This window comes from Podarcis liolepis, assembly GCF_965112155.1.
Source record: "Podarcis liolepis genome assembly, chromosome: 2".
NCBI classification, from domain to species: domain Eukaryota; kingdom Metazoa; phylum Chordata; class Lepidosauria; order Squamata; family Lacertidae; genus Podarcis; species Podarcis liolepis.
In genome coordinates this window covers 9,109,404-9,181,492 of record NC_139555.1, presented here as the reverse complement: position 1 = coordinate 9,181,492, position 72,089 = coordinate 9,109,404, and positions in this window count along the sequence as shown.

Sequence of the window (72,089 nt, the reverse complement as noted above, 5' to 3'; positions counted from 1 at the left end):
GGATTTTTTCAAAAAAAGTTGTTCAGACGTCAAGCTCTAATTCTGTTTCCGATGATAAAAACCCATCTGTTTCCACCGAAAAACATTGCAGGGGATCACTTGCAACAGTTTGCCAACATTTTGGAGTGAATTGCAGAACGTCAGATTTTGAGCAGAAATTGTGGCCGCGCGGCTTAGGGATTTTTTCAAAAAAAGTTGTTCATGCCTCAAGCGCTAATTCTGTTTCCGATGATAAATACCCCTCTGTTTCCACCAAAAAATCTTTCAGGGGATCACTTGCAACAGTTTGCCAACATTTTTGAGTGAATTGCAGAACGTCAGATTTTGAGCAGAAATTGTGACCGCGCGGCTTAGGGATTTTTTCAAAAAAAGTTGTTCAGACGTCAAGCGCTAATTCTGTTTCCGATGTTAAAAACCCATCTGTTTCCACCGAAAAACATTTCAGGGGATCACTTGCAACAGTTTGCCAACATTTTTGAGTGAATTGCAGAACGTCAGATTTCGAGCAGAAATTGTGACCGCGCGGCTTAGGGATTTTTTCAAAAAAAGTTGTTCAGACGTCAAGCGCTAATTCTGTTTCCGATGTTAAAAACCCATCTGTTTCCACCGAAAAACATTTCAGGGGATCACTTGCAACAGTTTGCCAACATTTTTGAGTGAATTGCAGAACGTCAGATTTCGAGCAGAAATTGTGACCGCGCGGCTTAGGGAATTTTTCAAAAAAAGTTGTTCAGACGTCGAGGGCTAATTCTGTTTCCGATGATAAAAACCCATCTGTTTCCACCGAAAAACATTTCAGGGAATCACTTGCAACAGTTTGCCAACATTTTTGAGTGAATTGCAGAACGTCAGATTTCGAGCAGAAATTGTGACCGCGCGGCTTAGGGATTTTTTCAAAAAAAGTTGTTCAGACGTCAAGCGCTAATTCTGTTTCCGATGTTAAAAACCCATCTGTTTCCACCGAAAAACATTTGAGGGGATCACTTGCAACAGTTTGCCAACATTTTTGAGTGAATTGCAGAACGTCAGATTTCGAGCAGAAATTGTGACCGCGCGGCTTAGGGATTTTTTCAAAAAAAGTTGTTCAGACGTCAAGGGCTAAATCTGTTTCCGATGCTAAAAACCCATCTGTTTCCACCGAAAAACATTTCAGGGAATCACTTGCAACAGCTTGCCAACATTTTGGAGTGAATTGCAGAACGTCTGATTTTGAGCAGAAATTGTGACCACGCGGCTTAGGGATTTTTTCAAAAAATGTTGTTCAGACGTCGAGGGCTAATTCTGTTTCCGATGATAAAAACCCATCTGTTTCCACCGAAAAACATTTCAGGGGATCACTTGCAACAGCTTGCCAACATTTTTGAGTGAATTGCAGAACGTCAGATTTTGAGCAGAAATTGTGACCGCGCGGCTTAGGGATTTTTTCAAAAAAAGTTGTTCAGACGTCGAGGGCTAATTCTGTTTCCGATGATAAAAACCCATCTGTTTCCACCCAAAAACATTTCAGGGAATCACTTGCAACAGTTTTAAAACATTTTTGAGTGAATTGCAGAACGTCTGATTTTGAGCAGAAATGGTGACCGCGCGGCTTAGGGATTTTTTCAAAAAAAGTTGTTCATACGTCAAGCGCTAATTCTGTTTCCGATGATAAAAACCAATCTGTTTCCACCGAAAAACATTTCATGGGATCACTTGCAACAGTTTGCCAACATTTTTGAGTGAATTACAGAACGTCAGATTTTGAGCAGAAATTGTGACCGCGCGGCTTAGGGATTTTTTCAAAAAAAGTTGTTCAGGCGTCGAGGGCTAATTCTGTTTCCGATGCTAAAAACCCATCTGTTTCCACTGAAAAACATTTCAGGGAATCACTTGCAACAGCTTGCCAACATTTTGGAGTGAATTGCAGAACGTCTGATTTTGAGCAGAAATTGTGACCACGCGGCTTAGGGATTTTTTCAAAAAATGTTGTTCAGACGTCGAGGGCTAATTCTGTTTCCGATGATAAAAACCCATCTGTTTCCACCGAAAAACATTTCAAGGGATCACTTGCAACAGTTTGCCAACTTTTTTGAGTGAATTGCAGAACGTCAGATTTTGAGCAGAAATTGTGACCGCGCGGCTTAGGGATTTTTTCAAAAAAAGTTGTTCAGACGTCGAGGGCTAATTCTGTTTCCGATGATAAAAACCCATCTGTTTCCACCCAAAAACATTTCAGGGAATCACTTGCAACAGTTTTAAAACATTTTTGAGTGAATTGCAGAACGTCTGATTTTTAGCAGAAATGGTGACCGCGCGGCTTAGGGATTTTTTCAAAAAAAGTTGTTCATACGTCAAGCGCTAATTCTGTTTCCGATGATAAAAACCAATCTGTTTCCACCGAAAAACATTTCATGGGATCACTTGCAACAGTTTGCCAACATTTTTGAGTGAATTACAGAACGTCAGATTTTGAGCAGAAATTGTGACCGCGCGGCTTAGGGATTTTTTCAAAAAAAGTTGTTCAGACGCCGAGGGCTAATTCTGTTTCCGATGATAAAAACCCATCTGTTTCCACCCAAAAACATTTCAGGGAATCACTTGCAACAGTTTGCCAACATTTTTGAGTGAATTGCAGAACGTCAGATTTTGAGCAGAAATTGTGACCGCGCGGCTTAGGGATTTTTTCAAAAAAAGTTGTTCAGACGTCAAGCGCTAATTCTGTTTCCGATGCTAAAAACCCATCTGTTTCCACCGAAAAACATTTCAGGGAATCACTTGCAACAGTTTACCAACATTTTGGAGTGAATTGCAGAACGTCAGATTTTGAGCAGAAATTATGACCGCGCGGCTTAGGGATTTTTTCAAAAAAAGTTCTTCAGACGTCAAGCGCTAATTCTGTTTCCGATGATAAAAACCCATCTGTTTCCACCAAAAAACATTTCAGGGAATCACTTGCAACAGTTTGCCAACATTTTTGAGTGAATTGCAGTACGTCAGATTTTGAGCAGAAATTGTGACCGCGCGGCTTAGGGATTTTTTCAAAAAAAGTTGTTCAGACGTCGAGGGCTAATTCTGTTTCCGATGATAAAAACCCATCTGTTTCCACCGAAAAATCTTTCAGGGGATCACTTGCAACAGTTTGCCAACATTTTTGAGTGAATTGCAGAACGTCAGATTTTGAGCAGAAATGGTGACCGCGCGGCTTAGGGATTTTTTCAAAAAAAGTTGTTCAGACGTCAAATGCTAATTCTGTTTCCAATGCTAAAAACCCATCTGTTTCCACCGAAAAACATTTCAGGGGATCACTTACAACAGTTTGCCAACATTTTTGAGTGAATTGAAGAACGTCAGATTTTGAGCAGAAATTGTGTCCGCGCGGCTTAGGGATTTTTTCAAAAAAAGTTGTTCAGACGTCAAGGGCTAATTCTGTTTCCGATGCTAAAAACCCATCTGTTTCCACCGAAAAACATTTCAGGGAATCACTTGCAACAGTTTACCAACATTTTGGAGTGAATTGCAGAACGTCAGATTTTGAGCAGAAATTATGACCGCGCGGCTTAGGGATTTTTTCAAAAAAAGTTGTTCAGACGTCAAGCGCTAATTCTGTTTCCGATGATAAAAACCCATCTGTTTCCACCAAAAAACATTTCAGGGAATCACTTGCAACAGTTTGCCAACATTTTTGAGTGAATTGCAGAACGTCAGATTTTGAGCAGAAATTGTGACCGCGCGGCTTAGGGATTTTTTCAAAAAAAGTTGTTCAGACGTCGAGGGCTAATTCTGTTTCCGATGATAAAAACCCATCTGTTTCCACCGAAAAATCTTTCAGGGGATCACTTGCAACAGTTTGCCAACATTTTTGAGTGAATTGCAGAACGTCAGATTTTGAGCAGAAATGGTGACCGCGCGGCTTAGGGATTTTTTCAAAAAAAGTTGTTCAGACGTCAAATGCTAATTCTGTTTCCAATGCTAAAAACCCATCTGTTTCCACCGAAAAACATTTCAGGGGATCACTTACAACAGTTTGCCAACATTTTTGAGTGAATTGAAAAACGTCAGATTTTGAGCAGAAATTGTGTCCGCGCGGCTTAGGGATTTTTTCAAAAAAAGTTGTTCAGACGTCAAGGGCTAATTCTGTTTCCGATGCTAAAAACCCATCTGTTTCCACCGAAAAACATTTCAGGGAATCACTTGCAACAGCTTGCCAACATTTTGGAGTGAATTGCAGAACGTCAGATTTTGAGCAGAAATTGTGACCGCGCGGCTTAGGGATTTTTTCAAAAAAAGTTGTTCAGACGTCAAGCTCTAATTCTGTTTCCGATGATAAAAACCCATCTGTTTCCACCGAAAAACATTGCAGGGGATCACTTGCAACAGTTTGCCAACATTTTGGAGTGAATTGCAGAACGTCAGATTTTGAGCAGAAATTGTGGCCGCGCGGCTTAGGGATTTTTTCAAAAAAAGTTGTTCATGCCTCAAGCGCTAATTCTGTTTCCGATGATAAATACCCCTCTGTTTCCACCAAAAAATCTTTCAGGGGATCACTTGCAACAGTTTGCCAACATTTTTGAGTGAATTGCAGAACGTCAGATTTTGAGCAGAAATGGTGACCGTGCGGCTTAGGGATTTTTTCAAAAAAAGTTGTTCAGACGTCAAGGGCTAATTCTGTTTCTAATGCTAAAAACCCATCTGTTTCCACCGAAAAACATTTCAGGGGATCACTTGCAACAGTTTGCCAACATTTTTGAGTGAATTGAAGAACGTCAGATTTTGAGCAGAAATTGTGTCCGCGCGGCTTAGGGATTTTTTCAAAAAAAGTTGTTCAGACGTCAAGGGCTAATTCTGTTTCCGATGCTAAAAACCCATCTGTTTCCACCAAAAAACATTTCAGGGAATCACTTGCAACAGCTTGCCAACATTTTGGAGTGAATTGCAGAACGTCAGATTTTGAGCAGAAATTGTGACCGCGCGGCTTAGGGATTTTTTCAAAAAAAGTTGTTCAGACGTCAAGCGCTAATTCTGTTTCCGATGCTAAAAACCCATCTGTTTCCACCGAAAAACATTTCAGGGGATCACTTGCAACAGTTTGCCAACATTTTTGAGTGAATTGCAGAACGTCAGATTTCGAGCAGAAATAGTGACCGCGCGGCTGAGGGATTTTTTCAAAAAAAGTTTTTCAGACGTCAAGCGCTAATTCTGTTTCCGATAATAAAAACCCATCTGTTTCCACCAAAAAACCTTTCAGGGGATCACTTGCAACAGTTTGCCAACATTTTTGAATGAATTGCAGAACGTCAGATTTTGAGCAAAAATTTTGACCGCGCGGCTTAGGGATTTTTTCAAAAAAAGTTGTTCAGACGTCAAGGGCTAAATCTGTTTCCGATGATAAAAACCCATCTGTTTCCACCGAAAAACATTTCAGGGAATCACTTGCAACAGTTTGCCAACATTTTTGAGTGAATTGCAGAACGTCTGATTTTGAGCAGAAATGGTGACCGCGCGGCTTAGGGATTTTTTCAAAAAAAGTTGTTCAGACGTCAAGCGCTAATTCTGTTTCCGATGATAAAAACCCATCTGTTTCCACCAAAAAACATTTCAGGGAATCACTTGCAACAGTTTGCCAACATTTTTGAGTGAATTGCAGAACGTCAGATTTTGAGCAGAAATTGTGACCGCGCGGCTTAGGGATTTTTTCAAAAAAAGTTGTTCAGACGTCAAGCGCTAATTCTGTTTCCGATGTTAAAAACCCATCTGTTTCCACCGAAAAACATTTCAGGGGATCACTTGCAACAGTTTGCCAACATTTTTGAGTGAATTGCAGAACGTCTGATTTTGAGCAGAAATGGTGACCGCGCGGCTTAGGGATTTTTTCAAAAAAAGTTGTTCAGAAGTCAAGCGCTAATTCTGTTTCCGATAATAAAAACCCATCTGTTTCCACCAAAAAACATTTCAGGGGATCACTTGCAACAGTTTGCCAACATTTTTGAGTGAATTGCAGAACGTCAGATTTTGAGCAGAAATTGTGACCGCGCGGCTTAGGAATTTTTTCAAAAAATGTTGTTCAGACGTCGAGGGCTAATTCTGTTTCCGATGATAAAAACCCATCTGTTACCACCGAAAAACATTTCAGGGGATCACTTGCAACAGCTTGCCAACATTTTTGAGTGAATTGCAGAACGTCAGATTTTGAGCTCAAATTGTGACCGCGCGGCTTAGGGATTTTTTCAAAAAAAGTTCTTCAGACGTCGAGGGCTAATTCTGTTTCCGATGATAAAAACCCATCTGTTTCCACCGAAAAACATTTCAGGGGATCACTTGCAACAGTTTGCCAACATTTTTGAGTGAATTGCAGAACGTCAGATTTTGAGCAGAAATGGTGACCGCGCGGCTTAGGGATTTTTTCAAAAAAAGTTGTTCAGACGTCAAGCGCTAATTCTGTTTCCGATGATAAAAACCCATCTATTTCCACCGAAAAACATTTCAGGGGATCACTTGCAACAGTTTTCCAACATTTTTGAGTGAATTGCAGAACGTCAGATTTTGAACAGAAATTGTGACCGCGCGGCTTAGGGATTTTTTCAAAAAAAGTTGTTCAGACGTCGAGGGCTAATTCTGTTTCCGATGATAAAAACCCATCTGTTTCCACCAAAAAAATCTTTCAGGGGATCACTTGCAACAGTTTGCCAACATTTTTGAGTGAATTGCAGAACGTCAGATTTTGAGCAGAAATCGTGACCGCGCGGCTTAGGGATTTTTTCAAAAAAAGTTGTTCAGAGGTCAAGGGCTAATTCTGTTTCCGATGATAAAAACCCATCTGTTTCCACCGAAAAACATTTCAGGGAATCACTTGCAACAGTTTGCCAACATTTTTGAGTGAATTGCAGAACGTCAGATTTTGAGCAGAAATTGTGGCCGCGCGGTTTAGGGATTTTTTCAAAAAAAGTTGTTCATACGTCAAGCGCTAATTCTGTTTCCGATGATAAAAACCCATCTGTTTCCACCCAAAAACATTTCAGGGGATCACTTGCAACAGTTTGCCAACATTTTTGAGTGAATTGCAGAACGTCAGATTTTGAGCAGAAATTGTGACCGCGCGGCTTAGGGATTTTTTCAAAAAAAGTTGTTCAGACGTCAAGCGCTAATTCTGTTTCCGATGATAAAAACCAATCTGTTTCCACCGAAAAACATTTCAGGGGATCACTTGCAACAGTTTGCCAACATTTTTGAGTGAATTGCAGAACGTCAGATTTTGAGCAGAAATTGTGACCGCGCGGCTTAGGGATTTTTTCAAAAAAAGTTGTTCAGACGTCGAGGGCTAATTCTGTTTCCGATGATAAAAACCCATCTGTTTCCACCAAAAAAATCTTTCAGGGGATCACTTGCAACAGTTTGCCAACATTTTTGAGTGAATTGCAGAACGTCAGATTTTGAGCAGAAATTGTGACCGCGCGGCTTAGGGATTTTTTCAAAAAAAGTTGTTCAGACGTCAAGGGCTAATTCTGTTTCCAATGCTAAAAACCCATCTGTTTCCACCGAAAAACATTTCAGGGAATCACTTGCAACAGTTTGCCAACATTTTTGAGTGAATTGCAGAACGTCTGATTTTGAGCAGAAATGGTGACCGCGCGGCTTAGGGATTTTTTCAAAAAAAGTTGTTCAGACGTCAAGGGCTAAATCTGTTTCCGATGATAAAAACCCATCTGTTTCCACCGAAAAACATTTCAGGGAATCACTTGCAACAGTTTGCCAACATTTTTGAGTGAATTGCAGAACGTCTGATTTTGAGCAGAAATGGTGACCGCGCGGCTTAGGGATTTTTTCAAAAAAAGTTGTTCAGACGTCAAGCGCTAATTCTGTTTCCGATGATAAAAACCCATCTGTTTCCACCAAAAAACATTTCAGGGAATCACTTGCAACAGTTTGCCAACATTTTTGAGTGAATTGCAGAACGTCAGATTTTGAGCAGAAATTGTGACCGCGCGGCTTAGGGATTTTTTCAAAAAAAGTTGTTCAGACGTCAAGCGCTAATTCTGTTTCCGATGTTAAAAACCCATCTGTTTCCACCGAAAAACATTTCAGGGGATCACTTGCAACAGTTTGCCAACATTTTTGAGTGAATTGCAGAACGTCTGATTTTGAGCAGAAATGGTGACCGCGCGGCTTAGGGATTTTTTCAAAAAAAGTTGTTCAGAAGTCAAGCGCTAATTCTGTTTCCGATAATAAAAACCCATCTGTTTCCACCAAAAAACATTTCAGGGGATCACTTGCAACAGTTTGCCAACATTTTTGAGTGAATTGCAGAACGTCAGATTTTGAGCAGAAATTGTGACCGCGCGGCTTAGGAATTTTTTCAAAAAATGTTGTTCAGACGTCGACGGCTAATTCTGTTTCCGATGATAAAAACCCATCTGTTACCACCGAAAAACATTTCAGGGGATCACTTGCAACAGCTTGCCAACATTTTTGAGTGAATTGCAGAACGTCAGATTTTGAGCTCAAATTGTGACCGCGCGGCTTAGGGATTTTTTCAAAAAAAGTTCTTCAGACGTCGAGGGCTAATTCTGTTTCCGATGATAAAAACCCATCTGTTTCCACCGAAAAACATTTCAAGGGATCACTTGCAACAGTTTGCCAACATTTTTGAGTGAATTGCAGAACGTCAGATTTCGAGCAGAAATTGTGAACGCGCGGCTTAGGGATTTTTTCAAAAAAAGTTGTTCAGACGTCAAGGGCTAAATCTGTTTCCGATGTTAAAAACCCATCTGTTTCCACCGAAAAACATTTCAGGGGATCACTTGCAACAGTTTGCCAACATTTTTGAGTGAATTGCAGAACGTCAGATTTCGAGCAGAAATTGTGACCGCGCGGCTTAGGGATTTTTTCAAAAAAAGTTGTTCAGACGTCAAGCGCTAATTCTGTTTCCGATGATAAAAACCCATCTATTTCCACCGAAAAACATTTCAGGGGATCACTTGCAACAGTTTTCCAACATTTTTGAGTGAATTGCAGAACGTCAGATTTTGAACAGAAATTGTGACCGCGCGGCTTAGGGATTTTTTCAAAAAAAGTTGTTCAGACGTCGAGGGCTAATTCTGTTTCCGATGATAAAAACCCATCTGTTTCCACCAAAAAAATCTTTCAGGGGATCACTTGCAACAGTTTGCCAACATTTTTGAGTGAATTGCAGAACGTCAGATTTTGAGCAGAAATCGTGACCGCGCGGCTTAGGGATTTTTTCAAAAAAAGTTGTTCAGAGGTCAAGGGCTAATTCTGTTTCCGATGATAAAAACCCATCTGTTTCCACCGAAAAACATTTCAGGGAATCACTTGCAACAGTTTGCCAACATTTTTGAGTGAATTGCAGAACGTCAGATTTTGAGCAGAAATTGTGGCCGCGCGGTTTAGGGATTTTTTCAAAAAAAGTTGTTCATACGTCAAGCGCTAATTCTGTTTCCGATGATAAAAACCCATCTGTTTCCACCCAAAAACATTTCAGGGGATCACTTGCAACAGTTTGCCAACATTTTTGAGTGAATTGCAGAACGTCAGATTTTGAGCAGAAATTGTGACCGCGCGGCTTAGGGATTTTTTCAAAAAAAGTTGTTCAGACGTCAAGCGCTAATTCTGTTTCCGATGATAAAAACCCATCTATTTCCACCGAAAAACATTTCAGGGGATCACTTGCAACAGTTTGCCAACATTTTTGAGTGAATTGCAGAACGTCAGATTTTGAGCAGAAATTGTGACCGCGCGGCTTAGGGATTTTTTCAAAAAAAGTTGTTCAGACGTCGAGGGCTAATTCTGTTTCCGATGATAAAAACCCATCTGTTTCCACCAAAAAAATCTTTCAGGGGATCACTTGCAACAGTTTGCCAACATTTTTGAGTGAATTGCAGAACGTCAGATTTTGAGCAGAAATTGTGACCGCGCGGCTTAGGGATTTTTTCAAAAAAAGTTGTTCAGACGTCAAGGGCTAATTCTGTTTCCAATGCTAAAAACCCATCTGTTTCCACCGAAAAACATTTCAGGGAATCACTTGCAACAGTTTGCCAACATTTTTGAGTGAATTGCAGAACGTCTGATTTTGAGCAGAAATGGTGACCGCGCGGCTTAGGGATTTTTTCAAAAAAAGTTGTTCAGACGTCAAGGGCTAAATCTGTTTCCGATGATAAAAACCCATCTGTTTCCACCGAAAAACATTTCAGGGAATCACTTGCAACAGTTTGCCAACATTTTTGAGTGAATTGCAGAACGTCTGATTTTGAGCAGAAATGGTGACCGCGCGGCTTAGGGATTTTTTCAAAAAAAGTTGTTCAGACGTCAAGCGCTAATTCTGTTTCCGATGATAAAAACCCATCTGTTTCCACCAAAAAACATTTCAGGGAATCACTTGCAACAGTTTGCCAACATTTTTGAGTGAATTGCAGAACGTCAGATTTTGAGCAGAAATTGTGACCGCGCGGCTTAGGGATTTTTTCAAAAAAAGTTGTTCAGACGTCAAGCGCTAATTCTGTTTCCGATGTTAAAAACCCATCTGTTTCCACCGAAAAACATTTCAGGGGATCACTTGCAACAGTTTGCCAACATTTTTGAGTGAATTGCAGAACGTCTGATTTTGAGCAGAAATGGTGACCGCGCGGCTTAGGGATTTTTTCAAAAAAAGTTGTTCAGAAGTCAAGCGCTAATTCTGTTTCCGATAATAAAAACCCATCTGTTTCCACCAAAAAACATTTCAGGGGATCACTTGCAACAGTTTGCCAACATTTTTGAGTGAATTGCAGAACGTCAGATTTTGAGCAGAAATTGTGACCGCGCGGCTTAGGAATTTTTTCAAAAAATGTTGTTCAGACGTCGACGGCTAATTCTGTTTCCGATGATAAAAACCCATCTGTTACCACCGAAAAACATTTCAGGGGATCACTTGCAACAGCTTGCCAACATTTTTGAGTGAATTGCAGAACGTCAGATTTTGAGCTCAAATTGTGACCGCGCGGCTTAGGGATTTTTTCAAAAAAAGTTCTTCAGACGTCGAGGGCTAATTCTGTTTCCGATGATAAAAACCCATCTGTTTCCACCGAAAAACATTTCAAGGGATCACTTGCAACAGTTTGCCAACATTTTTGAGTGAATTGCAGAACGTCAGATTTCGAGCAGAAATTGTGAACGCGCGGCTTAGGGATTTTTTCAAAAAAAGTTGTTCAGACGTCAAGCGCTAATTCTGTTTCCGATGATAAAAACCCATCTGTTTCCACCAAAAAACATTTCAGGGAATCACTTGCAACAGTTTGCCAACATTTTTGAGTGAATTGCAGAACGTCAGATTTTGAGCAGAAATTGTGACCGCGCGGCTTAGGGATTTTTTCAAAAAAAGTTGTTCAGACGTCAAGCGCTAATTCTGTTTCCGATGTTAAAAACCCATCTGTTTCCACCGAAAAACATTTCAGGGGATCACTTGCAACAGTTTGCCAACATTTTTGAGTGAATTGCAGAACGTCTGATTTTGAGCAGAAATGGTGACCGCGCGGCTTAGGGATTTTTTCAAAAAAAGTTGTTCAGAAGTCAAGCGCTAATTCTGTTTCCGATAATAAAAACCCATCTGTTTCCACCAAAAAACATTTCAGGGGATCACTTGCAACAGTTTGCCAACATTTTTGAGTGAATTGCAGAACGTCAGATTTTGAGCAGAAATTGTGACCGCGCGGCTTAGGAATTTTTTCAAAAAATGTTGTTCAGACGTCGACGGCTAATTCTGTTTCCGATGATAAAAACCCATCTGTTACCACCGAAAAACATTTCAGGGGATCACTTGCAACAGCTTGCCAACATTTTTGAGTGAATTGCAGAACGTCAGATTTTGAGCTCAAATTGTGACCGCGCGGCTTAGGGATTTTTTCAAAAAAAGTTCTTCAGACGTCGAGGGCTAATTCTGTTTCCGATGATAAAAACCCATCTGTTTCCACCGAAAAACATTTCAAGGGATCACTTGCAACAGTTTGCCAACATTTTTGAGTGAATTGCAGAACGTCAGATTTCGAGCAGAAATTGTGAACGCGCGGCTTAGGGATTTTTTCAAAAAAAGTTGTTCAGACGTCAAGGGCTAAATCTGTTTCCGATGTTAAAAACCCATCTGTTTCCACCGAAAAACATTTCAGGGGATCACTTGCAACAGTTTGCCAACATTTTTGAGTGAATTGCAGAACGTCAGATTTCGAGCAGAAATTGTGACCGCGCGGCTTAGGGATTTTTTCAAAAAAAGTTGTTCAGACGTCAAGCGCTAATTCTGTTTCCGATGATAAAAACCCATCTATTTCCACCGAAAAACATTTCAGGGGATCACTTGCAACAGTTTTCCAACATTTTTGAGTGAATTGCAGAACGTCAGATTTTGAACAGAAATTGTGACCGCGCGGCTTAGGGATTTTTTCAAAAAAAGTTGTTCAGACGTCGAGGGCTAATTCTGTTTCCGATGATAAAAACCCATCTGTTTCCACCAAAAAAATCTTTCAGGGGATCACTTGCAACAGTTTGCCAACATTTTTGAGTGAATTGCAGAACGTCAGATTTTGAGCAGAAATCGTGACCGCGCGGCTTAGGGATTTTTTCAAAAAAAGTTGTTCAGAGGTCAAGGGCTAATTCTGTTTCCGATGATAAAAACCCATCTGTTTCCACCGAAAAACATTTCAGGGAATCACTTGCAACAGTTTGCCAACATTTTTGAGTGAATTGCAGAACGTCAGATTTTGAGCAGAAATTGTGGCCGCGCGGTTTAGGGATTTTTTCAAAAAAAGTTGTTCATACGTCAAGCGCTAATTCTGTTTCCGATGATAAAAACCCATCTGTTTCCACCCAAAAACATTTCAGGGGATCACTTGCAACAGTTTGCCAACATTTTTGAGTGAATTGCAGAACGTCAGATTTTGAGCAGAAATTGTGACCGCGCGGCTTAGGGATTTTTTCAAAAAAAGTTGTTCAGACGTCAAGCGCTAATTCTGTTTCCGATGATAAAAACCCATCTATTTCCACCGAAAAACATTTCAGGGGATCACTTGCAACAGTTTTCCAACATTTTTGAGTGAATTGCAGAACGTCAGATTTTGAACAGAAATTGTGACCGCGCGGCTTAGGGATTTTTTCAAAAAAAGTTGTTCAGACGTCGAGGGCTAATTCTGTTTCCGATGATAAAAACCCATCTGTTTCCACCAAAAAAATCTTTCAGGGGATCACTTGCAACAGTTTGCCAACATTTTTGAGTGAATTGCAGAACGTCAGATTTTGAGCAGAAATCGTGACCGCGCGGTTTAGGGATTTTTTCAAAAAAAGTTGTTCAGACGTCAAGCGCTAATTCTGTTTCCGATGATAAAAACCCATCTGTTTCCACCAAAAAACATTTCAGGGAATCACTTGCAACAGTTTGCCAACATTTTTGAGTGAATTGCAGAACGTCAGATTTTGAGCAGAAATTGTGGCCACGCGGTTTAGGGATTTTTTCAAAAAAAGTTGTTCATACGTCAAGCGCTAATTCTGTTTCCGATGATAAAAACCCATCTGTTTCCACCCAAAAACATTTCAGGGGATCACTTGCAACAGTTTGCCAACATTTTTGAGTGAATTGCAGAACGTCAGATTTTGAGCAGAAATTGTGACCGCGCGGCTTAGGGATTTTTTCAAAAAAAGTTGTTCAGACGTCAAGCGCTAATTCTGTTTCCGATGTTAAAAACCCATCTGTTTCCACCGAAAAACATTTCAGGGGATCACTTGCAACAGTTTGCCAACATTTTTGAGTGAATTGCAGAACGTCTGATTTTGAGCAGAAATGGTGACCGCGCGGCTTAGGGATTTTTTCAAAAAAAGTTGTTCAGAAGTCAAGCGCTAATTCTGTTTCCGATAATAAAAACCCATCTGTTTCCACCAAAAAACATTTCAGGGGATCACTTGCAACAGTTTGCCAACATTTTTGAGTGAATTGCAGAACGTCAGATTTTGAGCAGAAATTGTGACCGCGCGGCTTAGGAATTTTTTCAAAAAAAGTTGTTCAGACGTCAAGGGCTAATTCTGTTTCCGATGATAAAAACCCATCTGTTACCACCGAAACACATTTCAGGGGATCACTTGCAACAGCTTGCCAACATTTTTGAGTGAATTGCAGAACGTCAGATTTTGAGCTCAAATTGTGACCGCGCGGCTTAGGGATTTTTTCAAAAAAAGTTCTTCAGACGTCGAGGGCTAATTCTGTTTCCGATGATAAAAACCCATCTGTTTCCACCGAAAAACATTTCAAGGGATCACTTGCAACAGTTTGCCAACATTTTTGAGTGAATTGCAGAACGTCAGATTTCGAGCAGAAATTGTGAACGCGCGGCTTAGGGATTTTTTCCAAAAAAGTTGTTCAGACGTCAAGGGCTAAATCTGTTTCCGATGTTAAAAACCCATCTGTTTCCACCGAAAAACATTTCAGGGGATCACTTGCAACAGTTTGCCAACATTTTTGAGTGAATTGCAGAACGTCAGATTTCGAGCAGAAATTGTGACCGCGCGGCTTAGGGATTTTTTCAAAAAAAGTTGTTCAGACGTCAAGCGCTAATTCTGTTTCCGATGATAAAAACCCATCTATTTCCACCGAAAAACATTTCAGGGGATCACTTGCAACAGTTTTCCAACATTTTTGAGTGAATTGCAGAACGTCAGATTTTGAACAGAAATTGTGACCGCGCGGCTTAGGGATTTCTTCAAAAAAAGTTGTTCAGACGTCGAGGGCTAATTCTGTTTCCGATGATAAAAACCCATCTGTTTCCACCAAAAAAATCTTTCAGGGGATCACTTGCAACAGTTTGCCAACATTTTTGAGTGAATTGCAGAACGTCAGATTTTGAGCAGAAATCGTGACCGCGCGGCTTAGGGATTTTTTCAAAAAAAGTTGTTCAGAGGTCAAGGGCTAATTCTGTTTCCGATGATAAAAACCCATCTGTTTCCACCGAAAAACATTTCAGGGAATCACTTGCAACAGTTTGCCAACATTTTTGAGTGAATTGCAGAACGTCAGATTTTGAGCAGAAATTGTGGCCGCGCGGTTTAGGGATTTTTTCAAAAAAAGTTGTTCATACGTCAAGCGTTAATTCTGTTTCCGATGATAAAAACCCATCTGTTTCCACCCAAAAACATTTCAGGGGATCACTTGCAACAGTTTGCCAACATTTTTGAGTGAATTGCAGAACGTCAGATTTTGAGCAGAAATTGTGACCGCGCGGCTTAGGGATTTTTTCAAAAAAAGTTGTTCAGACGTCAAGCGCTAATTCTGTTTCCGATGATAAAAACCAATCTGTTTCCACCGAAAAACATTTCAGGGGATCACTTGCAACAGTTTGCCAACATTTTTGAGTGAATTGCAGAACGTCAGATTTTGAGCAGAAATTGTGACCGCGCGGCTTAGGGATTTTTTCAAAAAAAGTTGTTCAGACGTCGAGGGCTAATTCTGTTTCCGATGATAAAAACCCATCTGTTTCCACCAAAAAAATCTTTCAGGGGATCACTTGCAACAGTTTGCCAACATTTTTGAGTGAATTGCAGAACGTCAGATTTTGAGCAGAAATTGTGACCGCGCGGCTTAGGGATTTTTTCAAAAAAAGTTGTTCATACGTCAAGGGCTAATTCTGTTTCCAATGCTAAAAACCCATCTGTTTCCACCGAAAAACATTTCAGGGGATCGCTTGCAACAGTTTGCCAACATTTTTGAGTGAATTGCTGAACGTCAGATTTTGAGCAGAAATTGTGACCGAGCGGCTTAGGGATTTTTTCAAAAAAAGTTGTTCAGACGTCAAGCGCTAATTCTGTTTCCGATGAGAAAAACCCATCTGTTTCCACCGAAAAACATTTCAGGGGATCACTTGCAACAGTTTGCCAACATTTTTGAGTGAATTGCAGAACGTCAGATTTTGAGCAGAAATTGTGACCGCGCGGCTTAGGGATTTTTTCAAAAAAAGTTGTTCATACATCAAGCGCTAATTCTGTTTCCGATAATAAAAACCCATCTGTTTCCACCAAAAAACCTTTCAGAGGATCACTTGCAACAGTTTGCCAACATTTTTGAGTGAATTGCAGAACGTCAGATTTTGAGCAGAAATTGTGACCGCGCGGCTTAGGGATTTTTTCAAAAAAAGTTGTTCAGACGTCAAGGGCTAATTCTGTTTCCGATGATAAAAACCCATCTGTTTCCACCGAAAAACATTTCAGGGAATCACTTGCAACAGTTTGCCAACATTTTTGAGTGAATTGCAGAACGTCAGATTTTGATCAGAAATTGTGACCGCGCGGCTTAGGGATTTTTTCAAAAAAAGTTGTTCAGACGTCAAGCGCTAATTCTGTTTCCGATGAGAAAAACCCATCTGTTTCCACCCAAAAACATTTCAGGGGATCACTTGCAACAGTTTGCCAACATTTTTGAGTGAATTGCAGAACGTCAGATTTTGAGCAGAAATTGTGACCGCGCGGCTTAGGGATTTTTTCAAAAAAAGTTGTTCAGACATCAAGCGCTAATTCTGTTTCCGATAATAAAAACCCATCTGTTTCCACCAAAAAACCTTTCAGAGGATCACTTGCAACAGTTTGCCAACATTTTTGAGTGAATTGCAGAACGTCAGATTTTGAGCAGAAATTGTGACCGCGCGGCTTAGGGATTTTTTCAAAAAAAGTTGTTCAGACGTCGAGGGCTAATTCTGTTTCCGATGATAAAAACCCATCTGTTTCCACCAAAAAAATCTTTCAGGGGATCACTTGCAACAGTTTGCCAACATTTTTGAGTGAATTGCAGAACGTCAGATTTTGAGCAGAAATCGTGACCGCGCGGCTTAGGGATTTTTTCAAAAAAAGTTGTTCATACGTCAAGTGCTGATTCTGTTTCCAATGCTAAAAGCCCATCTGTTTACACCCAAAAACATTTCAGGGGATCACTTGCAGCAGTTTGCCAACATTTTTGAGTGAATTGCAGAACGTCAGATTTTGAGCAGAAATTGTGACCGCGCGGCTTAGGGATTTTTTCAAAAAAAGTTTTTCAGACGTCAAGGGCTAATTCTGTTTCCGATGATAAAAACACATCTGTTTCCACCGAAAAACATTTCAGGGGATCACTTGCAACAGTTTGCCAACAATTTTGAGTGCATTGCAGAACGTCAGATTTTTAGCATAAATTGTGACCGCGCGGATTAGGGATTTTTTCAAAAAAAAGTTGTTCAGACGTCAAGGGCTAATTCTGTTTCCGATGATAAAAACCCATCTATTTCCACTGAAAAACCTTTCAGGGGATCGATTCCAACAGTTTGCCAACATTTTTGAGTGAATTGCAGAACGTCAGATTTTGAGCAGAAATTGTGACCGCGCGGCTTAGTGATTTTTTCAAAAAAAGTTATTCAGACGTCCAGGGCTAATTCTGTTTCCGATGATAAAAACCCATCTGTTTCCACCGAAAAACATTGCAGGGGATCACTTGCAACAGTTTGCCAACATTTTGGAGTGAATTGCAGAACGTCAGATTTTGAGCAGAAATTGTGGCCGCGCGGCTTAAGGATTTTTTGAAAAAAAGGTGTTCAGAGGTCGAGGGCTAATTCTGTTTCCGATGATAAAAACCCATCTGTTTCCACCGAAAAACATTGTAGGGGATCGTTTCCAACAGTTTGCCAACATTTTTGAGTGAATTGCAGAACGTCAGATTTTGAGCAGAAATTGTGACCGCGCGGCTTAGGGATTTTTTCAAAAAAAGGTGTTCAGACGTCAAGCGCTAATTCTGTTTCCGATGATAAAAACCCATCTGTTTCCACCGAAAAACATTTCAGGGAATCACTTGCAACAGTTTGCCAACATTTTTGAGTGAATTGCAGAACGTCAGATTTTGAGCAGAAATTGTGGCCGCGCGGTTTAGGGATTTTTTCAAAAAAAGTTGTTCATACGTCAAGCGCTAATTCTGTTTCCGATGATAAAAACCCATCTCTTTCCACCCAAAAACATTTCAGGGGATCACTTGCAACAGTTTGCCAACATTTTTGAGTGAATTGCAGAACGTCAGATTTTGAGCAGAAATTGTGACCGCGCGGCTTAGGGATTTTTTCAAAAAAAGTTGTTCAGACGTCAAGCGCTAATTCTGTTTCCGATGATAAAAACCAATCTGTTTCCACCGAAAAACATTTCAGGGGATCACTTGCAACAGTTTGCCAACATTTTTGAGTGAATTGCAGAACGTCAGATTTTGAGCAGAAATTGTGACCGCGCGGCTTAGGGATTTTTTCAAAAAAAGTTGTTCAGACGTCGAGGGCTAATTCTGTTTCCGATGATAAAAACCCATCTGTTTCCACCAAAAAAATCTTTCAGGGGATCACTTGCAACAGTTTGCCAACATTTTTGAGTGAATTGCAGAACGTCAGATTTTGAGCAGAAATTGTGACCGCGCGGCTTAGGGATTTTTTCAAAAAAAGTTGTTCAGACGTCAAGGGCTAATTCTGTTTCCAATGCTAAAAACCCATCTGTTTCCACCGAAAAACATTTCAGGGGATCACTTGCAACAGTTTGCCAACATTTTTGAGTGAATTGCTGAACGTCAGATTTTGAGCAGAAATTGTGACCGAGCGGCTTAGGGATTTTTTCAAAAAAAGTTGTTCAGACGTCAAGCGCTAATTCTGTTTCCGATGAGAAAAACCCATCTGTTTCCACCGAAAAACATTTCAGGGGATCACTTGCAACAGTTTGCCAACATTTTTGAGTGAATTGCAGAACGTCAGATTTTGAGCAGAAATTGTGACCGCGCGGCTTAGGGATTTTTTCAAAAAAAGTTGTTCAGACATCAAGCGCTAATTCTGTTTCCGATAATAAAAACCCATCTGTTTCCACCAAAAAACCTTTCAGAGGATCACTTGCAACAGTTTGCCAACATTTTTGAGTGAATTGCAGAACGTCAGATTTTGAGCAGAAATTGTGACCGCGCGGCTTAGGGATTTTTTCAAAAAAAGTTGTTCAGACGTCAAGGGCTAATTCTGTTTCCGATGATAAAAACCCATCTGTTTCCACCGAAAAACATTTCAGGGAATCACTTGCAACAGTTTGCAAACATTTTTGAGTGAATTGCAGAACGTCAGATTTTGATCAGAAATTGTGACCGCGCGGCTTAGGGATTTTTTCAAAAAAAGTTGTTCAGACGTCAAGCGCTAATTCTGTTTCCGATGAGAAAAACCCATCTGTTTCCACCCAAAAACATTTCAGGGGATCACTTGCAACAGTTTGCCAACATTTTTGAGTGAATTGCAGAACGTCAGATTTTGAGCAGAAATTGTGACCGCGCGGCTTAGGGATTTTTTCAAAAAAAGTTATTCAGACGTCCAGGGCTAATTCTGTTTCCGATGAGAAAAACCCATCTGTTTCCACCCAAAAACCTTTCAGGGGATCGTTTCCAACAGTTTGCCAACATTTTTGAGTGAATTGCAGAACGTCAGATTTTGAGCAGAAATTGTGACCGCGCGGCTTAGTGATTTTTTCAAAAAAAGTTATTCAGACGTCCAGGGCTAATTCTGTTTCCGATGATAAAAACCCATCTGTTTCCACCGAAAAACATTGCAGGGGATCACTTGCAACAGTTTGCCAACATTTTGGAGTGAATTGCAGAACGTCAGATTTTGAGCAGAAATTGTGACCGCGCGGCTTAAGGATTTTTTCAAAAAAAGGTGTTCAGAGGTCGAGGGCTAATTCTGTTTCCGATGATAAAAACCCATCTGTTTCCACCGAAAAACATTGCAGGGGATCACTTGCAACAGTTTGCCAACATTTTTGAGTGAATTGCAGAACGTCAGATTTAGAGCAGAAATTGTGACTGCGCGGCTTAGTGATTTTTTCAAAAAAAGTTGTTCAGACGTCCAGGGCTAATTCTGTTTCCGATGATAAAAACCCATCTGTTTCCACCGAAAAACATTTCAGGGAATCACTTGCAACAGTTTGCCAACATTTTTGAGTGAATTGCAGAACGTCAGATTTTGATCAGAAATTGTGGCCGCGCGGCTTAGGGATTTTTTCAAAAAAAGTTGTTCAGACGTCGAGGGCTAATTCTGTTTCCGATGATAAAAACCCATCTGTTTCCACCCAAAAACATTTCAGGGGATCATTTGCAACAGTTTGCCAACATTTTTGAGTGAATTGCAGAACGTCAGATTTTGAGCAGAAATTGTGACCGCGCTGCTTAGGGATTTTTTCAAAAAAAGTTGTTCAGACGTCAAGCGCTAATTCTGTTTCCGATGATAAAAACCAATCTGTTTCCACCGAAAAACATTTCAGGGGATCACTTGCAACAGTTTGCCAACATTTTTGAGTGAATTGCAGAACGTCAGATTTTGAGCAGAAATTGTGACCGCGCGGCTTAAGGATTTTTTGAAAAAAAGGTGTTCAGAGGTCGAGGGCTAATTCTGTTTCCGATGATAAAAACCCATCTGTTTCCACCGAAAAACATTGTAGGGGATCGTTTCCAACAGTTTGCCAACATTTTTGAGTGAATTGCAGAACGTCAGATTTAGAGCAGAAATTGTGACTGCGCGGCCTAGTGATTTTTTCAAAAAAAGTTGTTCAGACGTCCAGGGCTAATTCTGTTTCCGATGATAAAAACCCATCTGTTTCCACCGAAAAACATTTCAGGGGATCACTTGCAACAGTTTGCCAACATTTTTGAGTGAATTGCAGAACGTCAGATTTTGAGCAGAAATTGTGACCGCGCTGCTTAGGGATTTTTTCAAAAAAAGTTGTTCAGACGTCAAGCGCTAATTCTGTTTCCGATGATAAAAACCAATCTGTTTCCACCGAAAAACATTTCAGGGGATCACTTGCAACAGTTTGCCAACATTTTGGAGTGAATTGCAGAACGTCAGATTTTGAGCAGAAATTGTGACCGCGCGGCTTAAGGATTTTTTGAAAAAAAGGTGTTCAGAGGTCGAGGGCTAATTCTGTTTCCGATGATAAAAACCCATCTGTTTCCACCGAAAAACATTTCAGGGGATCACTTGCAACAGTTTGCCAACATTTTTGAGTGAATTGCAGAACGTCAGATTTTGATCAGAAATTGTGACCGCGCGGCTTAGGGATTTTTTCAAAAAAAGTTGTTCAGACGTCAAGCGCTAATTCTGTTTCCGATGAGAAAAACCCATCTGTTTCCACCCAAAAACATTTCAGGGGATCACTTGCAACAGTTTGCCAACATTTTTGAGTGAATTGCAGAACGTCAGATTTTGAGCAGAAATTGTGACCGCGCGGCTTAGGGATTTTTTCAAAAAAAGTTATTCAGACGTCCAGGGCTAATTCTGTTTCCGATGAGAAAAACCCATCTGTTTCCACCCAAAAACCTTTCAGGGGATCGTTTCCAACAGTTTGCCAACATTTTTGAGTGAATTGCAGAACGTCAGATTTTGAGCAGAAATTGTGACCGCGCGGCTTAGTGATTTTTTCAAAAAAAGTTATTCAGACGTCCAGGGCTAATTCTGTTTCCGATGATAAAAACCCATCTGTTTCCACCGAAAAACATTGCAGGGGATCACTTGCAACAGTTTGCCAACATTTTGGAGTGAATTGCAGAACGTCAGATTTTGAGCAGAAATTGTGACCGCGCGGCTTAAGGATTTTTTCAAAAAAAGGTGTTCAGAGGTCGAGGGCTAATTCTGTTTCCGATGATAAAAACCCATCTGTTTCCACCGAAAAACATTGCAGGGGATCACTTGCAACAGTTTGCCAACATTTTTGAGTGAATTGCAGAACGTCAGATTTAGAGCAGAAATTGTGACTGCGCGGCTTAGTGATTTTTTCAAAAAAAGTTGTTCAGACGTCCAGGGCTAATTCTGTTTCCGATGATAAAAACCCATCTGTTTCCACCGAAAAACATTTCAGGGAATCACTTGCAACAGTTTGCCAACATTTTTGAGTGAATTGCAGAACGTCAGATTTTGATCAGAAATTGTGGCCGCGCGGCTTAGGGATTTTTTCAAAAAAAGTTGTTCAGACGTCGAGGGCTAATTCTGTTTCCGATGATAAAAACCCATCTGTTTCCACCCAAAAACATTTCAGGGGATCATTTGCAACAGTTTGCCAACATTTTTGAGTGAATTGCAGAACGTCAGATTTTGAGCAGAAATTGTGACCGCGCTGCTTAGGGATTTTTTCAAAAAAAGTTGTTCAGACGTCAAGCGCTAATTCTGTTTCCGATGATAAAAACCAATCTGTTTCCACCGAAAAACATTTCAGGGGATCACTTGCAACAGTTTGCCAACATTTTTGAGTGAATTGCAGAACGTCAGATTTTGAGCAGAAATTGTGACCGCGCGGCTTAAGGATTTTTTGAAAAAAAGGTGTTCAGAGGTCGAGGGCTAATTCTGTTTCCGATGATAAAAACCCATCTGTTTCCACCGAAAAACATTGTAGGGGATCGTTTCCAACAGTTTGCCAACATTTTTGAGTGAATTGCAGAACGTCAGATTTAGAGCAGAAATTGTGACTGCGCGGCCTAGTGATTTTTTCAAAAAAAGTTGTTCAGACGTCCAGGGCTAATTCTGTTTCCGATGATAAAAACCCATCTGTTTCCACCGAAAAACATTTCAGGGGATCACTTGCAACAGTTTGCCAACATTTTTGAGTGAATTGCAGAACGTCAGATTTTGAGCAGAAATTGTGACCGCGCTGCTTAGGGATTTTTTCAAAAAAAGTTGTTCAGACGTCAAGCGCTAATTCTGTTTCCGATGATAAAAACCAATCTGTTTCCACCGAAAAACATTTCAGGGGATCACTTGCAACAGTTTGCCAACATTTTGGAGTGAATTGCAGAACGTCAGATTTTGAGCAGAAATTGTGACCGCGCGGCTTAAGGATTTTTTGAAAAAAAGGTGTTCAGAGGTCGAGGGCTAATTCTGTTTCCGATGATAAAAACCCATCTGTTTCCACCGAAAAACATTTCAGGGGATCACTTGCAACAGTTTGCCAACATTTTTGAGTGAATTGCAGAACGTCAGATTTTGAGCAGAAATTGTGACCGCGCGGCTTAGGGATTTTTTCAAAAAAAGTTGTTCAGACGTCGAGGGCTAATTCTGTTTCCGATGATAAAAACCCATCTGTTTCCACCAAAAAAATCTTTCAGGGGATCACTTGCAACGGTTTGCCAACATTTTTGAGTGAATTGCAGAACGTCAGATTTTGAGCAGAAATCGTGACCGCGCGGCTTAGGGATTTTTTCAAAAAAAGTTGTTCAGACGTCGAGGGCTAATTCTGTTTCCGATGATAAAAACCCATCTGTTTCCACCAAAAAAATCTTTCAGGGGATCACTTGCAACGGTTTGCCAACATTTTTGAGTGAATTGCAGAACGTCAGATTTTGAGCAGAAATCGTGACCGCGCGGCTTAGGGATTTTTTCAAAAAAAGTTGTTCAGACGTCAAGGGCTAATTCTGTTTCCGATGCTAAAAACCCATCTGTTTACACCCAAAAACATTTCAGGGGATCACTTGCAGCAGTTTGCCAACATTTTTGAATGATTTGCAGAACGTCTGATTTTGAGCAGAAATTGTGACCGCGCGGCTTAGGGATTTTTTCAAAAAAAGTTGTTCAGACGTCAAGCGCTAATTCTGTTTCCGATAATAAAAACCCATCTGTTTCCACCAAAAAACCTTTCAGAGGATCACTTGCAACAGTTTGCCAACATTTTTGAGTGAATTGCAGAACGTCAGATTTTTAGCAGAAATTGTGACCGCGCGGCTTAGGGATTTTTTCAAAAAAAGTTGTTCAGACGTCAAGCGCTAATTCTGTTTCCGATGATAAAAACCAATCTGTTTCCACCGAAAAACATTTCAGGGGATCACTTGCAGCAGTTTGCCAACATTTTTGAGTGAATTGCAGAACGTCAGATTTTGAGCAGAAATCGTGACCGCGCGGCTTAAGGATTTTTTGAAAAAAAGGTGTTCAGAGGTCGAGGGCTAATTCTGTTTCCGATGATAAAAACCCATCTGTTTCCACCGAAAAACATTTCAGGGGATCACTTGCAACAGTTTGCCAACATTTTTGAGTGAATTGCAGAACGTCAGATTTTGAGCAGAAATTGTGACCGCGCGGCTTAGGGATTTTTTCAAAAAAAGTTGTTCAGACGTCGAGGGCTAATTCTGTTTCCGATGATAAAAACCCATCTGTTTCCACCAAAAAAATCTTTCAGGGGATCACTTGCAACGGTTTGCCAACATTTTTGAGTGAATTGCAGAACGTCAGATTTTGAGCAGAAATCGTGACCGCGCGGCTTAGGGATTTTTTCAAAAAAAGTTGTTCAGACGTCGAGGGCTAATTCTGTTTCCGATGATAAAAACCCATCTGTTTCCACCAAAAAAATCTTTCAGGGGATCACTTGCAACGGTTTGCCAACATTTTTGAGTGAATTGCAGAACGTCAGATTTTGAGCAGAAATCGTGACCGCGCGGCTTAGGGATTTTTTCAAAAAAAGTTTTTCAGACGTCAAGGGCTAATTCTGTTTCCGATGATAAAAACACATCTGTTTCCACCGAAAAATCTTTCAGGGGATCACTTGCAACAGTTTGCCAACATTTTTGAGTGAATTGCAGAACGTCAGATTTTGAGTAGAAATCGTGACCGCGCGGCTTAGGGATTTTTTCAAAAAAAGTTGTTCAGACGTCAAGCGCTAATTCTGTTTCCGATGATAAAAACCAATCTGTTTCCACCGAAAAACATTTCAGGGGATCACTTGCAACAGTTTGCCAACATTTTTGAGTGAATTGCAGAACGTCAGATTTTGAGCAGAAATTGTGACCGCGCGGCTTAGGGATTTTTTCAAAAAAAGTTGTTCAGACGTCCAGGGCTAATTCTGTTTCCGATGATAAAAACCCATCTGTTTCCACCAAAAAAATCTTTCAGGGGATCACTTGCAACAGTTTGCCAACATTTTTGAGTGAATTGCAGAACGTCAGATTTTGAGCAGAAATTGTGGCCGCGCGGTTTAGGGATTTTTTCAAAAAAAGTTGTTCATACGTCAAGCGCTAATTCTGTTTCCGATGATAAAAACCCATCTGTTTCCACCCAAAAACATTTCAGGGGATCACTTGCAACAGTTTGCCAACATTTTTGAGTGAATTGCAGAACGTCAGATTTTGAGCAGAAATTGTGACCGCGCGGCTTAGGGATTTTTTCAAAAAAAGTTGTTCAGACGTCGAGGGCTAATTCTGTTTCCGATGATAAAAACCCATCTGTTTCCACCGAAAAACATTTCAGGGGATCACTTGCAACAGTTTGCCAACATTTTTGAGTGAATTGCAGAACGTCAGATTTTGAGCAGAAATTGGGACCGCGCCGGCTTAGGGATTTTTTCAAAAAAAGTTGTTCAGACGTCAAGCGCTAATTCTGTTTCCGATGATAAAAACCCATCTGTTTCCACCGAAAAACCTTTCAGGGGATCACTTGCAACAGTTTGCCAACATTTTTGAGTGAATTGCAGAACATCAGATTTTGAGCAGAAATTGTGACCGCGCGGCTTAGGGATTTTTTCAAAAAAAGTTGTTCAGACGTCGAGGGCTAATTCTGTTTCCGATGATAAAAACCCATCTGTTTCCACCGAAAAACATTTCAGGGGATCACTTGCAACAGTTTGCCAACATTTTTGAGTGAATTGCAGAACGTCAGATTTTGAGCAGAAATTGTGACCGCGCGGCTTAGGGATTTTTTCAAAAAAAGTTGTTCAGACGTCGAGGGCTAATTCTGTTTCCGATGATAAAAACCCATCTGTTTCCACCAAAAAAATCTTTCAGGGGATCACTTGCAACGGTTTGCCAACATTTTTGAGTGAATTGCAGAACGTCAGATTTTGAGCAGAAATCGTGACCGCGCGGCTTAGGGATTTTTTCAAAAAAAGTTGTTCAGACGTCGAGGGCTAATTCTGTTTCCGATGATAAAAACCCATCTGTTTCCACCAAAAAAATCTTTCAGGGGATCACTTGCAACGGTTTGCCAACATTTTTGAGTGAATTGCAGAACGTCAGATTTTGAGCAGAAATCGTGACCGCGCGGCTTAGGGATTTTTTCAAAAAAAGTTGTTCAGACGTCAAGGGCTAATTCTGTTTCCGATGCTAAAAACCCATCTGTTTACACCCAAAAACATTTCAGGGGATCACTTGCAGCAGTTTGCCAACATTTTTGAATGATTTGCAGAAAGTCTGATTTTGAGCAGAAATTGTGACCGCGCGGCTTAGGGATTTTTTCAAAAAAAGTTGTTCAGACGTCAAGCGCTAATTCTGTTTCCGATAATAAAAACCCATCTGTTTCCACCAAAAAACCTTTCAGAGGATCACTTGCAACAGTTTGCCAACATTTTTGAGTGAATTGCAGAACGTCAGATTTTTAGCAGAAATTGTGACCGCGCGGCTTAGGGATTTTTTCAAAAAAAGTTGTTCAGACGTCAAGCGCTAATTCTGTTTCCGATGATAAAAACCAATCTGTTTCCACCGAAAAACATTTCAGGGGATCACTTGCAGCAGTTTGCCAACATTTTTGAGTGAATTGCAGAACGTCAGATTTTGAGCAGAAATCGTGACCGCGCGGCTTAAGGATTTTTTGAAAAAAAGGTGTTCAGAGGTCGAGGGCTAATTCTGTTTCCGATGATAAAAACCCATCTGTTTCCACCGAAAAACATTTCAGGGGATCACTTGCAACAGTTTGCCAACATTTTTGAGTGAATTGCAGAACGTCAGATTTTGAGCAGAAATTGTGACCGCGCGGCTTAGGGATTTTTTCAAAAAAAGTTGTTCAGACGTCGAGGGCTAATTCTGTTTCCGATGATAAAAACCCATCTGTTTCCACCAAAAAAATCTTTCAGGGGATCACTTGCAACGGTTTGCCAACATTTTTGAGTGAATTGCAGAACGTCAGATTTTGAGCAGAAATCGTGACCGCGCGGCTTAGGGATTTTTTCAAAAAAAGTTGTTCAGACGTCGAGGGCTAATTCTGTTTCCGATGATAAAAACCCATCTGTTTCCACCAAAAAAATCTTTCAGGGGATCACTTGCAACGGTTTGCCAACATTTTTGAGTGAATTGCAGAACGTCAGATTTTGAGCAGAAATCGTGACCGCGCGGCTTAGGGATTTTTTCAAAAAAAGTTTTTCAGACGTCAAGGGCTAATTCTGTTTCCGATGATAAAAACACATCTGTTTCCACCGAAAAATCTTTCAGGGGATCACTTGCAACAGTTTGCCAACATTTTTGAGTGAATTGCAGAACGTCAGATTTTGAGTAGAAATCGTGACCGCGCGGCTTAGGGATTTTTTCAAAAAAAGTTGTTCAGACGTCAAGCGCTAATTCTGTTTCCGATGATAAAAACCAATCTGTTTCCACCGAAAAACATTTCAGGGGATCACTTGCAACAGTTTGCCAACATTTTTGAGTGAATTGCAGAACGTCAGATTTTTAGCAGAAATTGTGACCGCGCGGCTTAGGGATTTTTTCAAAAAAAGTTGTTCAGACGTCCAGGGCTAATTCTGTTTCCGATGATAAAAACCCATCTGTTTCCACCAAAAAAATCTTTCAGGGGATCACTTGCAACAGTTTGCCAACATTTTTGAGTGAATTGCAGAACGTCAGATTTTGAGCAGAAATTGTGGCCGCGCGGTTTAGGGATTTTTTCAAAAAAAGTTGTTCATACGTCAAGCGCTAATTCTGTTTCCGATGATAAAAACCCATCTGTTTCCACCCAAAAACATTTCAGGGGATCACTTGCAACAGTTTGCCAACATTTTTGAGTGAATTGCAGAACGTCAGATTTTGAGCAGAAATTGTGACCGCGCGGCTTAGGGATTTTTTCAAAAAAAGTTGTTCAGACGTCGAGGGCTAATTCTGTTTCCGATGATAAAAACCCATCTGTTTCCACCGAAAAACATTTCAGGGGATCACTTGCAACAGTTTGCCAACATTTTTGAGTGAATTGCAGAACGTCAGATTTTGAGCAGAAATTGGGACCGCGCCGGCTTAGGGATTTTTTCAAAAAAAGTTGTTCAGACGTCAAGCGCTAATTCTGTTTCCGATGATAAAAACCCATCTGTTTCCACCGAAAAACCTTTCAGGGGATCACTTGCAACAGTTTGCCAACATTTTTGAGTGAATTGCAGAACATCAGATTTTGAGCAGAAATTGTGACCGCGCGGCTTAGGGATTTTTTCAAAAAAAGTTGTTCAGACGTCGAGGGCTAATTCTGTTTCCGATGATAAAAACCCATCTGTTTCCACCAAAAAAATCTTTCAGGGGATCACTTGCAACAGTTTGCCCACATTTTTGAGTGAATTGCAGAACGTCAGATTTTGAGCAGAAATCGTGACCGCGCGGCTTAGGGATTTTTTCAAAAAAAGTTGTTCAGACGTCAAGGGCTAATTCTGTTTCCAATGCTAAAAACCCATCTGTTTCCACCCAAAAACATTTCAGGGGATCACTTGCAGCGGTTTGCCAACATTTTTGAGTGAATCGCAGAACGTCAGATTTTGACAGAAATTGTGACCGCGCGGCTTCGGGATTTTTTCAAAAAAAGTTGTTCAGACGTCAAGGGCTAATTCTGTTTCCGATGATAAAAACCCATCTGTTTCCACCGAAAAACATTTCAGGGGATCACTTGCAACAGTTTGGCAACATTTTTGAATGAATTGCAGAACGTCAGATTTTTGTTGGAATTGTGACCGCGCAGCTTAGGGATTTTTTCAAAAAAAGTTGTTCAGACGTCGAGGGCTAATTCTGTTTCCGATGATAAAAACCCATCTGTTTCCACCGAAAAACATTTCAGGGGATCACTTGCAACAGTTTGCCAACATTTTTGAGTGAATTGCAGAACGTCAGATTTTGAGCAGAAATTGGGACCGCGCCGGCTTAGGGATTTTTTCAAAAAAAGTTGTTCAGATGTCAAGCGCTAATTCTGTTTCCGATGATAAAAACCCATCTGTTTCCACCGAAAAACATTTCAGGGGATCACTTGCAACAGTTTGCCAACATTTTTGAGTGAATTGCAGAACATCAGATTTTGAGCAGAAATTGTGACCGCGCGGCTTAGGGATTTTTTCAAAAAAAGTTGTTCAGACGTCGAGGGCTAATTCTGTTTCCGATGATAAAAACCCATCTGTTTCCACCAAAAAAATCTTTCAGGGGATCACTTGCAACAGTTTGCCAACATTTTTGAGTGAATTGCAGAACGTCAGATTTTGAGCAGAAATCGTGACCGCGCGGCTTAGGGATTTTTTCAAAAAAAGTTGTTCAGACGTCAAGGGCTAATTCTGTTTCCAATGCTAAAAACCCATCTGTTTACACCCAAAAACATTTCAGGGGATCACTTGCAGCAGTTTGCCAACATTTTTGAGTGAATCGCAGAACGTCAGATTTTGACAGAAATTGTGACCGCGCGGCTTCGGGATTTTTTCAAAAAAAGTTGTTCAGACGTCAAGGGCTAATTCTGTTTCCGATGATAAAAACCCATCTGTTTCCACCGAAAAACATTTCAGGGGATCACTTGCAACAGTTTGGCAACATTTTTGAATGAATTGCAGAACGTCAGATTTTTGTTGGAATTGTGACCGCGCAGCTTAGGGATTTTTTCAAAAAAAGTTGTTCAGACGTCGAGGGCTAATTCTGTTTCCGATGATAAAAACCCATCTGTTTCCACCGAAAAATCTTTCAGGGGATCACTTGCAACAGTTTGCCAACATTTTTGAGTGAATTGCAGAACGTCAGATTTTGAGCAGAAATCGTGACCGCGCGGCTTAGGGATTTTTTCAAAAAAAGTTGTTCAGACGTCAAGGGCTAATTCTGTTTCCAATGCTAAAAACCCATCTGTTTACACCCAAAAACATTTCAGGGGATCACTTGCAGCAGTTTGCCAACATTTTTGAGTGAATTGCAGAACGTCAGATTTTGAGCAGAAATTGTGACCGCGCGGCTTATTGATTTTTTCAAAAAAAGTTGTTCAGACGTCGAGGGCTAATTCTGTTTCCGATGATAAAAACCCATCTGTTTCCACCGAAAAACATTTCAGGGGATCACTTGAAACAGTTTGCCAACATTTTTGAGTGAATTCCAGAACGTCAGATTTTGAGCAGAAATTGTGACCGCGCGGCTTAGGGATTTTTTCAAAAAAAGTTGTTCAGACGTCAAGCGCTAATTCTGTTTCCGATGATAAAAACCCATCTGTTTCCACCGAAAAACATTTCAGGGTATCACTTGCAACAGTTTGCCAACATTTTTGAGTGAATTGCAGAACGTCAGATTTTGAGCAGAAATTGTGACCGCGCGGCTTAGGGATTTTTTCAAAAAAAGTTGTTCAGACGTCAAGGGCTAATTCTGTTTCCGATGATAAAAACCCATCTGTTTCCACCGAAAAACATTTCAGGGAATCACTTGCAACAGTTTGCCAACATTTTTGAGTGAATTGCAGAACGTCAGATTTTGAGCAGAAATTGTGGCCGCGCGGCTTAGGGATTTTTTCAAAAAAAGTTGTTCATACCTCACGCGCTAATTCTGTTTCCGATGATAAATACCCATCTGTTTCCACCAAAAAACATTTCAGGGGATCACTTGCAACAGTTTGCCAACATTTTTGAGTGAATTGCAGAACGTCAGATTTTGAGCAGAAATTGTGACCGCGCGGCTTAGGGATTTTTTCAAAAAAAGTTGTTCAGACGTCAAGGGCTAATTCTGTTTCCAATGCTAAAAACCCATCTGTTTACACCGAAAAACATTTCAGGGGATCACTTGCAGCAGTTTGCCAACATTTTTGAGTGAATTGCAGAACGTCAGATTTTGAGCAGAAATTGTGACCGCGCGGCTTAGGGATTTTTTCAAAAAAAGTTGTTCAGACGTCGAGGGCTAATTCTGTTTCCGATGATAAAAACCCATCTGTTTCCACCAAAAAAATCTTTCAGGGGATCACTTGCAACGGTTTGCCAACATTTTTGAGTGAATTGCAGAACGTCAGATTTTGAGCAGAAATCGTGACCGCGCGGCTTAGGGATTTTTTCAAAAAATGTTGTTCAGACGTCGAGGGCTAATTCTGTTTCCGATGATAAAAACCCATCTGTTTCCACCAAAAAAATCTTTCAGGGGATCACTTGCAACGGTTTGCCAACATTTTTGAGTGAATTGCAGAACGTCAGATTTTGAGCAGAAATCGTGACCGCGCGGCTTAGGGATTTTTTCAAAAAAAGTTGTTCAGACGTCAAGCGCTAATTCTGTTTCCGATGATAAAAACCAATCTGTTTCCACCGAAAAACATTTCAGGGGATCACTTGCAACAGTTTGCCAACATTTTTGAGTGAATTGCAGAACGTCAGATTTTGAGCAGAAATTGTGACCGCGCGGCTTAGGGATTTTTTCAAAAAAAGTTGTTCAGACGTCGAGGGCTAATTCTGTTTCCGATGATAAAAACCCATCTGTTTCCACCAAAAAAATCTTTCAGGGAATCACTTGCAACGGTTTGCCAACATTTTTGAGTGAATTGCAGAACGTCAGATTTTGAGCAGAAATCGTGACCGCGCGGCTTAGGGATTTTTTCAAAAAAAGTTGTTCAGACGTCGAGGGCTAATTCTGTTTCCGATGATAAAAACCCATCTGTTTCCACCAAAAAAATCTTTCAGGGGATCACTTGCAACGGTTTGCCAACATTTTTGAGTGAATTGCAGAACGTCAGATTTTGAGCAGAAATCGTGACCGCGCGGCTTAGGATTTTTTCAAAAAAAGTTGTTCAGACGTCAAGCGCTAATTCTGTTTCCGATGATAAAAACCAATCTGTTTCCACCGAAAAACATTTCAGGGGATCACTTGCAACAGTTTGCCAACATTTTTGAGTGAATTGCAGAACGTCAGATTTTGAGCAGAAATTGTGACCGCGCGGCTTAGGGATTTTTTCAAAAAAAGTTGTTCAGACGTCGAAGGCTAATTCTGTTTCCGATGATAAAAACCCATCTGTTTCCACCGAAAAATCTTTCAGGGGATCACTTGCAACAGTTTGCCAACATTTTTGAGTGAATTGCAGAACGTCAGATTTTGAGCAGAAATCGTGACCGCGCGGCTTAGGGATTTTTTCAAAAAAAGTTGTTCAGACGTCAAGGGCTAATTCTGTTTCCAATGCTAAAAACCCATCTGTTTACACCCAAAAACATTTCAGGGGATCACTTGCAGCAGTTTGCCAACATTTTTGAATGATTTGCAGAACGTCTGATTTTGAGCAGAAATTGTGACCGCGCGGCTTAGGGATTTTTTCAAAAAAAGTTGTTCAGACGTCAAGCGCTAATTCTGTTTCCGATAATAAAAACCCATCTGTTTCCACCAAAAAACCTTTCAGAGGATCACTTGCAACAGTTTGCCAACATTTTTGAGTGAATTGCAGAACGTCAGATTTTGAGCAGAAATCGTGACCGCGCGGCTTAGGGATTTTTTCAAAAAATGTTGTTCAGACGTCGAGGGCTAATTCTGTTTCCGATGATAAAAACCCATCTGTTTCCACCAAAAAAATCTTTCAGGGGATCACTTGCAACGGTTTGCCAACATTTTTGAGTGAATTGCAGAACGTCAGATTTTGAGCAGAAATCGTGACCGCGCGGCTTAGGGATTTTTTCAAAAAATGTTGTTCAGACGTCGAGGGCTAATTCTGTTTCCGATGATAAAAACCCATCTGTTTCCACCAAAAAAATCTTTCAGGGGATCACTTGCAACGGTTTGCCAACATTTTTGAGTGAATTGCAGAACGTCAGATTTTGAGCAGAAATCGTGACCGCGCGGCTTAGAGATTTTTTCAAAAAAAGTTGTTCAGACGTCAAGCGCTAATTCTGTTTCCGATGATAAAAACCAATCTGTTTCCACCGAAAAACATTTCAGGGGATCACTTGCAACAGTTTGCCAACATTTTTGAGTGAATTGCAGAACGTCAGATTTTGAGCAGAAATTGTGACCGCGCGGCTTAGGGATTTTTTCAAAAAAAGTTGTTCAGACGTCGAGGGCTAATTCTGTTTCCGATGATAAAAACCCATCTGTTTCCACCAAAAAAATCTTTCAGGGGATCACTTGCAACGGTTTGCCAACATTTTTGAGTGAATTGCAGAACGTCAGATTTTGAGCAGAAATCGTGACCGCGCGGCTTAGGGATTTTTTCAAAAAAAGTTGTTCAGACGTCGAGGGCTAATTCTGTTTCCGATGATAAAAACCCATCTGTTTCCACCAAAAAAATCTTTCAGGGGATCACTTGCAACGGTTTGCCAACATTTTTGAGTGAATTGCAGAACGTCAGATTTTGAGCAGAAATTGTGACCGCGCGGCTTAGGGATTTTTTCAAAAAAAGTTGTTCAGACGTCGAGGGCTAATTCTGTTTCCGATGATAAAAACCCATCTGTTTCCACCAAAAAAATCTTTCAGGGGATCACTTGCAACGGTTTGCCAACATTTTTGAGTGAATTGCAGAACGTCAGATTTTGAGCAGAAATCGTGACCGCGCGGCTTAGGGATTTTTTCAAAAAAAGTTGTTCAGACGTCGAGGGCTAATTCTGTTTCCGATGATAAAAACCCATCTGTTTCCACCAAAAAAATCTTTCAGGGGATCACTTGCAACGGTTTGCCAACATTTTTGAGTGAATTGCAGAACGTCAGATTTTGAGCAGAAATTGTGACCGCGCGGCTTATTGATTTTTTCAAAAAAAGTTGTTCAGACGTCGAGGGCTAATTCTGTTTCCGATGATAAAAACCCATCTGTTTCCACCGAAAAACATTTCAGGGGATCACTTGCAACAGTTTGCCAACATTTTTGAGTGAATTCCAGAACGTCAGATTTTGAGCAGAAATTGTGACCGCGCGGCTTAGGGATTTTTTCAAAAAAAGTTGTTCAGACGTCAAGCGCTAATTCTGTTTCCGATGATAAAAACCCATCTGTTTCCACCAAAAAACATTTCAGGGGATCACTTGCAACAGTTTGCCAACATTTTTGAGTGAATTGCAGAACGTCAGATTTTGAGCAGAAATTGTGACCGCGCGGCTTAGGGATTATTTCAAAAAAAGTTGCTCAGACGTCAAGGGCTAATTCTGTTTCCGATGCTAAAAACCCATCTGTTTACACCCAAAAACATTTCAGGGGATCACTTGCAGCAGTTTGCCAACATTTTTGAGTGAATTGCAGAACGTCAGATTTTGAGCAGAAATCGTGACCGCGCGGCTTAGGGATTTTTTCAAAAAAAGTTGTTCAGACGTCGAGGGCTAATTCTGTTCCGATAATAAAAACCCATCTGTTTCCACCAAAAAAATCTTTCAGGGGATCACTTGCAACAGTTTGCCAACATTTTTGAGTGAATTGCAGAACGTCAGATTTTGAGCAGAAATCGTGACCGCGCGGCTTAGGGATTTTTTCAAAAAAAGTTGTTCAGACGTCAAGGGCTAATTCTGTTTCCAATGCTAAAAACCCATCTGTTTACACCGAAAAACATTTCAGGGGATCACTTGCAACAGATTGCCAACATTTTTGAGTGAATTGCAGAACGTCAGATTTTGAGCAGAAATTGTGACCGCGCGGCTTAGGGATTTTTTCAAAAAAAGTTGTTCAGACGTCGAGGGCTAATTCTGTTTCCGATGATAAAAACCCATCTGTTTCCACCAAAAAAATCTTTCAGGGGATCACTTGCAACGGTTTGCCAACATTTTTGAGTGAATTGCAGAACGTCAGATTTTGAGCAGAAATCGTGACCGCGCGGCTTAGGGATTTTTTCAAAAAATGTTGTTCAGACGTCGAGGGCTAATTCTGTTTCCGATGATAAAAACCCATCTGTTTCCACCAAAAAAATCTTTCAGGGGATCACTTGCAACGGTTTGCCAACATTTTTGAGTGAATTGCAGAACGTCAGATTTTGAGCAGAAATCGTGACCGCGCGGCTTAGGGATTTTTTCAAAAAAAGTTGTTCAGACGTCAAGCGCTAATTCTGTTTCCGATGATAAAAACCAATCTGTTTCCACCGAAAAACATTTCAGGGGATCACTTGCAACAGTTTGCCAACATTTTTGAGTGAATTGCAGAACGTCAGATTTTGAGCAGAAATTGTGACCGCGCGGCTTAGGGATTTTTTCAAAAAAAGTTGTTCAGACGTCGAGGGCTAATTCTGTTTCCGATGATAAAAACCCATCTGTTTCCACCAAAAAAATCTTTCAGGGAATCACTTGCAACGGTTTGCCAACATTTTTGAGTGAATTGCAGAACGTCAGATTTTGAGCAGAAATCGTGACCGCGCGGCTTAGGGATTTTTTCAAAAAAAGTTGTTCAGACGTCGAGGGCTAATTCTGTTTCCGATGATAAAAACCCATCTGTTTCCACCAAAAAAATCTTTCAGGGGATCACTTGCAACGGTTTGCCAACATTTTTGAGTGAATTGCAGAACGTCAGATTTTGAGCAGAAATCGTGACCGCGCGGCTTAGGATTTTTTCAAAAAAAGTTGTTCAGACGTCAAGCGCTAATTCTGTTTCCGATGATAAAAACCAATCTGTTTCCACCGAAAAACATTTCAGGGGATCACTTGCAACAGTTTGCCAACATTTTTGAGTGAATTGCAGAACGTCAGATTTTGAGCAGAAATTGTGACCGCGCGGCTTAGGGATTTTTTCAAAAAAAGTTGTTCAGACGTCGAAGGCTAATTCTGTTTCCGATGATAAAAACCCATCTGTTTCCACCGAAAAATCTTTCAGGGGATCACTTGCAACAGTTTGCCAACATTTTTGAGTGAATTGCAGAACGTCAGATTTTGAGCAGAAATCGTGACCGCGCGGCTTAGGGATTTTTTCAAAAAAAGTTGTTCAGACGTCAAGGGCTAATTCTGTTTCCAATGCTAAAAACCCATCTGTTTACACCCAAAAACATTTCAGGGGATCACTTGCAGCAGTTTGCCAACATTTTTGAATGATTTGCAGAACGTCTGATTTTGAGCAGAAATTGTGACCGCGCGGCTTAGGGATTTTTTCAAAAAAAGTTGTTCAGACGTCAAGCGCTAATTCTGTTTCCGATAATAAAAACCCATCTGTTTCCACCAAAAAACCTTTCAGAGGATCACTTGCAACAGTTTGCCAACATTTTTGAGTGAATTGCAGAACGTCAGATTTTGAGCAGAAATCGTGACCGCGCGGCTTAGGGATTTTTTCAAAAAATGTTGTTCAGACGTCGAGGGCTAATTCTGTTTCCGATGATAAAAACCCATCTGTTTCCACCAAAAAAATCTTTCAGGGGATCACTTGCAACGGTTTGCCAACATTTTTGAGTGAATTGCAGAACGTCAGATTTTGAGCAGAAATCGTGACCGCGCGGCTTAGGGATTTTTTCAAAAAATGTTGTTCAGACGTCGAGGGCTAATTCTGTTTCCGATGATAAAAACCCATCTGTTTCCACCAAAAAAATCTTTCAGGGGATCACTTGCAACGGTTTGCCAACATTTTTGAGTGAATTGCAGAACGTCAGATTTTGAGCAGAAATCGTGACCGCGCGGCTTAGAGATTTTTTCAAAAAAAGTTGTTCAGACGTCAAGCGCTAATTCTGTTTCCGATGATAAAAACCAATCTGTTTCCACCGAAAAACATTTCAGGGGATCACTTGCAACAGTTTGCCAACATTTTTGAGTGAATTGCAGAACGTCAGATTTTGAGCAGAAATTGTGACCGCGCGGCTTAGGGATTTTTTCAAAAAAAGTTGTTCAGACGTCGAGGGCTAATTCTGTTTCCGATGATAAAAACCCATCTGTTTCCACCAAAAAAATCTTTCAGGGGATCACTTGCAACGGTTTGCCAACATTTTTGAGTGAATTGCAGAACGTCAGATTTTGAGCAGAAATCGTGACCGCGCGGCTTAGGGATTTTTTCAAAAAAAGTTGTTCAGACGTCGAGGGCTAATTCTGTTTCCGATGATAAAAACCCATCTGTTTCCACCAAAAAAATCTTTCAGGGGATCACTTGCAACGGTTTGCCAACATTTTTGAGTGAATTGCAGAACGTCAGATTTTGAGCAGAAATCGTGACCGCGCGGCTTAGGGATTTTTTCAAAAAAAGTTGTTCAGACGTCAAGCGCTAATTCTGTTTCCGATGATAAAAACCAATCTGTTTCCACCGAAAAACATTTCAGGGGATCACTTGCAACAGTTTGCCAACATTTTTGAGTGAATTGCAGAACGTCAGATTTTGATCAGAAATTGTGACCGCGCCTTAAGGATTTTTTCAAAAAAAGTTGTTCAGACGTCGAGGGCTAATTCTGTTTCCGATGATAAAAACCCATCTGTTTCCACCGAAAAATCTTTCAGGGGATCACTTGCAACAGTTTGCCAACATTTTTGAGTGAATTGCAGAACGTCAGATTTTGAGCAGAAATCGTGACCGCGCGGCTTAGGGATTTTTTCAAAAAAAGTTGTTCAGACGTCAAGGGCTAATTCTGTTTCCAATGCTAAAAACCCATCTGTTTACACCCAAAAACATTTCAGGGGATCACTTGCAGCAGTTTGCCAACATTTTTGAATGATTTGCAGAACGTCTGATTTTGAGCAGAAATTGTGACCGCGCGGCTTAGGGATTTTTTCAAAAAAAGTTGTTCAGACGTCAAGCGCTAATTCTGTTTCCGATAATAAAAACCCATCTGTTTCCACCAAAAAACCTTTCAGAGGATCACTTGCAACAGTTTGCCAACATTTTTGAGTGAATTGCAGAACGTCAGATTTTTAGCAGAAATTGTGACCGCGCGGCTTAGGGATTTTTTCAAAAAAAGTTGTTCAGACGTCAAGCGCTAATTCTGTTTCCGATGATAAAAACCCATCTGTTTCCACCGAAAAACATTTCAGGGGATCACTTGCAACAGTTTGCCAACATTTTTGAGTGAATTGCAGAACGTCAGATTTTGAGCAGAAATCGTGACCGCGCGGCTTAGGGATTTTTTCAAAAAAAGTTGTTCAGACGTCAAGGGCTAATTCTGTTTCCGATGATAAAAACCCATCTGTTTCCACCGAAAAACATTTCAGGGAATCACTTGCAACAGTTTGCCAACATTTTTGAGTGAATTGCAGAACGTCAGATTTTGAGCAGAAATTGTGGCCGCGCGGCTTAGGGATTTTTTCAAAAAAAGTTGTTCATACCTCAAGCGCTAATTCTGTTTCCGATGATAAATACCCATCTGTTTCCACCAAAAAACATTTCAGGGGATCACTTGCAACAGTTTGCCAACATTTTTGAGTGAATTGCAGAACGTCAGATTTTGAGCAGAAATTGTGACCGCGCGGCTTAGGGATTATTTCAAAAAAAGTTGTTCGGACGTCAAGGGCTAATTCTGTTTCCGATGCTAAAAACCCATCTGTTTACACCCAAAAACATTTCAGGGGATCACTTGCAGCAGTTTGCCAACATTTTTGAGTGAATCGCAGAACGTCAGATTTTGAGCAGAAATTGTGACCGCGCGGCTTCGGGATTTTTTCAAAAAAAGTTGTTCAGACGTCGAGGGCTAATTCTGTTTCCGATGATAAAAACCCATCTGTTTCCACCGAAAAACATTTCAGGGGATCACTTGCAACAGTTTGGCAACATTTTTGAATGAATTGCAGAACGTCAGATTTTTGCTGAAATTGTGACCGCGCAGCTTAGGGATTTTTTCAAAAAAAGTTGTTCAGACGTCGAGGGCTAATTCTGTTTCCGATGATAAAAACCCATCTGTTTCCACCAAAAAAATCTTTCAGGGGATCACTTGCAACAGTTTGCCAACATTTTTGAGTGAATTGCAGAACGTCAGATTTTGAGCAGAAATCGTGACCGCGCGGCTTAGGGATTTTTTCAAAAAAAGTTGTTCAGACGTCAAGGGCTAATTCTGTTTCCAATGATAAAAACCCATCTGTTTCCACCGAAAAACATTTCAGGGGATCACTTGCAACAGTTTGGCAACATTTTTGAATGAATTGCAGAACGTCAGATTTTTGCTGAAATTGTGACCGCGCAGCTTAGGGATTTTTTCAAAAAAAGTTGTTCAGACGTCGAGGGCTAATTGTGTTTCCGATGATAAAAACCCATCTGTTTCTACCGAAAAACATTTCAGGGGATCACTTGCAACAGTTTGCCAACATTTTTGAGTGAATTGCAGAACGTCAGATTTTGAGCAGAAATTGTGACCGCGCGGCTTAGGTATTTTTTCAAAAAAAGTTGTTCAGACGTCGAGGGCTAATTCTGTTTCCGATGATAAAAACCCATCTGTTTCCACCGAAAAACATTTCAGGGGATCACTTGCAACAGTTTGCCAACATTTTTGAGTGAATTGCAGAACGTCAGATTTTGAGCAGAAATTGTGACCGCGCGGCTTATTGATTTTTTCAAAAAAAGTTGTTCAGACGTCGAGGGCTAATTCTGTTTCCGATGATAAAAACCCATCTGTTTCCACCGAAAAACATTTCAGGGGATCACTTGCAACAGTTTGCCAACATTTTTGAGTGAATTGCAGAACGTCAGATTTTGAGCAGAAATTGTGACCGCGCGGCTTAGGGATTTTTTCAAAAAAAGTTGTTCAGACGTCAAGCGCTAATTCTGTTTCCGATGATAAAAACACATCTGTTTCCACCGAAAAACATTTCAGGGGATCACTTGCAACAGTTTGCCAACATTTTTGAGTGAATTGCAGAACGTCAGATTTTGAGCAGAAATTGTGACCGCGCGGCTTAGGGATTTTTTCAAAAAAAGTTGTTCAGACGTCAAGGGCTAATTCTGTTTCTGATGATAAAAACCCATCTGTTTCCACCGAAAAACATTTCAGGGAATCACTTGCAACAGTTTGCCAACATTTTTGAGTGAATTGCAGAACGTCAGATTTTGAGCAGAAATTGTGGCCGCGCGGCTTAGGGATTTTTTCAAAAAAAGTTGTTCATACCTCAAGCGCTAATTCTGTTTCCGATGATAAATACCCATCTGTTTCCACCAAAAAACATTTCAGGGGATCACTTGCAACAGTTTGCCAACATTTTTGAGTGAATTGCAGAACGTCAGATTTTGAGCAGAAATTGTGACCGCGCGGCTTAGGGATTTTTTCAAAAAAAGTTGTTCAGACGTCAAGGGCTAATTCTGTTTCCGATGATAAAAACCCATCTGTTTCCACCGAAAAACATTTCAGGGAATCACTTGCAACAGTTTGCCAACATTTTTGAGTGAATTGCAGAACGTCAGATTTTGAGCAGAAATTGTGACCGCGCGGCTTAGGGATTTTTTCAAAAAAAGTTGTTCAGACGTCGAGGGCTAATTCTGTTTCCGATGATAAAAACCCATCTGTTTCCACCGAAAAACATTTCAGGGAATCACTTGCAACAGTTTGCCAACATTTTTGAGTGAATTGCAGAACGTCAGATTTTGAGCAGAAATTGTGGCCGCGCGGCTTAGGGATTTTTTCAAAAAAAGTTGTTCATACCTCAAGCGCTAATTCTGTTTCCGATGATAAATACCCATCTGTTTCCACCAAAAAACATTTCAGGGGATCACTTGCAACAGTTTGCCAACATTTTTGAGTGAATTGCAGAACGTCAGATTTTGAGCAGAAATTGTGACCGCGCGGCTTAGGGATTTTTTCAAAAAAAGTTGTTCAGACGTCAAGGGCTAATTCTGTTTCCGATGATAAAACCCATCTGTTTCCACCGAAAAACATTTCAGGGAATCGCTTGCAACAGTTTGCCAACATTTTTGAGTGAATTGCAGAACGTCAGATTTTGAGCAGAAATTGTGGCCGCGCGGCTTAGGGATTTTTTCAAAAAAAGTTGTTCATACGTCAAGCGCTAATTCTGTTTCCGATGATAAAAACCCATCTGTTTCCACCCAAAAACATTTCAGGGGATCACTTGCAACAGTTTGCCAACATTTTTGAGTAAATTGCAGAACGTCAGATTTTGAGCAGAAATTGTGACCGCGCGGCTTAGGGATTTTTTCAAAAAAAGTTGTTCAGACGTCAAGCGCTAATTCTGTTTCCGATGATAAAAACCAATCTGTTTCCACCGAAAAACATTTCAGGGGATCACTTGCAACAGTTTGCCAACATTTTTGAGTGAATTGCAGAACGTCAGATTTTGAGCAGAAATTGTGACCGCGCGGCTTAGGGATTTTTTCAAAAAAAGTTGTTCAGACGTCGAGGGCTAATTCTGTTTCCGATGATAAAAACCCATCTGTTTCCACCAAAAAAATCTTTCAGGGGATCACTTGCAACAGTTTGCCAACATTTTTGAGTGAATTGCAGAACGTCAGATTTTGAGCAGAAATTGTGACCGCGCGGCTTAGGGATTTTTTCAAAAAAAGTTGTTCAGACGTCAAGGGCTAATTCTGTTTCCGATGATAAAAACCCATCTGTTTCCACCGAAAAACATTTCAGGGGATCACTTGCAACAGTTTGCCAACATTTTTGAGTGAATTGCAGAACGTCAGATTTTGAGCAGAAATTGTGGCCGCGCGGCTTAGGGATTTTTTCAAAAAAAGTTGTTCATACCTCAAGCGCTAATTCTGTTTCCGATGATAAATACCCCTCTGTTTCCACCAAAAAACATTTCAGGGGATCACTTGCAACAGTTTGCCAACATTTTTGAGTGAATTGCAGAACGTCAGATTTTGAGCAGAAATTGTGACCGCGCGGCTTAGGGATTTTTTCAAAAAAAGTTGTTCAGACGTCAAGGGCTAATTCTGTTTCCGATGATAAAAACCCATCTGTTTCCACCGAAAAACATTTCAGGGAATCACTTGCAACAGTTTGCCAACATTTTTGAGTGAATTGCAGAACGTCATATTTTGAGCAGAAATTGTGGCCGCGCGGCTTAGGGATTTTTTCAAAAAAAGTTGTTCATACGTCAAGCGCTAATTCTGTTTCCGATGATAAAAACCCATCTGTTTCCACCCAAAAACATTTCAGGGGATCACTTGCAACAGTTTGCCAACATTTTTGAGTGAATTGCAGAACGTCAGATTTTGAGCAGAAATTGTGGCCGCGCGGCTTAGGGATTTTTTCAAAAAAAGTTGTTCATACGTCAAGCGCTAATTCTGTTTCCGATGATAAAAACCCATCTGTTTCCACCCAAAAACATTTCAGGGGATCACTTGCAACAGTTTGCCAACATTTTTGAGTGAATTGCAGAACGTCAGATTTTGAGCAGAAATTGTGACCGCGCGGCTTAGGGATTTTTTCAAAAAAAGTTGTTCAGACGTCAAGCGCTAATTCTGTTTCCGATGATAAAAACCAATCTGTTTCCACCGAAAAACATTTCAGGGGATCACTTGCAACAGTTTGCCAACATTTTTGAGTGAATTGCAGAACGTCAGATTTTGAGCAGAAATTGTGACCGCGCGGCTTAGGGATTTTTTCAAAAAAAGTTGTTCAGACGTCGAGGGCTAATTCTGTTTCCGATGATAAAAACCCATCTGTTTCCACCAAAAAAATCTTTCAGGGGATCACTTGCAACAGTTTGCCAACATTTTTGAGTGAATTGCAGAACGTCAGATTTTGAGCAGAAATTGTGACCGCGCGGCTTAGGGATTTTTTCAAAAAAAGTTGTTCAGACGTCAAGGGCTAATTCTGTTTCCGATGATAAAAACCCATCTGTTTCCACCGAAAAACATTTCAGGGGATCACTTGCAACAGTTTGCCAACATTTTTGAGTGAATTGCAGAACGTCAGATTTTGAGCAGAAATTGTGGCCGCGCGGCTTAGGGATTTTTTCAAAAAAAGTTGTTCATACCTCAAGCGCTAATTCTGTTTCCGATGATAAATACCCCTCTGTTTCCACCAAAAAACATTTCAGGGGATCACTTGCAACAGTTTGCCAACATTTTTGAGTGAATTGCAGAACGTCAGATTTTGAGCAGAAATTGTGACCGCGCGGCTTAGGGATTTTTTCAAAAAAAGTTGTTCAGACGTCGAGGGCTAATTCTGTTTCCGATGATAAAAACCCATCTGTTTCCACCAAAAAAATCTTTCAGGGGATCACTTGCAACAGTTTGCCAACATTTTTGAGTGAATTGCAGAACGTCAGATTTTGAGCAGAAATTGTGACCGCGCGGCTTAGGGATTTTTTCAAAAAAAGTTGTTCAGACGTCAAGGGCTAATTCTGTTTCCGATGATAAAAACCCATCTGTTTCCACCGAAAAACATTTCAGGGGATCACTTGCAACAGTTTGCCAACATTTTTGAGTGAATTGCAGAACGTCAGATTTTGAGCAGAAATTGTGGCCGCGCGGCTTAGGGATTTTTTCAAAAAAAGTTGTTCATACCTCAAGCGCTAATTCTGTTTCCGATGATAAATACCCCTCTGTTTCCACCAAAAAACATTTCAGGGGATCACTTGCAACAGTTTGCCAACATTTTTGAGTGAATTGTAGAACGTCAGATTTTGAGCAGAAATTGTGACCGCGCGGCTTAGGGATTTTTTCAAAAAAAGTTGTTCAGACGTCAAGGGCTAATTCTGTTTCCGATGATAAAAACCCATCTGTTTCCACCGAAAAACATTTCAGGGAATCACTTGCAACAGTTTGCCAACATTTTTGAGTGAATTGCAGAACGTCATATTTTGAGCAGAAATTGTGGCCGCGCGGCTTAGGGATTTTTTTCAAAAAAAGTTGTTCATACGTCAAGCGCTAATTCTGTTTCCGATGATAAAAACCCATCTGTTTCCACCCAAAAACATTTCAGGGGATCACTTGCAACAGTTTGCCAACATTTTTGAGTGAATTGCAGAACGTCAGATTTTGAGCAGAAATTGTGACCGCGCGGCTTAGGGATTTTTTCAAAAAAAGTTGTTCAGACGTCAAGCGCTAATTCTGTTTCCGATGATAAAAACCAATCTGTTTCCACCGAAAAACATTTCAGGGGATCACTTGCAACAGTTTGCCAACATTTTTGAGTGAATTGCAGAACGTCAGATTTTGAGCAGAAATTGTGACCGCGCGGCTTAGGGATTTTTTCAAAAAAAGTTGTTCAGACGTCGAGGGCTAATTCTGTTTCCGATGATAAAAACCCATCTGTTTCCACCAAAAAAATCTTTCAGGGGATCACTTGCAACAGTTTGCCAACATTTTTGAGTGAATTGCAGAACGTCAGATTTTGAGCAGAAATTGTGACCGCGCGGCTTAGGGATTTTTTCAAAAAAAGTTGTTCAGACGTCAAGGGCTAATTCTGTTTCCGATGATAAAAACCCACCTGTTTCCACCGAAAAACATTTCAGGGGATCACTTGCAACAGTTTGCCAACATTTTTGAGTGAATTGCAGAACGTCAGATTTTGAGCAGAAATTGTGGCCGCGCGGCTTAGGGATTTTTTCAAAAAAAGTTGTTCATACCTCAAGCGCTAATTCTGTTTCCGATGATAAATACCCCTCTGTTTCCACCAAAAAACATTTCAGGGGATCACTTGCAACAGTTTGCCAACATTTTTGAGTGAATTGCAGAACGTCAGATTTTGAGCAGAAATTGTGACCGCGCGGCTTAGGGATTTTTTCAAAAAAAGTTGTTCAGACGTCAAGGGCTAATTCTGTTTCCGATGATAAAAACCCATCTGTTTCCACCGAAAAACATTTCAGGGAATCACTTGCAACAGTTTGCCAACATTTTTGAGTGAATTGCAGAACGTCATATTTTGAGCAGAAATTGTGGCCGCGCGGCTTAGGGATTTTTTCAAAAAAAGTTGTTCATACGTCAAGCGCTAATTCTGTTTCCGATGATAAAAACCCATCTGTTTCCACCCAAAAACATTTCAGGGGATCACTTGCAACAGTTTGCCAACATTTTTGAGTGAATTGCAGAACGTCAGATTTTGAGCAGAAATTGTGACCGCGCGGCTTAGGGATTTTTTCAAAAAAAGTTGTTCAGACGTCAAGCGCTAATTCTGTTTCCGATGATAAAAACCAATCTGTTTCCACCGAAAAACATTTCAGGGGATCACTTGCAACAGTTTGCCAACATTTTTGAGTGAATTGCAGAACGTCAGATTTTGAGCAGAAATTGTGACCGCGCGGCTTAGGGATTTTTTCAAAAAAAGTTGTTCAGACGTCGAGGGCTAATTCTGTTTCCGATGATAAAAACCCATCTGTTTCCACCAAAAAAATCTTTCAGGGGATCACTTGCAACAGTTTGCCAACATTTTTGAGTGAATTGCAGAACGTCAGATTTTGAGCAGAAATCGTGACGGCGCGGCTTAGGGATTTTTTCAAAAAAAGTTGTTCAGACGTCAAGCCCTAATTCTGTTTCCAATGCTAAAAACCCATCTGTTTACACCCAAAAACATTTCAGGGGATCACTTGCAGCAGTTTGCCAACATTTTTGAGTGAATTGCAGAACGTCAGATTTTGAGCAGAAATTGTGACCGCGCGGCTTAGGGATTTTTTCAAAAAAAGTTGTTCAGACGTCAAGGGCTAATTCTGTTTCCGATGATAAAAACACATCTGTTTCCACCGAAAAACATTTCAGGGGATCACTTGCAACAGTTTGCCAACATTTTTGAGTGAATTGCAGAACGTCAGATTTTGAGCAGAAATTGTGACCGCGCGGCTTAGGGATTTTTTCAAAAAAAGTTGTTCAGACGTCGAGGGCTAATTCTGTTTCCGATGAGAAAAACCCATCTGTTTCCACCGAAAAATCTTTCAGGGGATCACTTGCAACAGTTTGCCAACATTTTTGAGTGAATTGCAGAACGTCAGATTTTGAGCAGAAATCGTGACCGCGCGGCTTAGGGATTTTTTCAAAAAAAGTTGTTCAGACGTCAAGGGCTAATTCTGTTTCCAATGCTAAAAACCCATCTGTTTACACCCAAAAACATTTCAGGGGATCACTTGCAACAGTTTGCCAACATTTTTGAGTGAATCGCAGAACGTCAGATTTTGAGCAGAAATTGTGACCGCGCGGCTTAGGGATTTTTTCAAAAAAAGTTTTTCAGACGTCAAGGGCTAATTCTGTTTCCGATGCTAAAAACCCATCTGTTTCCACCGAAAAACATTTCAGGGAATCACTTGCAACAGTTTGCCAACATTTTTGAGTGATTTGCAGAACGTCTGATTTTGAGCAGAAATTGTGACCGCGCGGCTTAGGGATTTTTTCAAAAAAAGTTGTTCAGACGTCGAGGGCTAATTCTGTTTCCGATGTTAAAAACCCATCTGTTTCCACCGAAAAACATTTCAGGGGATCACTTGCAACAGTTTGCCAACGTTTTTGAGTGAATTGCAGAACGTCAGATTTTGAGCAGAAATTGTGACCGCGCGGTTTAGGGATTTTTTCAAAAAAAGTTGTTCAGACGTCAAGGGCTAATTCTGTTTCCGATGATAAAAACCCATCTGTTTACACCGAAAAACATTTCAGGGAATCACTTGCAACAGTTTGCCAACATTTTTGAGTGATTTGCAGAACGTCTGATTTTGAGCAGAAATTGTGGCCGCGCGGCTTAGGGATTTTTTCAAAAAAAGTTGTTCAGACGTCGAGGGCTAATTCTGTTTCCGATGTTAAAAACCCATCTGTTTCCACCGAAAAACATTTCAGGGGATCACTTGCAACAGTTTGCCAACGTTTTTGAGTGAATTGCAGAACGTCAGATATTGAGCAGAAATTGTGACCGCGCGGCTTAGGGATTTTTTCAAAAAAAGTTGTTCAGACGTCGAGGGCTAATTCTGTTTCCGATGATAAAAACCCATCTGTTTCCACCAAAAAAATCTTTCAGCGGATCACTTGCAACAGTTTGCCAACATTTTTGAGTGAATTGCAGAACGTCAGATATTGAGCAGAAATCGTGACCGCGCGGCTTAGGGATTTTTTCAAAAAAAGTTGTTCAGACGTCAAGGGCTAATTCTGTTTCCAATGCTAAAAACCCATCTCTTTACACCCAAAAACATTTCAGGGGATCACTTGCAGCAGTTTGCCAACATTTTTGAGTGAATTGCAGAACGTCAGATTTTGAGCAGAAATTGTGACCGCGCGGCTTAGGGATTTTTTCAAAAAAAGTTTTTCAGACGTCAAGGGCTAATTCTGTTTCCGATGATAAAAACACATCTGTTTCCACCGAAAAACATTTCAGGGGATCACTTGCAACAGTTTGCCAACAATTTTGAGTGCATTGCAGAACGTCAGATTTTTAGCAGAAATTGTGACCGCGCGGATTAGGGATTTTTTCAAAAAAAGTTGTTCAGACGTCGAGGGCTAATTCTGTTTCCGATGATAAAAACCCATCTGTTTCCACCGAAAAACATTGCAGGGGATCACTTGCAACAGTTTGCCAACATTTTGGAGTGAATTGCAGAACGTCAGATTTCGAGCAGAAATTGTGACCGCGCGGCTTAAGGATTTTTTCAAAAAAAGGTGTTCAGACGTCTAGGGCTAATTCTGTTTCCGATGATAAAAACCCATCTGTTGCCACCGAAAAACATTTCAGGGGATCACTTGCAACAGTTTGCCAACATTTTTGAGTGAATTGCAGAACGTCAGATTTTGAGCAGAAATTGTGACCGCGCGGCTTAGGGATTTTTTCAAAAAAAGTTGTTCAGACGTCGAGGGCTAATTCTGTTTCCGATGAGAAAAACCCATCTGTTTCCACCGAAAAATCTTTCAGGGGATCACTTGCAACAGTTTGCCAACATTTTTGAGTGAATTGCAGAACGTCAGATTTTGAGCAGAAATCGTGACCGCGCGGCTTAGGGATTTTTTCAAAAAAAGTTGTTCAGACGTCAAGGGCTAATTCTGTTTCCAATGCTAAAAACCCATCTGTTTACACCCAAAAACATTTCAGGGGATCACTTGCAACAGTTTGCCAACATTTTTGAGTGAATCGCAGAACGTCAGATTTTGAGCAGAAATTGTGACCGCGCGGCTTAGGGATTTTTTCAAAAAAAGTTTTTCAGACGTCAAGGGCTAATTCTGTTTCCGATGCTAAAAACCCATCTGTTTCCACCGAAAAACATTTCAGGGAATCACTTGCAACAGTTTGCCAACATTTTTGAGTGATTTGCAGAACGTCTGATTTTGAGCAGAAATTGTGACCGCGCGGCTTAGGGATTTTTTCAAAAAAAGTTGTTCAGACGTCGAGGGCTAATTCTGTTTCCGATGTTAAAAACCCATCTGTTTCCACCGAAAAACATTTCAGGGGATCACTTGCAACAGTTTGCCAACGTTTTTGAGTGAATTGCAGAACGTCAGATTTTGAGCAGAAATTGTGACCGCGCGGTTTAGGGATTTTTTCAAAAAAAGTTGTTCAGACGTCAAGGGCTAATTCTGTTTCCGATGATAAAAACCCATCTGTTTACACCGAAAAACATTTCAGGGAATCACTTGCAACAGTTTGCCAACATTTTTGAGTGATTTGCAGAACGTCTGATTTTGAGCAGAAATTGTGGCCGCGCGGCTTAGGGATTTTTTCAAAAAAAGTTGTTCAGACGTCGAGGGCTAATTCTGTTTCCGATGTTAAAAACCCATCTGTTTCCACCGAAAAACATTTCAGGGGATCACTTGCAACAGTTTGCCAACGTTTTTGAGTGAATTGCAGAACGTCAGATATTGAGCAGAAATTGTGACCGCGCGGCTTAGGGATTTTTTCAAAAAAAGTTGTTCAGACGTCGAGGGCTAATTCTGTTTCCGATGATAAAAACCCATCTGTTTCCACCAAAAAAATCTTTCAGCGGATCACTTGCAACAGTTTGCCAACATTTTTGAGTGAATTGCAGAACGTCAGATATTGAGCAGAAATCGTGACCGCGCGGCTTAGGGATTTTTTCAAAAAAAGTTGTTCAGACGTCAAGGGCTAATTCTGTTTCCAATGCTAAAAACCCATCTCTTTACACCCAAAAACATTTCAGGGGATCACTTGCAGCAGTTTGCCAACATTTTTGAGTGAATTGCAGAACGTCAGATTTTGAGCAGAAATTGTGACCGCGCGGCTTAGGGATTTTTTCAAAAAAAGTTTTTCAGACGTCAAGGGCTAATTCTGTTTCCGATGATAAAAACACATCTGTTTCCACCGAAAAACATTTCAGGGGATCACTTGCAACAGTTTGCCAACAATTTTGAGTGCATTGCAGAACGTCAGATTTTTAGCAGAAATTGTGACCGCGCGGATTAGGGATTTTTTCAAAAAAAAGTTGTTCAGACGTCAAGGGCTAATTCTGTTTCCGATGATAAAAACCCATCTATTTCCACTGAAAAACATTTCAGGGGATCGTTTCCAACAGTTTGCCAACATTTTTGAGTGAATTGCAGAACGTCAGATTTTTAGCAGAAATTGTGACCGCGCGGCTTAGTGATTTTTTCAAAAAAAGTTGTTCAGACGTCCAGGGCTAATTCTGTTTCCGATGATAAAAACCCATCTGTTTCCACCGAAAAACATTGCAGGGGATCACTTGCAACAGTTTGCCAACATTTTGGAGTGAATTGCAGAACGTCAGATTTCGAGCAGAAATTGTGACCGCGCGGCTTAAGGATTTTTTCAAAAAAAGGTGTTCAGACGTCTAGGGCTAATTCTGTTTCCGATGATAAAAACCCATCTGTTGCCACCGAAAAACATTTCAGGGGATCACTCGCAACAGTTTGCCAACATTTTTCAGTGAATTGCAGAACGTCAGATTTTGAGCAGAGATTGTGACCGCGCGGATTAGGGATTTTTTCAAAAAAAAGTTGTTCAGACGTCAAGGGCTAATTCTGTTTCCGATGATAAAAACCCATCTATTTCCACTGAAAAACATTTCAGGGGATCGTTTCCAACTGTTTGCCAACATTTTTGAGTGAATTGCAGAACGTCAGATTTTTAGCAGAAATTGTGACCGCGCGGCTTAGTGATTTTATCAAAAAAAGTTGTTCAGACGTCCAGGGCTAATTCTGTTTCCGATGATAAAAACCCATCTGTTTCCACCGAAAAACATTGCAGGGGATCACTTGCAACAGTTTGCCAACATTTTGGAGTGAATTGCAGAACGTCAGATTTAGAGCAGAAATTGTGACCGCGCGGCTTAGTGATTTTTTCAAAAAAAGTTGTTCAGACGTCCAGGGCTGATTCTGTTTCCGATGATAAAAAACCCATCTGTTTCCACCGAAAAACATTGCAGGGGATCACTTGCAACAGTTTGCCAACATTTTGGAGTGAATTGCAGAACGTCAGATTTTGAGCAGAAATTGTGACCGCGCGGCTTAAGGATTTTTTCAAAAAAAGTTGTTCAGACGTCAAGGGCTAATTCTCTTTCCGATGATAAAAACCCATCTGTTTCCACCGAAAAACCTTCCAGGGGATCGTTTCCAACAGTTTGCCAACATTTTTGAGTGAATTGCAGAACGTCAGATTTTGAGCAGAAATTGTGACCGCGCGGCTTAGGGATTTTTTCAAAAAAAGTTGTTCAGACGTCCAGGGCTAATTCTGTTTCCGATGATAAAAACCCATCTGTTTCCACCAAAAAAATCTTTCAGGGGATCACTTGCAACAGTTTGCCAACATTTTTGAGTGAATTGCAGAACGTCAGGTTTTGAGCAGAAATCGTGACCGCGCGGCTTAGGGATTTTTTCAAAAAAAGTTGTTCAGACGTCAAGGGCTAATTCTGTTTCCGATGCTAAAAACCCATCTGTTTACACCCAAAAACATTTCAGGGGATCACTTGCAGCAGTTTGCCAACATTTTTGAGTGAATTGCAGAACGTCAGATTTTGAGCAGAAATTGTGACTGCGCGGCTTAGTGATTTTTTCAAAAAAAGTTTTTCAGACGTCAAGGGCTAATTCTGTTTCCGATGATAAAAACACATCTGTTTCCACCGAAAAACATTTCAGGGGATCACTTGCAACAGTTTGCCAACAATTTTGAGTGCATTGCAGAACGTCAGATTTTTAGCAGAAATTGTGACCGCGCGGATTAGGGATTTTTTCAAAAAAAGGTGTTCAGAGGTCGAGGGCTAATTCTGTTTCCGATGATAAAAACCCATCTGTTTCCACCGAAAAACATTGCAGGGGATCACTTGCAACAGTTTGCCAACATTTTTGAGTGAATTGCAGAACGTCAGATTTTGAGCAGAAATTGTGACCGCGCGGCTTTGGAATTTTTTCAAAAAAAGTTGTTCAGACGTCAAGGGCTAATTCTGTTTCCAATGCTAAAAACCCATCTCTTTACACCCAAAAACATTTCAGGGGATCACTTGCAGCAGTTTGCCAACATTTTTGAGTGAATTGCAGAACGTCAGATTTTGAGCAGAAATTGTGACCGCGCGGCTTAGGGATTTTTTCAAAAAAAGTTTTTCAGACGTCAAGGGCTAATTCTGTTTCCGATGATAAAAACACATCTGTTTCCACCGAAAAACATTTCAGGGGATCACTTGCAACAGTTTGCCAACAATTTTGAGTGCATTGCAGAACGTCAGATTTTTAGCAGAAATTGTGACCGCGCGGATTAGGGATTTTTTCAAAAAAAAGTTGTTCAGACGTCAAGGGCTAATTCTGTTTCCGATGATAAAAACCCATCTATTTCCACTGAAAAACATTTCAGGGGATCGTTTCCAACAGTTTGCCAACATTTTTGAGTGAATTGCAGAACGTCAGATTTTTAGCAGAAATTGTGACCGCGCGGCTTAGTGATTTTTTCAAAAAAAGTTGTTCAGACGTCCAGGGCTAATTCTGTTTCCGATGATAAAAACCCATCTGTTTCCACCGAAAAACATTGCAGGGGATCACTTGCAACAGTTTGCCAACATTTTGGAGTGAATTGCAGAACGTCAGATTTCGAGCAGAAATTGTGACCGCGCGGCTTAAGGATTTTTTCAAAAAAAGGTGTTCAGACGTCTAGGGCTAATTCTGTTTCCGATGATAAAAACCCATCTGTTGCCACCGAAAAACATTTCAGGGGATCACTCGCAACAGTTTGCCAACATTTTTCAGTGAATTGCAGAACGTCAGATTTTGAGCAGAGATTGTGACCGCGCGGATTAGGGATTTTTTCAAAAAAAAGTTGTTCAGACGTCAAGGGCTAATTCTGTTTCCGATGATAAAAACCCATCTATTTCCACTGAAAAACATTTCAGGGGATCGTTTCCAACTGTTTGCCAACATTTTTGAGTGAATTGCAGAACGTCAGATTTTTAGCAGAAATTGTGACCGCGCGGCTTAGTGATTTTATCAAAAAAAGTTGTTCAGACGTCCAGGGCTAATTCTGTTTCCGATGATAAAAACCCATCTGTTTCCACCGAAAAACATTGCAGGGGATCACTTGCAACAGTTTGCCAACATTTTGGAGTGAATTGCAGAACGTCAGATTTAGAGCAGAAATTGTGACCGCGCGGCTTAGTGAATTTTTCAAAAAAAGTTGTTCAGACGTCCAGGGCTGATTCTGTTTCCGATGATAAAAAACCCATCTGTTTCCACCGAAAAACATTGCAGGGGATCACTTGCAACAGTTTGCCAACATTTTGGAGTGAATTGCAGAACGTCAGATTTTGAGCAGAAATTGTGACCGCGCGGCTTAAGGATTTTTTCAAAAAAAGTTGTTCAGACGTCAAGGGCTAATTCTCTTTCCGATGATAAAAACCCATCTGTTTCCACCGAAAAACCTTCCAGGGGATCGTTTCCAACAGTTTGCCAACATTTTTGAGTGAATTGCAGAACGTCAGATTTTGAGCAGAAATTGTGACCGCGCGGCTTAGGGATTTTTTCAAAAAAAGTTGTTCAGACGTCCAGGGCTAATTCTGTTTCCGATGATAAAAACCCATCTGTTTCCACCAAAAAAATCTTTCAGGGGATCACTTGCAACAGTTTGCCAACATTTTTGAGTGAATTGCAGAACGTCAGGTTTTGAGCAGAAATCGTGACCGCGCGGCTTAGGGATTTTTTCAAAAAAAGTTGTTCAGACGTCAAGGGCTAATTCTGTTTCCGATGCTAAAAACCCATCTGTTTACACCCAAAAACATTTCAGGGGATCACTTGCAGCAGTTTGCCAACATTTTTGAGTGAATTGCAGAACGTCAGATTTTGAGCAGAAATTGTGACTGCGCGGCTTAGTGATTTTTTCAAAAAAAGTTTTTCAGACGTCAAGGGCTAATTCTGTTTCCGATGATAAAAACACATCTGTTTCCACCGAAAAACATTTCAGGGGATCACTTGCAACAGTTTGCCAACAATTTTGAGTGCATTGCAGAACGTCAGATTTTTAGCAGAAATTGTGACCGCGCGGATTAGGGATTTTTTCAAAAAAAGGTGTTCAGAGGTCGAGGGCTAATTCTGTTTCCGATGATAAAAACCCATCTGTTTCCACCGAAAAACATTGCAGGGGATCACTTGCAACAGTTTGCCAACATTTTTGAGTGAATTGCAGAACGTCAGATTTAGAGCAGAAATTGTGACTGCGCGGCTTAGTGATTTTTTCAAAAAAAGTTGTTCAGACGTCCAGGGCTAATTCTGTTTCCGATGATAAAAACCCATCTGTTTCCACCGAAAAACATTGCAGGGGATCACTTGCAACAGTTTGCCAACATTTTGGAGTGAATTGCAGAACGTCAGATTTTGAGCAGAAATTGTGACCGCGCGGCTTAAGGATTTTTTCAAAAAAAGGTGTTCAGACGTCTAGGGCTAATTCTGTTTCCGATGATAAAAACCCATCTGTTTCCACCGAAAAACATTTCAGGGGATCACTCGCAACAGTTTGCCAACATTTTTGAGTGAATTGCAGAACGTCAGATTTTGAGCAGAGATTGTGACCGCGCGGATTAGGGATTTTTTCAAAAAAAAGTTGTTCAGACGTCAAGGGCTAATTCTGTTTCCGATGATAAAAACCCATCTATTTCCACTGAAAAACATTTCAGGGGATCGTTTCCAACAGTTTGCCAACATTTTTGAGTGAATTGCAGAACGTCAGGTTTTGAGCAGAAATCGTGACCGCGCGGCTTAGGGATTTTTTCAAAAAAAGTTGTTCAGACGTCAAGGGCTAATTCTGTTTCCGATGCTAAAAACCCATCTGTTTACACCCAAAAACATTTCAGGGGATCACTTGCAGCAGTTTGCCAACATTTTTGAGTGAATTGCAGAACGTCAGATTTTGAGCAGAAATTGTGACCGCGCGGCTTAGGGATTTTTTCAAAAAAAGTTGTTCAGACGTCCAGGGCTAATTCTGTTTCCGATGATAAAAACACATCTGTTTCCACCGAAAAACATTTCAGGGGATCACTTGCAACAGTTTGCCAACAATTTTGAGTGCATTGCAGAACGTCAGATTTTTAGCAGAAATTGTGACCGCGCGGATTAGGGATTTTTTCAAAAAAAGGTGTTCAGAGGTCGAGGGCTAATTCTGTTTCCGATGATAAAAACCCATCTGTTTCCACCGAAAAACATTGCAGGGGATCACTTGCAACAGTTTGCCAACATTTTTGAGTGAATTGCAGAACGTCAGATTTAGAGCAGAAATTGTGACTGCGCGGCTTAGTGATTTTTTCAAAAAAAGTTGTTCAGACGTCCAGGGCTAATTCTGTTTCCGATGATAAAAACCCATCTGTTTCCACCGAAAAACATTGCAGGGGATCACTTGCAACAGTTTGCCAACATTTTGGAGTGAATTGCAGAACGTCAGATTTTGAGCAGAAATTGTGACCGCGCGGCTTAAGGATTTTTTCAAAAAAAGGTGTTCAGACGTCTAGGGCTAATTCTGTTTCCGATGATAAAAACCCATCTGTTTCCACCGAAAAACATTTCAGGGGATCACTCGCAACAGTTTGCCAACATTTTTGAGTGAATTGCAGAACGTCAGATTTTGAGCAGAGATTGTGACCGCGCGGATTAGGGATTTTTTCAAAAAAAAGTTGTTCAGACGTCAAGGGCTAATTCTGTTTCCGATGATAAAAACCCATCTATTTCCACTGAAAAACATTTCAGGGGATCGTTTCCAACAGTTTGCCAACATTTTTGAGTGAATTGCAGAACGTCAGATTTTGAGCAGAAATTGTGACCGCTCGGCTTAGGGATTTTTTCAAAAAAAGTTATTCAGACGTCCAGGGCTAATTCTGTTTCCGATGATAAAAACCCATCTGTTTCCACCGAAAAACATTGCAGGGGATCACTTGCTACAGTTTGCCAACATTTTGGAGTGAATTGCAGAACGTCAGATTTTGAGCAGAGATTGTGACCGCGCGGCTTAAGGATGTTTTCAAAAAAAGGTCTTCAGACGTCGAGGGCTAATTCTGTTTCCGATGATAAAAACACATCTGTTTCCACTGAAAACCATTTCAGGGGATCATTTGCAACAGTTTGCCAACAATTTTGAGTGCATTGCAGAACGTCAGATTTTTAGCAGAAATTGTGACCGCGCGGATTAGGGATTTTTGCAAAAAAAAAGTTGTTCAGATGTCAAGGGCTAACTCTGTTTCCGATGATAAAAACTCATCTGTTTCCACTGAAAAACCTTTCAGGGAATCGTTTCCAACAGTTTGCCAACATTTTGGAGTGAATTGCAGAACGTCTGATTTTGAGCAGAAATTGTGACCGCGCGGCTTAGGGATTTTTTCAAAAAAAGTTGTTCAGACGTCAAGGGCTAATTCTGTTTCCGATGTTAAAAACCCATCTGTTTCCACCGAAAAACATTTCAGGGGATCACTTGCAACAGTTTGCCAACATTTTGGAGTGAATTGCAGAACGTCAGATTTTGAGCAGAAATTGTGACCGCGCGGCTTAGGGATTTTTTCAAAAAAAGTTGTTCAAACGTCAAGCGCTAATTCTGTTTCCGATGATAAAAACCCATCTGTTTCCACCGAAAAACATTTCAGGGGATCACTTGCAACAGTTTGCCAACATTTTTGAGTGAATTGCAGAACGTCAGATTTTGAGCAGAAATTGTGACCGCGCGGCTTAGGGATTTTTTCAAAAAAAGTTGTTCAGACGTCAAGCGCTAATTCTGTTTCCGATGATAAAAACCAATCTGTTTCCACCGAAAAACATTTCAGGGGATCACTTGCAACAGTTTGCCAACATTTTTGAGTGAATTGCAGAACGTCAGATTTTTAGCAGAAATTGTGACCGCGCGCCTTAGGGATTTTTTCAAAAAAAGTTGTTCAGACGTCGAGGGCTAATTCTGTTTCCGATGATAAAAACCCATCTGTTTCCACCAAAAAAATCTTTCAGGGGATCACTTGCAACAGTTTGCCAACATTTTTGAGTGAATTGCAGAACGTCAGATTTTGAGCAGAAATCGTGACCGCGCGGCTTAGGGATTTTTCCAAAAAAAGTTGTTCAGACGTCAAGGGCTAATTCTGTTTCCAATGCTAAAAACCGATCTGTTTACACCCAAAAACATTTCAGGGGATCACTTGCAGCAGTTTGCCAACATTTTTGAGTGAATCGCAGAACGTCAGATTTTGAGCAGAAATTGTGACCGCGCGGCTTAGGGATTTTTTCAAAAAAAGTTTTTCAGACGTCAAGGGCTAATTCTGTTTCCGATGCTAAAAACCCATCTGTTTCCACCGAAAAACCTTTCAGAGGATCACTTGAAACAGTTTGCCAACATTTTTGAGTGAATTGCAGAACGTCAGATTTTGAGCAGAAATTGTGACCGCGCGGCTTAGGGATTTTTTCAAAAAAAGTTGTTCAGACGTCAAGCACTAATTCTGTTTCCGATGATAAAAACCAATCTGTTTCCACCGAAAAACATTTCAGGGGATCACTTGCAACAGTTTGCCAACATTTTTGAGTGAATTGCAGAACCTCAGATTTTGAGCAGAAATTGTGACCGCGCGGCTTAGGGATTTTTTCAAAAAAAGTTGTTCAGACGTCGAGGGCTAATTCTGTTTCCGATGATAAAAACCCATCTGTTTCCACCAAAAAAATCTTTCAGCGGATCACTTGCAACAGTTTGCCAACATTTTTGAGTGAATTGCAGAACGTCAGATATTGAGCAGAAATTGTGACCGCGCGGCTTAAGGATTTTTTCAAAAAAAGGTGTTCAGACGTCTAGGGCTAATTCTGTTTCCAATGCTAAAAACCCATCTCTTTACACCCAAAAACATTTCAGGGGATCACTTGCGGCAGTTTGCCAACATTTTTGAGTGAATTGCAGAACGTCAGATTTTGAGCAGAAATTGTGACCGCGCGGCTTAGGGATTTTTTCAAAAAAAGTTTTTCAGACGTCAAGGGCTAATTCTGTTTCCGATGATAAAAACACATCTGTTTCCACCGAAAAACATTTCAGGGGATCACTTGCAACAGTTTGCCAACAATTTTGAGTGCATTGCAGAACGTCAGATTTTTAGCAGAAATTGTGACCGCGCGGATTAGGGATTTTTTCAAAAAAAGTTGTTCAGACGTCGAGGGCTAATTCTGTTTCCAATGATAAAAACCCATCTGTTTCCACCGAAAAACATTGCAGGGGATCACTTGCAACAGTTTGCCAACATTTTGGAGTGAATTGCAGAACGTCAGATTTTGAGCAGAAATTGTGACCGCGCGGCTTAAGGATTTTTTCAAAAAAAGTTGTTCAGACGTCCAGGGCTAATTCTGTTTCCGATGATAAAAACCCATCTGTTTCCACCGAAAAACATTGCAGGGGATCACTTGCAACAGTTTGCCAACATTTTGGAGTGAATTGCAGAACGTCAGATTTAGAGCAGAAATTGTGACCGCGCGGCTTAGTGATTTTTTCAAAAAAAGTTGTTCAGACGTCCAGGGCTGATTCTGTTTCCGATGATAAAAAACCCATCTGTTTCCACCGAAAAACATTGCAGGGGATCACTTGCAACAGTTTGCCAACATTTTGGAGTGAATTGCAGAACGTCAGATTTTGAGCAGAAATTGTGACCGCGCGGCTTAAGGATTTTTTCAAAAAAAGTTGTTCAGACGTCAAGGGCTAATTCTCTTTCCGATGATAAAAACCCATCTGTTTCCACCGAAAAACCTTCCAGGGGATCGTTTCCAACAGTTTGCCAACATTTTTGAGTGAATTGCAGAACGTCAGATTTTGAGCAGAAATTGTGACCGCGCGGCTTAGGGATTTTTTCAAAAAAAGTTGTTCAGACGTCCAGGGCTAATTCTGTTTCCGATGATAAAAACCCATCTGTTTCCACCAAAAAAATCTTTCAGGGGATCACTTGCAACAGTTTGCCAACATTTTTGAGTGAATTGCAGAACGTCAGGTTTTGAGCAGAAATCGTGACCGCGCGGCTTAGGGATTTTTTCAAAAAAAGTTGTTCAGACGTCAAGGGCTAATTCTGTTTCCGATGCTAAAAACCCATCTGTTTACACCCAAAAACATTTCAGGGGATCACTTGCAGCAGTTTGCCAACATTTTTGAGTGAATTGCAGAACGTCAGATTTTGAGCAGAAATTGTGACCGCGCGGCTTAGGGATTTTTTCAAAAAAAGTTTTTCAGACGTCAAGGGCTAATTCTGTTTCCGATGATAAAAACACATCTGTTTCCACCGAAAAACATTTCAGGGGATCACTTGCAACAGTTTGCCAACAATTTTGAGTGCATTGCAGAACGTCAGATTTTTAGCAGAAATTGTGACCGCGCGGATTAGGGATTTTTTCAAAAAAAGGTGTTCAGAGGTCGAGGGCTAATTCTGTTTCCGATGATAAAAACCCATCTGTTTCCACCGAAAAACATTGCAGGGGATCACTTGCAACAGTTTGCCAACATTTTTGAGTGAATTGCAGAACGTCAGATTTAGAGCAGAAATTGTGACTGCGCGGCTTAGTGATTTTTTCAAAAAAAGTTGTTCAGACGTCCAGGGCTAATTCTGTTTCCGATGATAAAAACCCATCTGTTTCCACCGAAAAACATTGCAGGGGATCACTTGCAACAGTTTGCCAACATTTTGGAGTGAATTGCAGAACGTCAGATTTTGAGCAGAAATTGTGACCGCGCGGCTTAAGGATTTTTTCAAAAAAAGGTGTTCAGACGTCTAGGGCTAATTCTGTTTCCGATGATAAAAACCCATCTGTTTCCACCGAAAAACATTTCAGGGGATCACTCGCAACAGTTTGCCAACATTTTTGAGTGAATTGCAGAACGTCAGATTTTGAGCAGAGATTGTGACCGCGCGGATTAGGGATTTTTTCAAAAAAAAGTTGTTCAGACGTCAAGGGCTAATTCTGTTTCCGATGATAAAAACCCATCTATTTCCACTGAAAAACATTTCAGGGGATCGTTTCCAACAGTTTGCCAACATTTTTGAGTGAATTGCAGAACGTCAGGTTTTGAGCAGAAATCGTGACCGCGCGGCTTAGGGATTTTTTTCAAAAAAAGTTGTTCAGACGTCAAGGGCTAATTCTGTTTCCGATGCTAAAAACCCATCTGTTTACACCCAAAAACATTTCAGGGGATCACTTGCAGCAGTTTGCCAACATTTTTGAGTGAATTGCAGAACGTCAGATTTTGAGCAGAAATTGTGACCGCGCGGCTTAGGGATTTTTTCAAAAAAAGTTTTTCAGACGTCAAGGGCTAATTCTGTTTCCGATGATAAAAACACATCTGTTTCCACCGAAAAACATTTCAGGGGATCACTTGCAACAGTTTGCCAACAATTTTGAGTGCATTGCAGAACGTCAGATTTTTAGCAGAAATTGTGACCGCGCGGATTAGGGATTTTTTCAAAAAAAGGTGTTCAGAGGTCGAGGGCTAATTCTGTTTCCGATGATAAAAACCCATCTGTTTCCACCGAAAAACATTGCAGGGGATCACTTGCAACAGTTTGCCAACATTTTTGAGTGAACTGCAGAACGTCAGATTTAGAGCAGAAATTGTGACTGCGCGGCTTAGTGATTTTTTCAAAAAAAGTTGTTCAGACGTCCAGGGCTAATTCTGTTTCCGATGATAAAAACCCATCTGTTTCCACCGAAAAACATTTCAGGGGATCACTCGCAACAGTTTGCCAACATTTTTGAGTGAATTGCAGAACGTCAGATTTTGAGCAGAGATTGTGACCGCGCGGATTAGGGATTTTTTCAAAAAAAAGTTGTTCAGACGTCAAAGGCTAATTCTGTTTCCGATGATAAAAACCCATCTATTTCCACTGAAAAACATTTCAGGGGATCGTTTCCAACAGTTTGCCAACATTTTTGAGTGAATTGCAGAACGTCAGATTTTGAGCAGAAATTGTGACCGCGCGGCTTAGGGATTTTTTCAAAAAAAGTTATTCAGACGTCCAGGGCTAATTCTGTTTCCGATGATAAAAACCCATCTGTTTCCACCGAAAAACATTGCAGGGGATCACTTGCTACAGTTTGCCAACATTTTGGAGTGAATTGCAGAACGTCAGATTTTGAGCAGAGATTGTGACCGCGCGGCTTAAGGATGTTTTCAAAAAAAGGTCTTCAGACGTCGAGGGCTAATTCTGTTTCCGATGATAAAAACACATCTGTTTCCACTGAAAACCATTTCAGGGGATCATTTGCAACAGTTTGCCAACAATTTTGAGTGCATTGCAGAACGTCAGATTTTTAGCAGAAATTGTGACCGCGCGGATTAGGGATTTTTGCAAAAAAAAAGTTGTTCAGATGTCAAGGGCTAATTCTGTTTCCGATGATAAAAACTCATCTGTTTCCACTGAAAAACCTTTCAGGGAATCGTTTCCAACAGTTTGCCAACATTTTTGAGTGAATTGCAGAACGTCAGATTTTGAGCAGAAATTGTGACCGCGCGGCTTAGTGATTTTTTCAAAAAAAGTTGTTCAGACGTCCAGGACTAATTCTGTTTCCAATGATAAAAACCCATCTGTTTCCACCGAAAAACATTGCAGGGGATCACTTGCAACAGTTTGCCAACATTTTGGAGTGAATTGCAGAACGTCAGATTTTGAGCAGAAATTGTGACCGCGCGGCTTAAGGATTTTTTCAAAAAAAGGTGTTCAGACGTCGAGGGCTAATTCTGTTTCCGATGATAAAAACCCATCGGTTTCCACTGAAAAACATTGCAGGGGATCGTTTCCAACAGTTTGCCAACATTTTTGAGTGAATTGCAGAACGTCAGATTTAGAGCAGAGATTGTGACTGCGCGGATTAGGGATTTTTTCAAAAAAAAGTTGTTCAGACGTCAAGGGCTAATTCTGTTTCCGATGATAAAAACCCATCTATTTCCACTGAAAAACATTTCAGGGGATCGTTTCCAACAGTTTGCCAACATTTTTGAGTGAATTGCAGAACGTCAGATTTTGAGCAGAAATTGTGACCGCGCGGCTTAGGGATTTTTTCAAAAAAAGTTATTCAGACGTCCAGGGCTAATTCTGTTTCCGATGATAAAAACCCATCTGTTTCCACCGAAAAACATAGCAGGGGATCACTTGCAACAGTTTGCCAACATTTTGGAGTGAATTGCAGAACGTCAGATTTTGAGCAGAGATTGTGACCGCGCGGCTTAAGGATGTTTTCAAAAAAAGGTGTTCAGACGTCGAGGGCTAATTCTGTTTCCGATGATAAAAACACATCTGTTTCCACTGAAAACCATTTCAGGGGATCATTTGCAACAGTTTGCCAACAATTTTGAGTGCATTGCAGAACGTCAGATTTTTAGCAGAAATTGTGACCGCGCGGATTAGGGATTTTTGCAAAAAAAAGTTGTTCAGATGTCAAGGGCTAATTCTGTTTCCGATGATAAAAACTCATCTGTTTCCACTGAAAAACCTTTCAGGGGATCGTTTCCAACAGTTTGCCAACATTTTTGAGTGAATTGCAGAACGTCAGATTTTGAGCAGAAATTGTGACCGCGCGGCTTAGTGATTTTTTCAAAAAAAGTTGTTCAGACGTCCAGGGCTAATTCTGTTTCCGATGATAAAAACCCATCTGTTTCCACCGAAAAACATTGCAGGGGATCACTTGCAGCAGTTTGCCAACATTTTTGAGTGAATTGCAGAACGTCAGATTTTGAGCAGAAATTGTGACCGCGCGGCTTAGGGATTTTTTCAAAAAAAGTTTTTCAGACGTCAAGGGCTAATTCTGTTTCCGATGCTAAAAACCCATCTGTTTCCACCGAAAAACCTTTCAGAGGATCACTTGAAACAGTTTGCCAACATTTTTGAGTGAATTGCAGAACGTCAGATTTTGAGCAGAAATTGTGACCGCGCGGCTTAGGGATTTTTTCAAAAAAAGTTGTTCAGACGTCAAGCACTAATTCTGTTTCCGATGATAAAAACCAATCTGTTTCCACCGAAAAACATTTCAGGGGATCACTTGCAACAGTTTGCCAACATTTTTGAGTGAATTGCAGAACGTCAGATTTTGAGCAGAAATTGTGACCGCGCGGCTTAGGGATTTTTTCAAAAAAAGTTGTTCAGACGTCGAGGGCTAATTCTGTTTCCGATGATAAAAACCCATCTGTTTCCACCAAAAAAATCTTTCAGCGGATCACTTGCAACAGTTTGCCAACATTTTTGAGTGAATTGCAGAACGTCAGATATTGAGCAGAAATTGTGACCGCGCGGCTTAAGGATTTTTTCAAAAAAAGGTGTTCAGACGTCTAGGGCTAATTCTGTTTCCAATGCTAAAAACCCATCTCTTTACACCCAAAAACATTTCAGGGGATCACTTGCGGCAGTTTGCCAACATTTTTGAGTGAATTGCAGAACGTCAGATTTTGAGCAGAAATTGTGACCGCGCGGCTTAGGGATTTTTTCAAAAAAAGTTTTTCAGACGTCAAGGGCTAATTCTGTTTCCGATGATAAAAACACATCTGTTTCCACCGAAAAACATTTCAGGGGATCACTTGCAACAGTTTGCCAACAATTTTGAGTGCATTGCAGAACGTCAGATTTTTAGCAGAAATTGTGACCGCGCGGATTAGGGATTTTTTCAAAAAAAGTTGTTCAGACGTCGAGGGCTAATTCTGTTTCCGATGATAAAAACCCATCTGTTTCCACCGAAAAACATTGCAGGGGATCACTTGCAACAGTTTGCCAACATTTTGGAGTGAATTGCAGAACGTCAGATTTTGAGCAGAAATTGTGACCGCGCGGCTTAAGGATTTTTTCAAAAAAAGTTGTTCAGACGTCCAGGGCTAATTCTGTTTCCGATGATAAAAACCCATCTGTTTCCACCGAAAAACATTGCAGGGGATCACTTGCAACAGTTTGCCAACATTTTGGAGTGAATTGCAGAACGTCAGATTTAGAGCAGAAATTGTGACCGCGCGGCTTAGTGATTTTTTCAAAAAAAGTTGTTCAGACGTCCAGGGCTGATTCTGTTTCCGATGATAAAAAACCCATCTGTTTCCACCGAAAAACATTGCAGGGGATCACTTGCAACAGTTTGCCAACATTTTGGAGTGAATTGCAGAACGTCAGATTTTGAGCAGAAATTGTGACCGCGCGGCTTAAGGATTTTTTCAAAAAAAGTTGTTCAGACGTCAAGGGCTAATTCTCTTTCCGATGATAAAAACCCATCTGTTTCCACCGAAAAACCTTCCAGGGGATCGTTTCCAACAGTTTGCCAACATTTTTGAGTGAATTGCAGAACGTCAGATTTTGAGCAGAAATTGTGACCGCGCGGCTTAGGGATTTTTTCAAAAAAAGTTGTTCAGACGTCCAGGGCTAATTCTGTTTCCGATGATAAAAACCCATCTGTTTCCACCAAAAAAATCTTTCAGGGGATCACTTGCAACAGTTTGCCAACATTTTTGAGTGAATTGCAGAACGTCAGGTTTTGAGCAGAAATCGTGACCGCGCGGCTTAGGGATTTTTTCAAAAAAAGTTGTTCAGACGTCAAGGGCTAATTCTGTTTCCGATGCTAAAAACCCATCTGTTTACACCCAAAAACATTTCAGGGGATCACTTGCAGCAGTTTGCCAACATTTTTGAGTGAATTGCAGAACGTCAGATTTTGAGCAGAAATTGTGACCGCGCGGCTTAGGGATTTTTTCAAAAAAAGTTTTTCAGACGTCAAGGGCTAATTCTGTTTCCGATGATAAAAACACATCTGTTTCCACCGAAAAACATTTCAGGGGATCACTTGCAACAGTTTGCCAACAATTTTGAGTGCATTGCAGAACGTCAGATTTTTAGCAGAAATTGTGACCGCGCGGATTAGGGATTTTTTCAAAAAAAGGTGTTCAGAGGTCGAGGGCTAATTCTGTTTCCGATGATAAAAACCCATCTGTTTCCACCGAAAAACATTGCAGGGGATCACTTGCAACAGTTTGCCAACATTTTTGAGTGAATTGCAGAACGTCAGATTTAGAGCAGAAATTGTGACTGCGCGGCTTAGTGATTTTTTCAAAAAAAGTTGTTCAGACGTCCAGGGCTAATTCTGTTTCCGATGATAAAAACCCATCTGTTTCCACCGAAAAACATTGCAGGGGATCACTTGCAACAGTTTGCCAACATTTTGGAGTGAATTGCAGAACGTCAGATTTTGAGCAGAAATTGTGACCGCGCGGCTTAAGGATTTTTTCAAAAAAAGGTGTTCAGACGTCTAGGGCTAATTCTGTTTCCGATGATAAAAACCCATCTGTTTCCACCGAAAAACATTTCAGGGGATCACTCGCAACAGTTTGCCAACATTTTTGAGTGAATTGCAGAACGTCAGATTTTGAGCAGAGATTGTGACCGCGCGGATTAGGGATTTTTTCAAAAAAAAGTTGTTCAGACGTCAAGGGCTAATTCTGTTTCCGATGATAAAAACCCATCTATTTCCACTGAAAAACATTTCAGGGGATCGTTTCCAACAGTTTGCCAACATTTTTGAGTGAATTGCAGAACGTCAGGTTTTGAGCAGAAATCGTGACCGCGCGGCTTAGGGATTTTTTCAAAAAAAGTTGTTCAGACGTCAAGGGCTAATTCTGTTTCCGATGCTAAAAACCCATCTGTTTACACCCAAAAACATTTCAGGGGATCACTTGCAGCAGTTTGCCAACATTTTTGAGTGAATTGCAGAACGTCAGATTTTGAGCAGAAATTGTGACCGCGCGGCTTAGGGATTTTTTCAAAAAAAGTTTTTCAGACGTCAAGGGCTAATTCTGTTTCCGATGATAAAAACACATCTGTTTCCACCGAAAAACATTTCAGGGGATCACTTGCAACAGTTTGCCAACAATTTTGAGTGCATTGCAGAACGTCAGATTTTTAGCAGAAATTGTGACCGCGCGGATTAGGGATTTTTTCAAAAAAAGGTGTTCAGAGGTCGAGGGCTAATTCTGTTTCCGATGATAAAAACCCATCTGTTTCCACCGAAAAACATTGCAGGGGATCACTTGCAACAGTTTGCCAACATTTTTGAGTGAACTGCAGAACGTCAGATTTAGAGCAGAAATTGTGACTGCGCGGCTTAGTGATTTTTTCAAAAAAAGTTGTTCAGACGTCCAGGGCTAATTCTGTTTCCGATGATAAAAACCCATCTGTTTCCACCGAAAAACATTGCAGGGGATCACTTGCAGCAGTTTGCCAACATTTTGGAGTGAATTGCAGAACGTCAGATTTTGAGCAGAAATTGTGACCGCGCGGCTTAAGGATTTTTTCAAAAAAAGGTGTTCAGACGTCTAGGGCTAATTCTGTTTCCGATGATAAAAACCCATCTGTTTCCACCGAAAAACATTTCAGGGGATCACTCGCAACAGTTTGCCAACATTTTTGAGTGAATTGCAGAACGTCAGATTTTGAGCAGAGATTGTGACCGCGCGGATTAGGGATTTTTTCAAAAAAAAAGTTGTTCAGACGTCAAGGGCTAATTCTGTTTCCGATGATAAAAACCCATCTATTTCCACTGAAAAACATTTCAGGGGATCGTTTCCAACAGTTTGCCAACATTTTTGAGTGAATTGCAGAACGTCAGATTTTGAGCAGAAATTGTGACCGCGCGGCTTAGGGATTTTTTCAAAAAAAGTTATTCAGACGTCCAGGGCTAATTCTGTTTCCGATGATAAAAACCCATCTGTTTCCACCGAAAAACATTGCAGGGGATCACTTGCTACAGTTTGCCAACATTTTGGAGTGAATTGCAGAACGTCAGATTTTGAGCAGAGATTGTGACCGCGCGGCTTAAGGATGTTTTCAAAAAAAGGTCTTCAGACGTCGAGGGCTAATTCTGTTTCCGATGATAAAAACACATCTGTTTCCACTGAAAACCATTTCAGGGGATCATTTGCAACAGTTTGCCAACAATTTTGAGTGCATTGCAGAACGTCAGATTTTTAGCAGAAATTGTGACCGCGCGGATTAGGGATTTTTGCAAAAAAAAAGTTGTTCAGATGTCAAGGGCTAATTCTGTTTCCGATGATAAAAACTCATCTGTTTCCACTGAAAAACCTTTCAGGGAATCGTTTCCAACAGTTTGCCAACATTTTTGAGTGAATTGCAGAACGTCAGATTTTGAGCAGAAATTGTGACCGCGCGGCTTAGTGATTTTTTCAAAAAAAGTTGTTCAGACGTCCAGGACTAATTCTGTTTCCAATGATAAAAACCCATCTGTTTCCACCGAAAAACATTGCAGGGGATCACTTGCAACAGTTTGCCAACATTTTGGAGTGAATTGCAGAACGTCAGATTTTGAGCAGAAATTGTGACCGCGCGGCTTAAGGATTTTTTCAAAAAAAGGTGTTCAGACGTCGAGGGCTAATTCTGTTTCCGATGATAAAAACCCATCGGTTTCCACTGAAAAACATTGCAGGGGATCGTTTCCAACAGTTTGCCAACATTTTTGAGTGAATTGCAGAACGTCAGATTTAGAGCAGAGATTGTGACCGCGCGGATTAGGGATTTTTTCAAAAAAAAGTTGTTCAGACGTCAAGGGCTAATTCTGTTTCCGATGATAAAAACCCATCTATTTCCACTGAAAAACATTTCAGGGGATCGTTTCCAACAGTTTGCCAACATTTTTGAGTGAATTGCAGAACGTCAGATTTTGAGCAGAAATTGTGACCGCGCGGCTTAGGGATTTTTTCAAAAAAAGTTATTCAGACGTCCAGGGCTAATTCTGTTTCCGATGATAAAAACCCATCTGTTTCCACCGAAAAACATAGCAGGGGATCACTTGCAACAGTTTGCCAACATTTTGGAGTGAATTGCAGAACGTCAGATTTTGAGCAGAGATTGTGACCGCGCGGCTTAAGGATGTTTTCAAAAAAAGGTGTTCAGACGTCGAGGGCTAATTCTGTTTCCGATGATAAAAACACATCTGTTTCCACTGAAAACCATTTCAGGGGATCATTTGCAACAGTTTGCCAACAATTTTGAGTGCATTGCAGAACGTCAGATTTTTAGCAGAAATTGTGACCGCGCGGATTAGGGATTTTTGCAAAAAAAAGTTGTTCAGATGTCAAGGGCTAATTCTGTTTCCGATGATAAAAACTCATCTGTTTCCACTGAAAAACCTTTCAGGGGATCGTTTCCAACAGTTTGCCAACATTTTTGAGTGAATTGCAGAACGTCAGATTTTGAGCAGAAATTGTGACTGCGCGGCTTAGTGATTTTTTCAAAAAAAGTTGTTCAGACGTCCAGGGCTAATTCTGTTTCCAATGATAAAAACCCATCTGTTTCCACCGAAAAACATTGCAGGGGATCACTTGCAACAGTTTGCCAACATTTTGGAGTGAATTGCAGAACGTCAGATTTTGAGCAGAAATTGTGACCGCGCGGCTTAAGGATTTTTTCAAAAAAAGGTGTTCAGACGTCGAGGGCTAATTCTGTTTCCGATGATAAAAACCCATATATTTCCACTGAAAAACATTTCAGGGGATAGTTTCCAACAGTTTGCCAACATTTTTGAGTGAATTGCAGAACGTCAGATTTTGAGCAGAAATTGTGACCGCGCGGCTTAGGGATTTTTTCAAAAAAAGTTATTCAGACGTCCAGGGCTAATTCTGTTTCCGATGATAAAAACCCATCTGTTTCCACCGAAAAACATTGCAGGGGATCACTTGCAACAGTTTGCCAACATTTTGGAGTGAATTGCAGAACGTCAGATTTTTAGCAGAGATTGTGACCGCGCGGCTTAAGGATGTTTTCAAAAAAAGGTGTTCAGACGTCGAGGGCTAATTCTGTTTCCGATGATAAAAACACATCTGTTTCCACTGAAAACCATTTTAGGGGATCATTTGCAACAGTTTGCCAACAATTTTGAGTGAATTGCAGAACGTCAGATTTTGAGCAGAAATTGTGACCGCGCGGCTTAGGGATTTTTTCAAAAAAAGTTATTCAGACGTCCAGGGCTAATTCTGTTTCCGATGATAAAAACCCATCTGTTTCCACCGAAAAACATTGCAGGGGATCACTTGCTACAGTTTGCCAACATTTTGGAGTGAATTGCAGAACGTCAGATTTTGAGCAGAGATTGTGACCGCGCGGCTTAAGGATGTTTTCAAAAAAAGGTCTTCAGACGTCGAGGGCTAATTCTGTTTCCGATGATAAAAACACATCTGTTTCCACTGAAAACCATTTCAGGGGATCATTTGCAACAGTTTGCCAACAATTTTGAGTGCATTGCAGAACGTCAGATTTTTAGCAGAAATTGTGACCGCGCGGATTAGGGATTTTTGCAAAAAAAAAGTTGTTCAGATGTCAAGGGCTAATTCTGTTTCCGATGATAAAAACTCATCTGTTTCCACTGAAAAACCTTTCAGGGAATCGTTTCCAACAGTTTGCCAACATTTTTGAGTGAATTGCAGAACGTCAGATTTTGAGCAGAAATTGTGACCGCGCGGCTTAGTGATTTTTTCAAAAAAAGTTGTTCAGACGTCCAGGACTAATTCTGTTTCCAATGATAAAAACCCATCTGTTTCCACCGAAAAACATTGCAGGGGATCACTTGCAACAGTTTGCCAACATTTTGGAGTGAATTGCAGAACGTCAGATTTTGAGCAGAAATTGTGACCGCGCGGCTTAAGGATTTTTTCAAAAAAAGGTGTTCAGACGTCGAGGGCTAATTCTGTTTCCGATGATAAAAACCCATCGGTTTCCACTGAAAAACATTGCAGGGGATCGTTTCCAACAGTTTGCCAACATTTTTGAGTGAATTGCAGAACGTCAGATTTAGAGCAGAGATTGTGACCGCGCGGATTAGGGATTTTTTCAAAAAAAAGTTGTTCAGACGTCAAGGGCTAATTCTGTTTCCGATGATAAAAACCCATCTATTTCCACTGAAAAACATTTCAGGGGATCGTTTCCAACAGTTTGCCAACATTTTTGAGTGAATTGCAGAACGTCAGATTTTGAGCAGAAATTGTGACCGCGCGGCTTAGGGATTTTTTCAAAAAAAGTTATTCAGACGTCCAGGGCTAATTCTGTTTCCGATGATAAAAACCCATCTGTTTCCACCGAAAAACATAGCAGGGGATCACTTGCAACAGTTTGCCAACATTTTGGAGTGAATTGCAGAACGTCAGATTTTGAGCAGAGATTGTGACCGCGCGGCTTAAGGATGTTTTCAAAAAAAGGTGTTCAGACGTCGAGGGCTAATTCTGTTTCCGATGATAAAAACACATCTGTTTCCACTGAAAACCATTTCAGGGGATCATTTGCAACAGTTTGCCAACAATTTTGAGTGCATTGCAGAACGTCAGATTTTTAGCAGAAATTGTGACCGCGCGGATTAGGGATTTTTGCAAAAAAAAGTTGTTCAGATGTCAAGGGCTAATTCTGTTTCCGATGATAAAAACTCATCTGTTTCCACTGAAAAACCTTTCAGGGGATCGTTTCCAACAGTTTGCCAACATTTTTGAGTGAATTGCAGAACGTCAGATTTTGAGCAGAAATTGTGACTGCGCGGCTTAGTGATTTTTTCAAAAAAAGTTGTTCAGACGTCCAGGGCTAATTCTGTTTCCAATGATAAAAACCCATCTGTTTCCACCGAAAAACATTGCAGGGGATCACTTGCAACAGTTTGCCAACATTTTGGAGTGAATTGCAGAACGTCAGATTTTGAGCAGAAATTGTGACCGCGCGGCTTAAGGATTTTTTCAAAAAAAGGTGTTCAGACGTCGAGGGCTAATTCTGTTTCCGATGATAAAAACCCATCTATTTCCACTGAAAAACATTTCAGGGGATAGTTTCCAACAGTTTGCCAACATTTTTGAGTGAATTGCAGAACGTCAGATTTTGAGCAGAAATTGTGACCGCGCGGCTTAGGGATTTTTTCAAAAAAAGTTATTCAGACGTCCAGGGCTAATTCTGTTTCCGATGATAAAAACCCATCTGTTTCCACCGAAAAACATTGCAGGGGATCACTTGCAACAGTTTGCCAACATTTTGGAGTGAATTGCAGAACGTCAGATTTTTAGCAGAGATTGTGACCGCGCGGCTTAAGGATGTTTTCAAAAAAAGGTGTTCAGACGTCGAGGGCTAATTCTGTTTCCGATGATAAAAACACATCTGTTTCCACTGAAAACCATTTTAGGGGATCATTTGCAACAGTTTGCCAACAATTTTGAGTGCATTGCAGAACGTCAGATTTTTAGCAGAAATTGTGACCGCGCGGATTAGGGATTTTTGCAAAAAAAAGTTGTCCAGACGTCAAGGGCTAATTCTGTTTCCGATGATAAAAACTCATCTGTTTCCACTGAAAAACCTTTCAGGGAATCGTTTCCAACAGTTTGCCAACATTTTTGAGTGAATTGCAGAACGTCAGATTTTGAGCAGAAATTGTGACCGCGCGGCTTAGTGATTTTTTCAAAAAAAGTTGCTCAGACGTCCAGGGCTAATTCTGTTTCCAATGATAAAAACCCATCTGTTTCCACCGAAAAACATTGCAGGGGATCACTTGCAACAGTTTGCCAACATTTTGGAGTGAATTGCAGAACGTCAGATTTTGAGCAGAAATTGTGACCGCGCGGCTTAAGGATTTTTTCAAAAAAAGGTGTTCAGACGTCGAGGGCTAATTCTGTTTCCGATGATAAAAACCCATCTGTTTCCACTGAAAAACATTGCAGGGGATCGTTTCCAACAGTTTGCCAACATTTTTGAGTGAATTGCAGAACGTCAGATTTTTAGCAGAAATTGTGACCGCGCGGCTTAGGGATTTTTTCAAAAAAAGTTGTTCAAACGTCGAGGGCTAATTCTGTTTTCGATGATAAAAACCCATCTGTTTCCACCCAAAAACATTTCAGGGGATCACTTGCAACAGTTTGCCAACATTTTTGAGTGAATTGCAGAACGTCAGATTTTGAGCAGAAATTGTGACCGCGCGGCTTAGGGATTTTTTCAAAAAAAGTTGTTCAGACGTCGAGGGCTAATTCTGTTTCCGATGATAAAAACCCATCTGTTTCCACCGAAAAACATTTCAGGGGATCACTTGCAACAGTTTGCCAACATTTTTGAGTGAATTGCAGAACGTCAGATTTTTAACAGAAATTGTTAGGGATTTTTTCAAAAAAAGTTGTTCAGACGTCGAGGGCTAATTCTGTTTCCGATGATAAAAACCCATCTGTTTCTACCGAAAAACATTTCAGGGGATCCCTTGCAACAGTTTGCCAACATTTTTGAGTGAATTGCAGAACGTCAGAATTTTAGCAGAAATCGTGACCGCGCGGCTTTGGGATTTTTTCAAAAAAAGTTGTTCAGACGTTGAGGGCTAATTCTGTTCCGCTGATAAAAACCCATCTGTTTCCAACGATAAACATTTCAGGGGATCATTCGCAACAGTTTGCCAACATTTTTGAGTGAATTTCAGAACGTCAGATTTTTAGCAGAAATCGTGACCGCGCGGCTTAGGGATTTTTTCAAAAAAAGGTGTTCAGATGTCGAGGGCTAATTCTGTTCCTGATGATAAATATCCAACTGTTTCCACCGAAAAACCTTTCAGGGGATCAGTTACAACAGTTTGCCAAGTTTTTGGAGTGAATTGCAGAACGTCAGATTTTTAGCAGAAATTGTGACCGCGCGGCTTAGGGATTTTTGCAAAAAAAGTTGTTCAGACGTCAAGGGCTAATTCTGTTCCCGATGATAAAAACCCATCTGTTTCCATCGAAAAACCTTTCAGGGGATCGTTTCCAACAGTTTGCCAACATTTTTGAGTGAATTGCAGAACGTCAGATTTTTAGCAGAAATTGTGACCGCGCGGATTAGGGATTTTTGCAAAAAAAAGTTGTTCAGATGTCAAGGGCTAATTCTGTTTCCGATGATAAAAACTCATCTGTTTCCACTGAAAAACCTTTCAGGGGATCGTTTCCAACAGTTTGCCAACATTTTTGAGTGAATTGCAGAACGTCAGATTTTGAGCAGAAAT